At 27.6% G+C, this 72,089-nt stretch overlaps 3 protein-coding genes across 3 annotated transcripts; all 3 read right to left on the reverse strand.

The window, feature by feature from the left end:
• Window positions 1-4,082: 4,082 nt before the first annotated feature.
• Phum_PHUM360550 (Guanylate cyclase 32E precursor, putative) lies at window positions 4,083-28,259 on the reverse strand (the record flags this gene model as incomplete). The annotated part of the gene is made up of 14 exons (XM_002427988.1): window positions 4,083-4,123; window positions 4,227-4,385; window positions 4,464-4,626; window positions 5,487-5,663; window positions 5,745-5,822; window positions 8,681-8,752; window positions 8,829-8,958; window positions 12,463-12,544; window positions 14,917-15,049; window positions 15,754-16,032; window positions 19,382-19,526; window positions 22,071-22,185; window positions 27,176-27,571; window positions 28,235-28,259. 14 exons carry the CDS (start codon window positions 28,257-28,259, stop codon window positions 4,083-4,085), a joined length of 1,995 nt encoding a protein of 664 aa, XP_002428033.1.
• A 10,800-nt stretch (window positions 28,260-39,059) lies between these two features.
• On the reverse strand, window positions 39,060-39,687 carry Phum_PHUM360560 (uncharacterized protein; the record flags this gene model as incomplete). Its single annotated transcript, XM_002427989.1, has 2 exons — window positions 39,060-39,343; window positions 39,654-39,687. The coding sequence occupies 2 exons, from the start codon at window positions 39,685-39,687 to the stop codon at window positions 39,060-39,062; spliced, it is 318 nt and encodes a 105-aa protein (XP_002428034.1).
• A 25,480-nt stretch (window positions 39,688-65,167) lies between these two features.
• Phum_PHUM360570 (uncharacterized protein) lies at window positions 65,168-66,445 on the reverse strand (the record flags this gene model as incomplete). Its single annotated transcript, XM_002427990.1, has 3 exons — window positions 65,168-65,221; window positions 65,356-65,534; window positions 66,397-66,445. The coding sequence occupies 3 exons, from the start codon at window positions 66,443-66,445 to the stop codon at window positions 65,168-65,170; spliced, it is 282 nt and encodes a 93-aa protein (XP_002428035.1).
• Window positions 66,446-72,089: the final 5,644 nt, after the last annotated feature.

Here is a 72,089-nt window from a genome sequence, read left to right on the forward strand (position 1 = left end):
TATCGATAATAATGATAATAAGAAGTTTTGTTAATTGTAAAAACGGTTTCGTATTTTACTCATTTATTTAAAATCGACGGACGGAAAATCTTAAATAATAATAATGATAATGATAATAATAATGAAATGTTGTTTTTTTCAGTTTAAATAGAATATAACGAAGGCGTTCGAACGTTGCCCATCCTGAGGCGTTAAAATTTGTATATTTTGAATATAAATCCTTAATATTAATTTATTTGAAATATTCAAATTGTAAAATTGGAAATTTAACTCCTGGAAGAGAAGGTTCCAGAAAAAGTTTTCCAGTTTATTGAAATTCGAACGAGAAAATTTTTTTTTCCCGACAAAAAGTCGGCGATACCGACTAACTATTATTTTCGTTTAAAAAAAAAATTTTATATGAGATTCGAGAGATTTGAAACCACTAAAAAATCAATGTGTATGGTTAAAGTTGATAATAATAATAATAATAATAATAATAATAATAATAATAATGATAATGTTTATGAAAATCTAAGTAAGATGCTGCTTATTTTTATTATGAAAACAAAAAATTTTTTGTTTCGTTTCATTTTATTTTCCATTAAAGTTTTTCCTTTTTTTTTTTATCAAATCGAAAACAGAAATTTAAATTTACAAATATCAAATTTTCTAGAATATTCTCTAAAAACATTTCCGGTAAAACCTTTTTAAACCTTAAAACAATATTTAAAAAAATTTCCACTTTCCTCGAATATTTTTTTAAATCCTATAATTTTACTATCTTCTCCTCTTCTCCCTCCCCCTCGTTCACGCACACGCACACGCACACGCACGAAAATACAAAAGCCAACGGGAGTAAAAAAAAAAACGGGATGATGACGTCACACACCAATTTAAATTTTAATTAATTATTAAATTTCTAACCGACACAATAAGGACGATCGGTGTCATTTTTCTCAAAAAAAATAAAAATAAAAATACAAGTAATTCGAGATTCGAAATAAATTTATCGATACGAACGATATCTCGAACGTAAATCATTCAGGTACAAAAAAAATAAAACAACACGAAAAGTGTGACGTAATTAGAGTAAACAAAAAAAAAAAAAAAGAAATTACCCACACGATTAAATATCGGAAAAACAAACGCAACACAAGAAAAATCAATTTCTCGTATGTTTTAAACGTCACGAATTATTTTTCTTATAATTAAAATTATGTAAAAAAAAAAAATTTGTGTGTTTTAAAATTTAAAATTTAAACGTTACGTTAACTTTCGCGTACGGATTTTGAATTCCCTAAGGATAAATTTTACGTTCAAATTATTATTATCATTATTATTATTATCATTAATATTAAATTTTTTTTGTAAATGACTTTAACGTCGCGACCGCGATTCCAGACAAAAATGAGGGAATAAAGTTTTACCCGAGGAGCGTAACGAACGCGTGCGAACAATTACAATCACTCGTTTATGTAAAATAGAAAATTTACGCGGTGTAAAAACAATAAAATTTTTTTTTTTTCAAAAACATAAATAAATAAATACAAAAACAAAACAAAATCCCCCCCAAAAAAAAAAATATATGCGAGAGAAAAATTTAAAAAAAAAAAAAATGAAACGAAAAAATTTCTAAAATCAGGTTCGACCGGTTCCCGAACGAAAACTGGATGACTCTTCCCGGATTTGAACCCTTTCCCATTTTCCCTCTCACATCTTTCTATCTATCCATCTTTTTTTATTTTTATATTCTCATCTTTGTCTTTCTTAACTGGTCCCCGGCAATTTTTTCTATACATTCATCTTTCTCTCTCTTTTCTATTATGATTTTTCTCTCTTATTTTTTTCTTTTTTTCTTTTCACTGTCACCTGAATTTTCTTTTTTTTTTCCTTCTTTCTTTCTCTTTCTATGTTTTTTAATTTTTTTTTACTATTGCATTTTTTAAAAGGGAGAAAAAAAAGTAAAAAAAATCGAGTGTATGTACGCGTGAGCGCACGCGCGTGTGTGTGCGCGCGTGTGTGTGCGCGCGTACGCGTAACGAAAAAAAAAATTTTTCGTGAAAATTTTTTTTGTTTTTTTTATGATGTCACTCAAACAATGGCCGGCTACCCGTTTCATATTTTTAACATTTAATTAATTTTATTATGACGTCACATTGCATTAAAACTACATCGTGTGAATTATTATTATTATATTTCGTCGACAATTTATTATTTTCACATTAAAAAAATTTACCTCCTTCTCCCCACCCTCCCCCCCGAAAAAAAAAAATTTTTTTTCATTTATTTTTATTTTTATTTTTTTTTTTTACCGTGACGCGAAAACCTTTTTTTTTTGTTTTTTGTTTTTTTTATGTTATTGTTCCTTTGAAAATTTTCCAATCGTTCACAACAAATGAACTTTTTAAGTTAAAAAATTTTCCAGGAGGAGCATCAGCATCATCACTTTGACAACGAACGACATTAACAAGGAATCCGCGACAAAATTTTCTCTACGTTTTTTATCATCTCTTTCGATAACTTTTTTTAATTTAAACACCATCATCATCTATTTTGGTTTCATCCGCCATCTTTCTTTTTTTTTAATTCTTATCGATAACACTATCTTAACTTTTTCTTATCCTCGATTTATTCCGATAAATTATTCTATTATTATTTACACCCGGATAATTTTATTAAATTCTTATTACATAAATAAAACGTAATGTGAATAGTTGAACTGGGGAGAGGGGAGGGAGGGTGGTAGGGAAAAAATATTTTCCGCACGAAAAAACGGAATATATATATAAATTCGAATGCCAAATAAATCCATTTTTTTTATCGACTCCCTCCTTTTCCAAAAAAAAATAACCTCTCTTTTTTTTTCTCTCTCTCTCTTTCTCATCTCAGGTGTGTATATCAATGACGTATTTCCTCCCTTCCTTCCGTCCCTTAAACTTTTTATTTCACGTTCTAGAAAAAATTCCGGAGAGAATCATTAATATTAATATAATAATAACATAAATACTCTAGTATTAATTTTCATTTTCATTTTCATTATTATTATTATTACTTTAATTAAATTTCCGAGTATAAGAAAAACCTGTGACGTCATTTTAAAAATACCTAAGTCGGTCACGAATGAGTGAAATAATTAATATCCGTTTAATAAAAAATGATAATAATGAATTTTAAATTTTATCCGAAAAAAAATTTTTTTTGCCCTCTTTCCCCCCCCCCCCCCCACTCGCTCTCCAATCCGACGAGACTCTCAGAATAAATTGAATGTGAAATGTTTGAAAAAAATAATAATAAAAGACGACAGAATGAAAAGAAAAAAAAGATTTAAAAGATGGAAAATGTTGTTGTTGTTGTTGTTGTTGTTGTTGCTGTTGGTTGAAGAGACGAAGAATGAAAATGAAAAAAAAAAAAAAAAAAAAATGGATTTAAATGAAACGTTGTGAATACAAGAGATCCCCTCAAGACGAATATCGATCGATCATGGTATAACGAAATTAAAATCATGGAAAAGGTTTGTCCTCTAACAAGAACTTGTTGAATGGACCCCGGATTTTATTGGTTTTTTTTAAAAAAATTTTCGACTCGTACGAAAAAAAAATTTTTTTTTTTTGCATCGAACGTTCTCGAATTCATTATTATTATTATTTGTTTTCGTCGAGGAAAGAAATTTAAAAATAAAAATAAAATACAATAAAATCGATCGACACCCGCACGCACTCACTCACTCACTCACACGCGTGACGTTAACATATAAACAAAAAACAATATGGCGTTGTCAATTTTGAAGCGTACGTGGGTTTTTTTTAAAACTATTAAAATCAAACACGTGATAAATCTCGACACGTGCACGAAAATAAAAATAATAATAATGATAATAATAAAAATGAAATTATACGTAAATTTTTTTTTTTTAAAACTCACACACTTAAAAAACATTTTCCACTTTTTTAATAAATTATTTGTTTTGTTTTTTACGCGTAAACATTAACAAAACATTAATTTGTCGCGACATTACAAAAACAATAAAACTTTTTCTTTTTTTTAAATCGTTATAATTACGAAAGAAAGAAAGAAAAAAAAAGAAAACTTTTCCGAAATTTTCAACCGTCAATTTCACGTCCTCCATCTTTGTTTTGATCAACTACGATTAACCAATCAGAGCGCGAGTCGGATTTCGAAATGAAAATAGTACAAAAATTTAACGATAGAGGGCAGAGTATGTAATATAATTTATTTTTACTTACTTCTTGGCGACATGTTAACGTCATCTATGTAAAATGGCCCCTGTCTCGTTAACATTTCGTGTACGATTATTCCGAAAGAATAAACGTCTCCTTTTTGCGTACCTTCCGGCGGTGCATTTTCTTCCATTCTCAGAAGTTCAGGAGCCGTCCAAAGCAATCCTAAAACAAAAAAAAAATTCAAAAAACAACGATTACAAAAATTAAAACAAATCATACATACAAACAAAACAAACTCACTTTTCCAATAAGCGTGATCTCCGGGATCTAAATCTTTTGGTGCTCTTAACGAATGAAGTCCAAAATCTGAAATTTTCAATACGAATCGAGCATCGACTAAACAATTTGACGATTTTAAATTACCGTGAGATCTTATTTCTGAATTGTGTATGTACAGCATCCCCTAAAAAAAAAGGAAAAAGTTTGTCACGACAACAATAAAATCATATTGAAATTTTCTCCTTTTTAATGTATTTTTTTACGTTTTTTAATTTTTATAGCTTTTCCAACGTCTTTCCCTTTTGTACTTTCTCCCTAACCTACCTCCTCATACCTACCTTCGTTTTCTCACTGGATCCCCATCAATTTTTATTTATTATAAATTTTTATATATTTTAAACGATAATAAACTTTTATAAAAACGCATTAAAAAAAATTTTAACGTTTAATTATTACCCGAACGCTCAAATGATTTATTATTATTATTATTATTATTATTATTATTACATTAAAAATTTATTATTATTATTATTTAAAAAGCACAATTGCGTGAAACGACGAGTCAACCTTTACGAAAAACCTTTTTGTACCCCCCTCCTCCTAAACCTTTTCTCCTTCTCCCTATTTTATTATTATTATTATTATTATTATTATTATTATTATTATTATTATTATTATTATCAATATTTAACGAAAAAAAATTTTTTTTTTATCATTTTTCGATGAGAAACAAACGACGAAAAATTTTATTGAAATTTAAAAGCGTAAAAAAAAATAAAAAATTTTAAACGAATCGGAAAAAAAATGGCGCGAATCAAGTGGAAATGGTAATTTAAAAAACGAAAAAAAAATGACGTCACGTTCGTTACGTGTAAATAATAATAATAATAAAAATACGTCGTTCTTACGGATAATTAAACAACAAAAAAAAAAAAATTTTTTTTTCGTTTTAACGGTTTTTTGATTTTCCTTTGTTTCGAATCCTTTTAGTATTTCCGTTTTTGTTTTTGTCACTTGTTTTTTGTTGCACGATTTCATACTTACCCTAACGATATCTTGCATGAGACTAAATTTAAACATCCAATCGAGTTTAAATTGTTCGTTTTCCAATATGTCTTGTAAGCTACCCTTAGGACAATATTCGGTTATAAACATTATCATTGATGGAGTTATACAAGCTCCGTAAAATCTCACAAGATGATCGTGATGTATGTCTTTCATCTAAAAAACCAAAAAAAAAAAGTAAATAGAAAAAATTCAAAGGAAAATGGGTAAAAGAAAAAATTTGATTTTTCTCCTCACTCTTTTAAATTCGCAAAGAAGAGATCTGTTGAATTCGAATCTTGTTTTTTGTACATCTTTTACAGCCACTTGAATACCCTGTTAAAAAAAAATAATAATAATAATGATAAATTTAATTAAAACTCTCTCTCTTATTGTTAATAAATAAATTAACTTAGTATATATATATATTGTTATGATCCCGTACTCAATATTCACATTTTCAACTTTTTATAAACAAAAGACTGGCGACGAACTCAAATTGTTCTTCTTTAGAAGCGAAGCTTCTAAAGACTCCTTCTTTTATTTTATTTGCAAGTGTTTGCTCGAACATTCGAAACAGTTGACTGACGAAAGACCAAAGTAATATAGGCAAGCTACACAGCTTGGCGTTGGTTCATTTGATTTTTAGTCTAGCTGTAATAAGTTCTTGTTTATTAATATTAGTTTTGTGATAGTTTTAAGTGCTTGTTCATTACTTACAAAAATAAAGAACGAACCGAATATAACAATATATATATATATATATATATATATATATATATATATATATATATATATACATATATATTTTGTGTGTTAATTTACAAAAAGAAAATTGACAAAAGAAAAGTAAAAACTTTGCCACGAAAAATTTTCCCCTTTATGAAATAATTTCTATTGATTTAATCGTCGAGGATGATGATGATGATGATGATGATGATGTTCTATACACACACACGCACACGCAAAAATTAATGACTAATTGTGTACTTAATATTTTCTCTTCTTGAAAAAAAAAATTAAATGATGAAACAACTAACAAACGAAACAAACAAACAAGCGATTAAAAGTAACACTTGCTAAATTATTTTATTAACTTTTCCTTCCTTCCTTTCTTTTTCTTTATCACATTGTACCTGGGAATTTCCCTTTTTTGTTGTATGTTTTTTAGAAGTAGAAAACATGAGAAAAAATATGAAAAGAAACGAAATATTATTATTTAAAACCGCAAGAGTAAAAAAAAAAAAACAAAGTAAAACGTTACAAAATGAGCTTTGAATATATATATTTTTTCCCCTGTTTCCTCTTTTGCGGTTTTCTTTTTAACATCCGGTTTATAACATCAAAGAAATTTTTTTAATTTTTAAAAATTGTTTACATTTTTTACGTTTCTTTATTTTCTCTTCGTTTCAATTTTATAATCAAAAGAGAATCCATTTTGAAAAAAATTTTTTTTTTTTTTACTTCATGACGTCATCACACATCATCGTCGAGCGCGAGTGATGAAAAAATTTCACTCGGAGCCCGTTCGTGAAAAAATCGCTTTTTAAAATGAACTCTAAAAACGATAAAAATCCTAACCAACAACCCATCTTCTTATATTTCACAAATAATTTTTATTCTTATCTTTTTTCTCATTGGTCGAATATTAGCAAGAATTAAAATCCGAATAATTTTTAATTTCATCAGTTGATTTTAATTTGTAATTACAAATAAAAAAAAAAACCGTTAACAAAACTTTCGAATATTCTCGAACATTTAGAACATAATTCTTTATTCTTATGATAAAAAAAGCGAGGGAGGGGGTGAGGGGGTGTACGTATGAATAAAAAGTTATTATTAATAAGATATCGAAATACGAAATTTATTAATAAAAATGAATAGAGAAGAAGAAAAAGGAAATAATATTAAGGAACAATAAAATAAAATAAATTCAATAACGATAAAAGGAAAAAAAAGGAAAATTTATAAATTTATTTATTTATTATTATTATTATTATTATTATTATTATTATTATTATTATTATTATTATTATTATTATTATTATTATTATTATTATTATTATTATTATTATTATTATTATTATTATTATTATTATTATTATTATTATTATTATTATTATTATTATTATTATTATTATTATTATTATTATTATTATTATTATTATTATTATTATTATTATTATTATTATTATTATTATTATTATTATTATTATTATTATTATTATTATTATTATTATTATTATTATTATTATTATTATTATTATTATTATTATTATTATTATTATTATTATTATTATTATTATTATTATTATTATTATTATTATTATTATTATTATTATTATTATTATTATTATTATTATTATTATTATTATTATTATTATTATTATTATTATTATTATTATTATTATTATTATTATTATTATGAATATTTTCGGAGTTGAAAAAAAAAAGAAAAAAAAGATTTTTTTTTTTAAATGATCACATATTGAAAATATTTCACACACGAGACATTTCCAGGATTTTAACGTGATCATCATCATCCTCACCATCATCATTCTTATTATTATTATTATTATTATTTATTTTTTTCCAAGAAAATAAAATCGAATTATTACGTGATGGCCGCCAACAGCCGATATCAAATCAAAAAAAAAAAAAAATATATATATACATGCGTATCTTTTTTTCCCTCATATCTCCTCATATTTATTCCTTTTTAATTTAAATTATTTTTCAAAGGAAAAAAGGAAAAAAAAATAAGGGAAAAATAAAAGCATAAAATTACATTTTTTAATAATGGCGATCGTTCGTACGAAAAAAATAAAATAAAATGTGTGTTTAATGAAGTAGAACCTTTTTATTAAAAAAAAAAAAATTTATGTATATATTTATTTACTTTCTCTTTCTCTCTCTCCTCCCTCTCTTATTTATGTCCGTTCTTCCATAATAAAATTCTAGTAATTTTTTTTTCAAACCGTTTCCTTCCCCCCTCCCCAAATTCCCATTAACGTTATAGAAAAAAGAAAAAAACTTTTTTTTTTTCTTTCGATCCATTGATTGTAAATAAAAAAATTTAATTAATTTTTTTTATAAACCAAAAAAAATAAATAAACAAATAAACTCTCATTCGAATCGATCGATCGATCGATAAGTGTGTAGAATAAAAAAAGCGGGAAAAAATTTAAACTTACTTTGTATATGGCTCGACGTATAAAAATTTGTTTTCCTTCGTAATTGCTTATACCTCCATACGACACGACGGTCTGAAAAAAAAAAAAAAATTTTAATAATAATAATAATTAATAATTAATCGATCGATATATAGTTCGAATCACTCACCAATTGACTACCTCTTCTACCCATGTTGAGAATTATGCTTCCTTGTCCTCTTTTTTCATTTGGAAAAACCAATTCGTCGATCGATATTTTCCATGTCATGGACGCTATTTCCGCTTCCAATTTGTAATGTCTGAAATATAATAATAATAATAATAAAATGGATAATTATCAAAATTGTGTCAGTCTCGGATTTCTTTAAACCGTATCGGTTTCCGTTTAATTTTTTTCATTTAATTTTTTGAAAAATTTTCGAAACGAGCGGCCATTTTTATATAGTTTTTCTTTTTTTGTTGTCGATTGTTGTCAAAAATTTTTTTTTTTTTTTAGTGAAAATTTGAAAATTCAAAGGCCAAAGTTTATGTAAATATAATAATCATTTTAAATAAACGTTGAGTATTCATGCGCTTCAGAATTATTATTATTATTATTACATTCTCCGTAAACAAACAAAGAGACAAACAAACAAGGGAACGAACAAAATGTCGACAATTTTAAAAAAAAAAGGTGAGCGAATAAATAATTAATTAAATTAAAATCCTTTTTTCGAATTGCGAGAATTATTATTATTTATGAAAAAAAAAAAGAAAAAAAAAAACTCGCGTGGATAATAATAACAATAATAATAATGATGATGATAAAAAATGGGAAATGAGACGAAATTTTTTTTTTTTCTGGCGCCGGTTACGTTTTTGTAAAGTGTTTCGTAACAATCAATCATTAAAATGTTTCTCACGAACAATTTGAAATGAGATTCCGAAGCGGAAAAACACTTCTATAATAATAATAATAATAATAATAATAATAATAATAATAAAAATCGCAGTACGATTTGATTTTGATAAAATGACGTCACATCAATCATTTAAAAACAAATCAATCAATTAAACGTTAATATTTTAACCGCGATTCTTCTACGGCCACTTCTCTTCTTCTTTTTCTTCTTCCACGGTCACTTTTCTTCTTCTTCTTCTGCTTCCACTACTACTTTTTTCAATCAGTAGTGAATTCCAGTCTTTTTGAAGAAAAAAAAAACGAATCGTATTTTTATCGAGACCGTCTCCCCACTTAATAATTTCGTTAAAATTCCCAATTAAAATTTAAAAAATTGCGGAAGTTGGGTAGGTGGGATAGGGGGCGAGGAAGGGAGGGAGAAGATGAGAAAAAGGAAATTTTTTTTCTTAACGTCGCTCCCTTAATCGTTTTTCAAAACTTTTTTTTAATCCGCCGTAAAAAAAATTAAAAAAATAAATTTTTTTTTTTTTAAATTTAAAATGGCGGATATTAAAAATTTATCCGTAACGGATTTACATTTTTCCCCTTACCACGTTTTTTATTAAAAAAAAGGGAAGAGGGAGAGGGGAGGAAACGTCTTTCCAGGTATTAAAAAAAAATTGAAAAAAAAAATGAAAGAAAACTTTGATTTCTTTTCGTTTTTTTTTTTTATTCACGATGTTGGGTATTTTATTTTCGAAAAAAAAAAAAAAAACGATATGCGGCGCGACAGAATTCCTGCTGCTGAGGCGCCTACGATATATATCCCGTTAAATATATTTAAAAAAAAAAGAAAAGAAAAAGAAAAAGGAAAAACATTAGTGACAAATTGCTTTGACAATGTATGAGCCTAACAATAAATTATATCGTGTAACCGTTTCCGAGCTTTGATATAAAATTCAATAAATTACTATACCATAAGAAGAAAAAAAAAGAAATAATAATAATAATAATAATGATGATGTTCATAATAATCGTAAAAGGATTTTAAAAGGAAAGAAAGGAAAAAAAAATACATAAATACAGTCGCAGACGAATAAAAAAAAAAAAAAAAAACGACCACAAATAAAAAGTTCAAAAGAAAAAACAAAAACTCGACGACATTGAAAATTCACATAAAAACCCAAACATTTTCCATTTAATCGTATTCGTACGAAACGAAATAGAGAGAGAGAGAGAGAGAGAGAGAGAGAGAGAGAGAGAGAGAGAGAGAGAGAGAGAGAGAGAGAGAGAAACAACGTCGCAATTGAAAAACATAAAAAAATTGAAAACATTTTTAATATGGGAATTAAATAAAAAAAAGGTGAGAATAATTTTTTTTATGTTTTATGCTTTTGTTATCAGTGGGGAGAGGGGAAAAGGAGAAGGGGGGTAAAAGTATAAATCTAACGTTATGACATCATAAAAAAAATTAATTTAAATGATAATTACTTATGTTGGCAAAATAGAGCGAGAAAGATGAACGGGGAGAAAGAGAGAGAATGATTAATAAAAAAATGACGACGAATTTTATTCAAACAGACAAATTTAATCAAAAAAAAAAAAAAACAAAAAGGGGGTGAAGGGAGGGGAGGAGTGAGGGAGGAGGAGGAGGAAAGAAATTTTCTGGAAAAAAAATTTCAAAAAAAAAATGAAAAATTTAAAAGGATGAAATGTAAACGTGGTTAACTGATTCTAATAAATAAAATCAAAAGCTTTTCTCTCTCTCCCTCTCTCTCTTTCTCTCATGTCTAAACGCGTTATGGATCCTATTTATTTAAAAAAAAAATTCTCTTCATTCATTCATTTCCCTCCCCCGCCCCCTCTCTCTTTTTCTTTCTGTTGGAAATAAAAATGAAAATAAAAATAAAACGATAGAATTTTTTTCAGCATTTTTCCCAAAAGAAAATTTATTGGAACGAAACCACTCCCCCCTTCCCCGCCGTAAGATTTCCCACGATAAAAAAATCGATTAATAATGTAATAACAACAACAACAGCATAATAATAATAATAATAATAATAATAATAATAATAATAATAATAATAATAATAATTCGCCATTTAATTTTTATACTTTTTTTTTTTTTTTTAATGTCTCGACGAGACTAATGAAATTATTTTAAAAATTTTTATACAAAAGAACAAAAAAAATACATCCTGGATTATTCTAGAACAATCGTTTGGATTTAATAAACACGTCGTGTCACTAGTACAATAAAATTTTAAACGAAACATTTAGTGAAAAAAATTAAATTATGTATTACAATAGAGAGAGAGAGAGAGAGACAGAATCATTTCAACAATTTTTTTTTGTTTGAAAAAACAATTGTTTGATAACCTTATCATCCTGTAAATTTTTGTTAAAAAGCTTAACCTTTAACCCATAATAAAATTTAAATGAAAGGTCAAAGTTACTCATCATACAACCTTAAATAACTTTTTAAAAAAAAAAATGGCGTCGTTTGTTTTATTATACAACCGTATAAATCGATAGAAAAATATTTTTTTTTCTCTCCTCATCTCATTTTCCACGAAAATCTCATCATCATCATCATCATCATGTCTCTCCCTCTCCCTCTCTCTCTCTCTTATTTATTTCTATAAAGCACGTTCGTACTTCAACATTTTCCCGGATAAAAAAAAAAATTACATACGTATGTATGTATTCTAATGATTACGCCATTTTTTTTTCTCTTTTTTTCGCATTAAACACGTTCGTGTGAGAACGTGCGGAAGTGCGTGCGTGTTTACGAGTAAAACGTATTACATTTTATCGATATATATATACATATATATATATATATTTATTTATTCTTTTCAAAACTCGTAATCGAAATAAATAAAATTTACAAAAAGAAAAAAAAAAGAAAATATACACTCACCTGAACAAAATTACGGAAACGATGATAACGATGACAACTAAAGTGCTTAATATAATGCTTAGAATTGCGTATTCGGGCATCGCTGTAAAAAAAAAAAAATCATTAGTTATATCCTCTTCCTCTTCCCCTCCCCCTCCCCTCCCATCCAATCGAAAAGTGGAAAAAAAATTATTATTATTATTATTATTATTATAAAATAAATTATTGGTAAGTACGTTAAGTATAAAAAAACCCGGAAACGTTAAACGAAAACAAAACGAAGGAACAAACAAACAATTTTTATTATTATTATTATTGTTTACTTTTTAAATAACGCTGTAAAATGCCTTTGGGAAATTAATTTAATAAAAAAAAATATAATAATAATAATGATAATTTTTTTCCGGTACGATTTAAAAAGATTTTTTTTTTTATTAGGGGGAGCGAGGGGGGAGAGGGGAAAGGAAGGAAAAAAGGGGAGGGTAAAAATATTGAAAATATATAAAAAAAACCCACATTAAAATCGAAAATTAACCGACACAACACAACAATAACAAACAAACAAAGAAAGAAATATTAAATAATCCATTAATAATTTTTATTACCTAAATAATACTTATTAATTATTATTATTATTAGTATTAGTATTATTAGTATTATTATTAATTTCAATTGAAATGGAAACAAAATAATAAAATTTTTTACTATTAGTTATATGGATTTATTGATTTTATATATCAAAATCATTTTTCACTTAAAATTTTTTTTTTTTTTTCCAATAAAAATAATTTTTCCATTTTCAACTTTCTCCCCCCCTCTCTTTCACTCCCCCCTCTCTCTCACTCCCTTCTCACTCTTTCTTTTTTTACTTTCTCGTAAAATTTTTTTTATTATTCTTATAAAGATTTTAAAAATAAAAACAAGTAGTTGTCGTCATCATCATCATCATCATCATCATCATCATTATCATCATCGTCGTCGTCGTCAGTGATTCGATCGTAATTTTTACGATTTTTCGCAATAAAAAAAAAAAAAAAAAAAAAAACAAAATTCAATTTATTTATTAATTTTTTTTCTATAATTTAAATTAGTTACTAATACGTAAATCAATAATAATAATAATAATAATAATAATAATAATAATAATATTAATAATAACAATAAAACCTATTCATAAACAATAATTATCGTAATAAAAAATTAAATTTAAAATATTATTATAGGTAAAGATACGAAAGAATTCGACCAATCAGAAAATTACAATTTTTCTTTACGTTGAGAAGAATAAATTCGGATCGTAAGAAAGTCAGTTTCTTTCACGTTTAACATATAGAAAAATATTCGCATTTAAAATTTATACTTTAACTTCATTCTTTTAATTAATTTAACTCATTGGTATCTTTTTCCTTTTAAACTTTTCTCTCTTTTTCCTTTTAACGCATTTTCTCTTTCTCTCTCTTTATTTCTTTCATTTCCTTCCTATTTCGTATGATTTTACAGTTTTTCTTTAAAAAAGTTTTAAAAAAACGATTTTAAATTTTGGGCAAAACTCAAGAGGAAGATACTAATAATATTTATAATAAAAACAAATTTGAATGAGAAAATTAAAAAACCGCCAAAGGGATTTTTATTTTATTTTGTATACGGTACTAATAATAATAATAATAAAACCTCTAAAATATAAAATCCGGATATAGAAAAAAAAATGCACAAAAATGAAAAAATAATTTAATTAAGTACGGGCAAAAAAGGTTTCAGATAAAAATTTTCAAGGAGAAAAAAAAAAAAATTTTGGAAATTAAATTTTATCCGTCAATTGCAAATTTCTAAATAAAAGAAAATTATCCTTACGTAAAGTAATTTAATAATAATAATAATTTTCTTTAAAGGAAAATAAAAAGTTCGTAACAATCCAATTAAAATGAACAAAATGATTATAAAGGAGATGCGACGTCATTAAAAAACTCATACGATTCGATGACATAACAAAAAAAATTAATATAAATTATTAATTGAATCCCCATCCCTCCTCCACCCTCTCCCCCTTCCCCTCTTTTTCTCATTATTTGTGTCATTAATTAATATGTCATCAATTTATTTATCAGTTCGTCTCGTCAACTTTTTTTTTTTTTAAAATTTTTTTCCCTAACTTTTTACATAATAAAAGTTTTTTCAATTGAAAACGTAAAAAATATTAGATGACGATAATAATAATAATAATAATAATAATAATAATAATAATAATAATAATAATAATAATAATAATAATAATAATAATAATAATAATAATTGTAAAATATGACAAAAAAGTTTTTAACGAAGAAGAGGTGTGTAAAATGGGATCAAAGGGTAATGTCCGAAGAGAGAAACGAGGTAGATAGAGAAATAAAGAGAGAGAAATAGAAAGAGGAAAACAGAAAGAGAAAGAAAGAGAGAAAGAGGATAAAAGAGAGAGAGAGAGAGAGAGATACTTACTCTGACACAGAGATCCATCGAATCCACATTTGGGTGTATCGGGGGGTGGATGCTCTCTATCCGCAGCCCAATGAATTTTTTTTCCTTTGACCGTTTGTAACGTTCTCGTTGCTCCTATATAATTGGCGACAATCTAAAAAACAATAATAATAATAATATTACATATGTGTATGGTTTTGTGGGGCGACCCCCGGAAAATTTTAAAGATAGCACCAACGAAATTCGTGCAATTATCCCTAAGGAATCGGGCAGAAACCTGGAATGAATGTTTAAAAACACCGACAAGTATTTAGAACCTAATCGTGTTCAAAATTGATAATAATAATAATAATAATAATAATAAAACGGTTTAGCACGTACGCAATAAAGAGGATTGTTCTTGTTTTTTAATGAATTTAATTATACGTAAGTGCAAAGCTGCCAAGGTTGGAAAAAAAAATTATTTTCTTTTTTTTTTTAATTGTTACATTTGTTAAAAATTCGCGGATCACTTCTGGAATCGATCGAGACGATTTTACAGTCGAATTGATCATTTATCAAATGTAAAATGATAAAAAAAAATCTTGAATTTTTAATTGGAAAAAAAGGGAGAAGGGGGCAGGGGGTAGGAAAAAATCTTTGAAAAAAAAAAGAAAATCAAATATCAAAAACGGAAGTTATCTATTTTTTTTTTTAATTTTTTTCTTTTAAATTTAAAACGTTTTAAGGTTATTAAAAGGTCAAAGTTCATTTTTTTACTGAGTCGTTCTTGGTTTTTTATTATCGTAATGGAGGATCTCTCACGTCCCGCGAGATAAGAAGGAAAAAAAACTGTTAAGACAGGAAATTGAAACGTACCTCAAATCTATTAGTTTCCGGATTCATGTCTAAAAGTGAATAATCGGCAAATCTATCACCGTTTCCATCTATGTGAACATCGCCGGTGATTCCTTTGAACGTTCTATTCCACATACGTCTCGTTATATCGTTTCCATTGACCTCTGACCCACCTTCTCTTATTGATTCGTTAAGTGCAAGTGAATAAAGTATGACGGCATCGTAAAAAGCCGTTATAAAAGTCGATACGGAATCATCACCAAAACTATAATTGTAATTTTTTTCTGCTAATTCTTTCACCTGAAAACAATTTTTTTTTTACGTCAAAAAAAAACATTTTTTTTCCGTACGACGACGTGTCAATAATCGATATTTATCATGGCATCAACAGAGTAATTATTATTTAAAAAAATTATAAAACGTTTATCCGATTTTCGATGAACGTGGAAGTAAAACCGCAAAAAAAAACATTTTTTTAAAAAAAATTTTCATCCGACGCAAATTAAAAAATTTTAAATGGGGGCGGGGGCGAAAAAAAGAAGAGGAAAAAACAATTAGCAACCCATAAAATTACGAGGGAGTTATGACGTGGTTTTTAAATTATTTAAAACCACGACATAACGACGCGAAAAATTATCGCAAACCATTTTAATATAAAATTTTAATATAAAAAAAAAATTATAAACGTGGCAGAAACTGTTGTAAAAAATTATTATTACTATTATTTTAATTAATTAATTCCACTTTTTTTTTCCTTTGTTCCTTTTTTAAAAAAAATAATAAATAATAATAATAAAATTTTCTTTTTATTTATTTATTTTTTTCATACGTCATTAAGTTTAAACTAAAAAAAACTTTCCGCATTTATTTTATTATTATTTTTTTTTTTGATGCATTTTTATTACTTTTCTTTTCAACTCTCTCTTTTACTTTCATTTTCTTTCTTTTTCATTTTTTTCTTTGTTTAAATTTTATTATCCAGAATAAGACAAAAAAAAAAAAAAACAAGATGCATTTTATACGGTTAATATTTCTAAAAGAAAACAATACAATTATATGTATAAATTTTTTACAAACAAAAAATAATCGAATGTGATTGGTCAAATTAAAAATTGATCCTCTCTTCTCATTGGTCGAATTGTTTTCCTCCTCCTTCCCTCTTTTGGTTTTTCCCCCATTCCACTTGTCATTTAAAAAAATTTTTTTCCGCCATATTTAATTATGTTTAATTAAATGTTTAAATACGTAAAACTTATAAAATTTTTAAATCATTTAAAATCGATTTGAAATTTCTTTTTTTTTTTTTTTACTAACGACGACGACATTTTTTTTTTTTTTAATGACAAAAAATTCACATGAAATTAAAAACGTCATTTATTTAATTGTAGCAATTTAATCGTTTTTCAATTAAATCTTTAATAAAAAATCCTTTTTTTTTATTTTTATCAGTTTTCCTTTTTTCCTTTTATTCAAGCTTTCCTTTGAAAAATTAATTTTAATAAAAAAAAAACTTTTTTTTTTTTTTTTTGTTTTAAACGAAATCCTATAAGTAAATAAATTAAATAATTTTTTTTTTTTTCATTTTTAAGTTGGCGAACCTGAAATACTTGACAATTTTTTTATGAAAAAGGGTTTTCATTTTTTTGGAAAGAAAATTTTTTTATTTTTCTCAGATAGCAAAATTTTTTTATTTTTTTAATCGAAAATTTTCTCGCTTCGAATGATTAAAAACGGGAAAGGGGAGGGGGTCGAAATTACGTAATACGAGGTGAAAGAAGGGAGGGGAAAAATATTATTATTATGATTTTATTACAACCGATATAATTTTTTACTCGAGAGTTTGAAATATTTGAAAAAAATTTGAAAACTTTTTGACCTACTCATCTTTGTTTTTAAATTTTCCAATTTTTTTTTTTTCGAAATAACCTCAGAATAATAATAATAATAATGAAAAGCACGCATAATTGGTTATGACGTGGAAAATTGAAGTTTGAAACAGAAGCGTTTATAACAGCTGAACAAGACCAGGCATTATGAGAAGGTATTCCTCAAAGTCCATTAAGATGATATGTGCCAAACTTGCCAATCGCAGTCAGAAACAATCGATCATTTAATTTCCGGTTGTTCGATATTGGCAAAAGATGAATACTTAGAAAGGCACAATAAAATCTGTAAACATCTCTATTAGAATATCTGCCGTTGAATAAGGAATGGATCGATTACCCAAGGAGTGGTACAACCACATTCCAAGCCCGGTTACGACAGTAGGCCCATGCACAGTTCTGTACGACCAACGAATTTACACTGACAGAACTGTGCCAGCTAACAAACCGGATATCATACTCAGGCATAATGCGGAAAAATGGTTTAAATTAATTTAAGAATCCGTACCGATAGAAAAAAAAACACCAGACAGTCAACAGAAGCGGTAAAAAGGCTGAAAAATACAAGGATGTGGGGATTGAAGACAGAAACTATTCATCGTGGAAGCAGCACTGGGAGCTATACGACATTCAATGAAAGGAAATAAAAGAAGAAACCGTACAGGAAGTAGAACAGCCGGCATTTTCCGACAGCACCACCGATATTCGAGCAATTATTCCAAAGGGATCAATAACCTGGAATCCTACAAGTGTAATGTCGTGTTCGAAAGCGATAATAATAATAATAATAATAATAATAATAAATTAAAACCTCGTTAAATAATTGTTGAAAACGACGACTCATTTTCTTTTTTTCAATTTGATTATTATTATTCAGATTTGGTAAATTGTAAAAAGAACCGCAAAAACAAATTTAAATTATTGTTTCGATAATAACTTTTATAACGATAATCGAATAAAATCGATACGGCGGAAACGAGAATATAACCATTCCGTTAAAAAAAAAAAAATTCATTATTACATTTATTAGGAAAATTTAAATGAAGTTTTTAAAAAAAAAAGAAAATAATAATAATAATAATAATAATAATAATAATAATAATAATTCGATTACTGATGAAAATCTCGAGTAAAAAACTTTTTTTTTTTATTAATACGAAAAAAACGTATTTAACTTTTTTATAAAAAAAAAACTTCTAGAAATTTCCGTAAATCATTCGTTTTTCTCTCGTTCTCCCTCTCTCTTTCTCTCTTTCTCTCTCTTCTCCTTTTTTAAAATTTTATTAATTTAAAACGGATAAATTTTACGTCATTAAAATAAAAAAAAAACGTTAAATTTTTTTTTTTTTATGAATGCGAATGCGTACGTTTCACTTCCGGTTTTCTTTTCCGTCGTTACTCATTACGTGACGAATTTTTACAAAGTACGATAATTAATAAAATATTTACTTAATTTTCTCGACTGTCGTTTCGACTTTTTTTTTTTTTCAAAGAGAAAATGGATTTATTTTTAACTTACGCACGAAAACGCACGAAAACGCACGCACGAACGCGTTCGTACACATCACGCATTTTTTTTATTAAAATTATTTTTAAAAAAAAGGAAATTTAAGTCGAAAATTATTATTATTTATATATTTCCTGTCGATATTTAAAAAAAAAATTAAATTAGTCATCAGCCTTCTGCCACTTTTTTTTTCTTTTAAAAGCTGTATAAATAATAATAATAATAATGATATTAAAGTATTTAAAAAATGTTTTTTTACCTCTTTTGAAAATTGTTCGTATTCCGTGTTTTCCGGTGTCATGGCCGTAACCGTAAGCAGTGCCGTATACGCTTTTTTAGCTCTTTCATTTCTTTCGTGCGTATCGTTTTTATTAAACCACGGTGTGTAACTGTCGTTGTTCATGCTGTAAATAACAAACAAACAAACAAAAAAACGACTAATAATAATAGTAATAATAATATTAATGCGACGTCGTGCGTGTTGCTTTCAGGAAAAGGAGAGGAAAACCTAAAACATTGATGAAAGATTCGAATGTGATGTGGTAAAGCGTTATGGATGAGAAAGTGTATACGGAAATGAAAAGAGAGAAACGGGAATAAGAGGGATAAGGGGAGGAGGAGGGGAGGAAGGGGGTAGGAAGGAAACGAAAATTTTACTTGGAATAATAATATAAAAAAAGTATAAAAGTCAATATTTTTTTATAAGATTAAACTTATAACTCAAAAAAAAAAATAAATAAATTTCACTTTTCGAAATGTAGTTAGGATTTTTTCTTCTTCTGCCACGATGAAAAATACGAATAATTTTTTTCTTAATATGGTATGGGTAAATGAAAAAAAAAATTTTTTTTTTTTTTTGTACGAATTCAAAATAAATTCTTTTTTTAAAATCCGAGTAATAAAACCATATGAGAAAAAATTTATTTATTTTAACGTGTAAGTAGAATATTCCGACTTTTTTTTTCGAGAGTGGGGGGAACGAAAAGAAAAAAAAAATCTTCTAATCGATAGATTCGAACACGTGTCGTTAATTCGTCGATTCATGCCTTAAACCACTGCGCTACTGGAAAAAGGATTTAATTATATACAAAATTAATTATCGCTAATTGTAAATTGATGTAATAATAAAGTCGTGGAATTAGACGTAAAAATAAATTGATAATTTTCACCGGTGAACCTTTTTTTTTTGTTTTATGCTTCTGACACGATTTTTCTTTAAACACGTCAAATAAAATTTAAAAAAAAAAATTTTTTTTTATTGAAATTTTTTTTTCAAGATGTGAGAAAACGTTTTAAGAGACAGTTACGAGAAAAAATTTTTTAATTTATTTTATTTAAAAAAGAAAAAAAAGAAATTAATTAAATTGAAAAAAAATGTTGAGAAAAACGTTTAATAATAAAATTTAAAGTTAAAGTTACATTTTTTTTTTTTTCTATTCACGCCACGCCTCTTTGACTCTTAAAATTAAAAAAAAAAAATTTATATATTACGTGGAAGGAAATGAGTGGTTAAAGAATCAAATGATTTAAAAAACACGTTTCCATTTTGGGAATGATTTGATTTTTTTTTTCACATTTATTTCCGGTTTTAATATTTATTTGATGATGGTGATGATGAATATGAAGAATTTATATCGAATAAATAAACAAAGGAATGACGTGGCACAAGAATAACAAAAATTATTTTAATAAACGCTAAATTAATGAATTCATACTCTAATGTGGTATTTTAAAAAAATTTTTTTAAAAGTAATAAATATGAAGAGGTAGAAAGAAAGAGAGATGCTAAAGGAAGATAGAGAAAAGGGAGAGAGAGAGAGACAGAGACATGGAATAAAAGGTAAAAAGAGAGAGACAGAGACACAGAAAAGACAGTTAGAGAAAGAGAGAGAGTCTGAGACGTGGAAAAAAAAGGTAGAGGCAGAGAGAAAGAGACAGAGAGTTGGAAAGGAAGGTATAGGGAGAAGAGAAGAGAGACAGAGAGAGATAATAAGAAAAGAAAAAGTGAAAAGAGAGAGAGATGGGGGCAAAGGGGAGGGGCAAAAGTCAAAGAAAAAAAAAATTGAAAATAAATTTTGAATAATTTTAATTTATAAGAAAAGCATAAAATCATCCAATTTTTTAAAAAGTCGTAAGTATTTGATTTTTCCACCATTTTTTTTGTTTTTTTAACGTGGAAGAAGAAATGTTGTTTTTACAAGAAAACTTTTTGAAAACTTTTCCCCGAATTATGTTTTTTTTTCATGCTCAGATGTTTGATTCGATGTAAATAAAAAAAAAAAAATTTTAACAAAGTTTAAAAAAATATTTAAAATGGAAGAGATGAAAAGGGGGGCTTCGTGGAGGAGCGTTCGAGATTGAGCCTTAAGCAGATTTAAAAGAATTTTAAACGCGTTCTACGACTACGTTTTTTTTCCATGCCAGAAAAATTCCAAAAAAAAAAAAAAACAATTGGGAAGCCATTTTATTTTAACAAAGGTTTGTTTAGAAAAAAAAAAAAAAAAAAAAAAAAAAAAAAGGAAAAAGGAAATAATGGAAACAGGAAAAAGGAGTGTTAAGGCGATTCATTAATCAAATGTAAAACAAAAAAAAAAATTTTTTTAAATAAAAACAATCGATTGTCCACTAATGAGACCATTTCAAAATGTCTACCTTTCCCTGTGTAAATATGCGTGTGCGTGTGCGTGAGAGAGAAAGAAATAAAGAGAAAAAAATAAAAAATAAAAGAAAATTATAATTATTTTGAAAACAGAGGCATCTTTTGACTATTTATAAAACTAAAATTAATCAAACTAATTTTTTCCTAATCATTTTTCTCTCGTGGATTACGTTCGTTATTTTTTTCAGATGTGAATAAAAAAAAAATTTATTAAATTTAAATAAAATCCGTGAATGAAAAATACGAGGTCAAAAGGTCAAATAAATAAATAAAAAAAATGTCGTTTTACCTGTTGAGAAGTTCGATGTTAAAAAAAACATATTCTCCGCTGTCGACCATGAGCAATTCTTCTGCGGCCAGTAAAATTTCTCTCACCGTATGAGGATTTGCACAAACGACAACAACTGCAAATAAATAAATAATAATAATAATAATTATTTAATCGATAACATTATCGGTGATTTTCCAGAGAGAGAGAAAAAATATCGATTGATTTTTTAAATATTAACAAAAAATGGGAAACACGATAAGGAGGAAAATCATCAAACGATAATTATAAATTAAATTAAATTGATACCGTTTAAATAATTTTGTAATTTATATTACAAAAAAGAAAAAGGTTTTTAAACTCAATAAGGAAAATTCGAAAGAGAGAGAGGGAGAATCAACTCTTGACAGAAGAACCCAATTGAAAACAAATATTATATTAGGTATTCAATTTATTAAATTTCATCAACGTTAATTATAATTATAATTATTATTATTATTATTACTTAAATTAAATTATTTTATACTATATCTTTATAAAACCATAATTCATTTGCAAATGAATAAAACGGAAACCATATTTTCTAATCATTAAAACAACACCAAAATTATCATCGTCACCATCATCACCGTCGTCGCCATTTTCCCTTTAAATGAATTGCAAGTTGCATAAACAACATTATCAAGGCGTATTAAGTGAATTTTTAGTTGAAAAAAAATTCCACCCCCCCACTACTCCTCCACAACTTCTCAACCCCTTTTTCCTTTTTCTTTAAATTTTATTATTTGCAAAAAACAAAAACCGGGAAAAGCAGAAAATAATAATAATAATAAAACGACGTTTATATCGTTGCGAAAAAATACAAGGAAAAAAAAAAAACAAAATTTTCAAAATTTCTTCTTACGCTTTAAAATTCAAAATTTTTCCTTTTAATAATTTTACCACCCCCCGCCACCACCACCATCATCATCATCATCATTCGTACAAGATTTTGAATCGTGCTGAAAAATTATATATTTTTAATGGGAATACAAAAAAAAAAAAAATTTATTTCTTTTTATTAATAAAAAACAATGAAAAAATAAACAAACGTAAGAAAATACAATGGAAAATTTTGTTTTTTCGGGAAGAGGGGGGGGAAGAAAAGAAAAGAAAAACGGGAAAGAGTAGAAAGAAAAAAATGAAAATTTTTTAAAACAAACGAATAATAATAATATTAAAAATTGAAAATAAATAAAAACTTTTTTTTCATTAGAATTCGAATCCGTTCCCGGATTTTTTTTATACGTTTGTGAATATTTTCCAGGAATAAATCCGAAGCATCCTTTTATTTGATAATGCTTTGTTTGTTGGGAGGATCCTGAAGGAAAACGACGACTGACATACAACAGGAAAATCATTTAAAAATTTAATAAATAGAAAAACAAAGAAAAGAATTATACTTATGTATAACGAATAAAAAATAAAAAAAATAATTTTATTTATTTTTTCATTCGTTTTTCCTTTTTTTTCCATTTTTTCCTTTTTCCGTATCGACTCGACGAGTTTTTTTTTTTCAAAGGATTCCTCATAAACCTTCTTTCGCGTTTTTTTTTTTTTTTTCATTTCTTCGAACTCTTTCAAACAAAATTTTTATTATTAAAAACTACAAATAATTATTACAATTTCATAAGATCGATATATAATTATTATTATTATTACATCGAATCCCTATTTATACATTCGATTAAATCGCATCGTTTTATCACATTCGATAATAATAATAATAAATCAAATGTAAAAATTAAAAACCAAATTAAAATAAAATAACAAAATGTCGTCGCAGAAGAGAAAAAAAAATCAAAAAAAATTTTACCGCATTTAACGTCGACACATTTTCTCGTAATGTTAAAAAATAATTATTATTATTTATTTGAATGTAGTAATAGTAGTGGTAGTTGTACGACATGCAAAACAAACAATCATACCAAACAACAAACTCACCATTTCGATTTCCGAAAACTTTTTGTTAAAGAGACCATCAATCAGGAAGGCACCAGCAGCAGCAACAGTAAAAAAAAAAAAAAAAAAAAAAAAAAAAAGAGGAAAATAAACAATGAATCGAATAATAATAAGAAAATTAACTAAGGTAAGAAAACAACAATACAATAACGAATAACAAAAACAAACGAACGAACAAACAAACAAACGAACGAACAAACAAACGAACGAACAAACGAAGAATTAAACGAAAAATTGTAAACAATGCGAAATCGTTGTTACAAACAGTCAAATCAACGAAAATTTTTTTCTTTTCTTTTTTGTAAACCTTTCTTATTTGGTTAAAAAAAAAAAAAAATAAATAATAATAATAATAATAAACACACGAATAAGCGGGTAAAATTGGAAAGAGAAAAAAAAGTTTTCCAGAAAGTTCCATACCCGCATTTTTATTCGTTTTACTCGTAGTCGAATCGAAAAACCGACAAAAAATCATCATTATCATTATTATTATTATTATTTAATCATTTATAACCGATTAAAAAAAAAAACAATTTTAGAAAATGTTCTTATCAACGTTATCACGATCGACAAAAACTTTTATCAGGGAGAAAAAAAAAAAAACGGAAATGACGTTAAAAATATTTGTTTATAAAAGGTTTAATAGAAATTCGTGTCGGAACGACGCCATTTTGAATTTTCCGACAAATACAAATTTAAATAGAAAAGGGTAGGTAGATAGGTAGGGGTAAAGAAAGAAAGAAAAAAAATATTAACTGCGTAAAAAAAAAAAAAACGTGTAATTTATTTCAAAAAACTGGGTTGTATCGCGACGTGTCATCAACCTTCGGGAAAAAATAATAATAATAATAATAATAACAAACGAGTACCGACAACTCATGTGTCTGTTTGCGTGTTGTACTACACACGTATCGTACACGTAATATAGATCATGTTCTGAAAAAAACATGTCAAGGTTTTTTTTTTTTTATAACGCGACGATCGACACAACAACAACAACAACAACCGACAAACGGACAACAACCGAGCCATGCGAATATCATTCATGCTGGTTAGGTAACCTTGAAAATTTTTTCTTTTCACCGAAAAAAATTAATTGACTTAAATAACCGATAAAAAAAACTCTAATTAAATTTATTTTTATTTATTCTTCTTCCACTTTTTTTTTTAAAGTACTATACCACGTGATTATTATTTAAAAACTAATTATCATCATTATTATTCAAATAATTTTTTTAATCGTCTCGTTTTGCTCTTCTTTTGTTACATGTTATTACATCGATCGACCGCCGCCATTTTTTTGCAAAATCATCCACGAAACTCCGCATTAAGATATTTAATTAGAAATCCCAAAAACGGAAATTGACGAATCGCATGGGCGGAAAAAGTTGAGGAAAAACCACAACAATTAAATTATCATTTAATTATATACTTTTTTTTTTTTTTAAAACGATTTGAAATTCGTTACATGATAATTATTATTATTATTCACAATATGAATAAATTACAAAAAGAACGATTTTATTTAAAGACTATTATTTATTTATTTATTTATTTATTTAATTTGTTTAAAAAAAAACATTCAAATAAAATTTAAACAAAAAAGAATCCATTGAATAGAAATTGTTTAAAAAAAAAAAAAAAAACGAATCCACGTTTAAAAAGCGCAAAACGAGGAAAATGTAAGAAAAAAGAAAATGAAAACCTTTTCTTTTTTTTGAAAACGAAAAAAATATGTAATAATAATAATAATAATAATATTTATGAAAAGAAAAGAATAAATAAAGGAATCAAAATAAACGATATTAAAATTCAAAGGAAACAAGGAGGAAGGAGGGAGGGGAGGGAAGGAAAGGAAAGGGAAGGGGGAAGTTTTTTTTTATATATATTTTTAAGTGAAATTAAAATTCGAATAATTGTTTTCTTTTTTAATAAAAATTTTTTTTTTTCAACTCTTTTCTTTTCTCATCGGAAGTAAGAAGAAAAAAAAAAAAGAGTGAAAGACGTGAAGGTGAATAAACGAAAGGAGGGGAAAACGAATAGAAGGGGAAAAATAAAAGGAGGGAAAGAAAAAATGAAAGTAAAAAAAAAGAAAGAAAAAAGAAGATAAGGTAAGTCGAACGTAAGAAAAAGAGAATAAAAAAGGGGAAGCGAAAGAAAAAAAAGTGGCGGAGCGAAAAATTAGAATATGTAAAGGTGATGGGTTAAAAAAATAGGGGAAAAAAAGGGAGGGGGAAATAAAACGTTACTCGTACTCGAAAGGAGGGGGAAGAAGAAGAGAGAGAGGGAAGGGGAAAACTCACCAATTTTTTTTTTTTTTTTCTAAAAGAAAATTTTACATTAATTTTACGAGAAAAAAAAATCCCGCGTTCTGATTGGTTGATCGTTCGGACGATCGTTTAAAAATAAAAATCAGAAAAGGATTCGAAAAATCGCGTCATGTTGAAAACAAAAAAAAATAAAATTTAATAAAAAAAACGATTTAAAAATTTATTCCTTAGGGAACGTGTAAAATCCTGGAAGGGATATTAAATAAACTCGTCGTCGTCGTGCGTGTTAGTGATAATAATAATAATAGTACAACGACAACGTGTCGTGTTCCCATCTTATTCTGGCCACTCGTTAAGGGCTTAAGTGCAGAAATTCATTTATTTATTTATGATTTATCTAATGTCACGATCTCTTCATTGATTTGGGAAAAAGGGTTACAAATACCTGATTCATCCCTTAGCCAATAAACACTTGCACAAGTGTTGACAGATGATTAGTCAATGGATCGATTGTGTGGATGTAAATGTAAATTAGTTGCTCTCAAAACTATAGACTCAATCTAGTCAGTTGATTCGTCAGTCAGGGTCTAGTGAGTTGGTCCGTCTGATTGGGTCTAGTTGGTTGGTCCGTCAGGGTCAGTTATAGTCTGGAGTCACTCGTTCAGTCCGTCAGAGACATCAGCAAGTACATCCGTAGGTGGATCTAATAGCATTGATTTCTACTTTCACTTGAATCATACATGACGCTCTACTATCTAAACAATTACAACCGGAAATGGTACATCTGGGACAGAAGAAGCGATTTTCCCATTGACATAAAAAAATCATAATAAAACAAACAAATGTTTTACTTACTTCTTGAATTTTTAGCAACGGTTTGTAAAAGTTCTTTTATTTGATTGTAGGTAAATGTATTTTGATTAAAACTTCTATGAACGGGAGTCTCGTTGAGTGCGGAATAAACGGCGGCCATTGTAAAATGACATATTGAATTTCCAAGGGGTCCTTCTTTTCCATGATTGTGATATAACAATCCGGCAACTTTCCAACCGTAATTTTCTAATATGTGTCTCAACGCTTCACCGACGAGGGTATACGATCCCATCATGCGTGTAAGAGTGTGAAAATTAAACGTTTTATGTCGAAACGGATTCGCTTGTGCGCCAGCCGTTAATACGGGGATTCCCCATGTTGCCGAATATCTGGCAACTGGAGCTATGACGTAATCGCATACTGGACCTAAGAAAGCATCTGGAAAAATTTTTTCGTTTTTTTTTTTCGTTTCTTTTTTAATTTTTTTTTTTTTAACTTGTCTCGAACTCCGGAACGAATGATTGATTGATTGATTGAAACTCGTTTTAATATCGAAATGTAATAATTTTTTCCAGTTTATACAAATTCCTTCGAGCGTAATAAAATATTGGGAGATAATGATAAAAACAAACAAAACAAGATTTTATCAAATTCAAAACAAACAAATAAACAAACAAAACGTTTTTTTTTCTTTTGAATGTCGGATTTGACGTCGTCTGGAAAAAGCAAAATTAAAATTTTTCATTTTATCTTTTATCTTTTAACGCATGATAAGACAACTGGAGAAGAAGAAAAAAAAAAAATTTAAAATGCGAACGTCAAAAAAATTGGAAAATACGATGAAAAACGATTTAAAGAAAAAATAATTTTTTTTTTTGTTTGTTTGTTTGTTTGTACGGCAAAAACAAAACAGAAAATCAAAATCACCAGTTTTTTTTTCCAGCGGCAAATAATCCTATTAAACCTTGAATTCCAGAAAATAAAAAAGGAAAAATGTTTGTAAACTGTAAAAATTTTTTAAAAATTTCCAGAAATCCAGAAAATCAAAGGAAAAAAAAACGACTTGTTAATAATTAAAAATCCTTTTTTTTGTTTGTTAACCTGTTGCCATTATTTCCTTTGTCATTTTTATTCTTTTTCCTTGTAATAATAATAATAATAATAATAATAATAATAATAATAATAATAATAATAATAATAATAAAAAGCCAACGGCCATAGCGTGCTGGTCACACCGGTTCCCGTACGATCACCGAAGTTAAGCAGCATCGGGCGTGGTGCAAACTTGGATGGGTGACCGTCTGAGAACGCCACGTGCTGTTGGCTTAAAAGAGCAAAAAAAAAATGAGAACAAGACAAAGTAAAAACCAAAAAACAAATCTTGTTCTACTGTCGACCTGAGGCAGCTCGACGAGAACGTGAATTTCACTGCTTCTGACCCTGGCCACTCCAAAGATGTTAGTCACCGGAGCCCAGTTCAGGAGACAAATCGTTCCCATCGAAAAAGACGGACTCAGGAAGACCTTCAAGAATTGATGTGGTGCTATCTTATAATAAGTGGCACCACCGAAATTCGAGTATTTGTCCCTAAGGAATCGGGTAGAAACCTCGGATAAATACTTAAAAACTCCGACAAGCAGCCTTGTCGTGTTTAATGGTGGATAATAATAATAATAATAATAATAATAATAATAATAATAAGAAAAATAACTTTGATTTGAAAATAAATTTTGCTTTTTTCTTTTTTTTTGGAATTTTCTTGATACATTTTCCATTCGTGTTCCTACATTACCTTGCTTTATTTCTACAGCCACGTTTTTTTTTTTTTATGACGAATCATATTTTGTTTTTCCTTTATTATTATTATTATCATTATTTTTTAAATTAATTTTTGACAATGTTTTTTTCCGTGATAAAAAAATATTTTGTAAATGTCATTCATCATTCCTGGAAAATTTATATTCAGTCCGAATTTTGTCCAGAATATTTTTACAATGGCTACGTCGACATCGTGACAGAAAAACACAACAAACAAAAACAAAACCGGATGTTTGTCATCAGCGAAAGGAGAAACGAATTCGGAAAAAAAAGGAAAATTCCAAAATATTCTTTCCGGTCGAAATCGTGAAAAAATCACGACCACGGAAAAAATTTAAAAAATTTTCGTTAGAACGATCACGTGATTCTTTCAATCATTAGAAAAAAATTTTTCGGAAATTCCAGAAAAAAAAAAATCTAACCGGAAATCACCGGGAAAAATTATTTATTAATATTACACCGTCTCGATAATTCCTGGACATATTTCTCTCTTAAAAAAATTCCTGGATAAAATTTCAATATAATTGTTTCCAAATGCGGAAAATTTTATTGTTATCACGAAAAATAATAATAATAATAATAATACTCAAGTACGTTCGATTAATTGTCTTTCTTTTTTTTTCCCCTTCTTATCCAGAATCCGATTATTTATCCACAAATATAAATAATTTCCTTTTTTAAAAAAAAATCGAAACTTATAAAATTTTGCAAATAAATTTTTTTGTTGTTTATCGTCCCGCAAACGAATGAATGAATGAATGAATGAATGAATGAGGAAATGAATGAAAGAGAATTGATATCCGAACGTTTCATTATTTCATTTATTATTCTATGGAAAATAAAATTTTAAATGAAAACCGTGTCATTTTCAGTTGTTTTTTTTTTCAATTAAAAAAAAGGCTTTTGGGGGTCGGAAGTGAGAAGAGGGGTGATAAAAAGGTTCGGAAAAAACCTTTCGGAAGAGATTTAAATAAAAAACGGAAGTGATTTAAATAAGAATTTTTTTTAACGAGATTGATAATCCAAAAGGAAATGAAAATTATTGATAATAATCGAAAGGAAAATAAAAAAATTATTTATTTTAACTATTGACACGATAATCAATTTCTAATGACACGAAAAATTTATTTATTTATTTTTTTTCTATGTCGCTTTGTTACGTAAAACAAAAATTGTGACGAAAAAATTAATTTAAAAAATTTTTTTACAAATTAATTATTTTTTAATTAATTTATAAGCTAAAGTTTTAATACGTTCTAAATCGCACTTCCGTTTCCGGTTATTATAATTATCATTTATTACCTTTAATAGAACAAAAGAGAATTAAATAAAATTAATTTTTAATTAAATTTAAACAAAAAAAAGTTTTTAATTAATAATAAATTTCCGATTAATGTTTTACAAAACAAAAAAAAATTTTGTCGTGTCAGTAGATAAATTCAACAACAAAAAAAAAAAATTATTTATTTGTATAATACAAGGTCAATCAATAAGAAAACAAAAAATCCGTTACATCCGCAAGGAAAATAAAATAAAAAAAAAAAAAGAAACCGAACGGATGCAACAGGTTTTATCGCGTTCGATGACTTTTATTTAATCTCACTCGACGCCTCCTCAAATTTTTTACCCCTCCCTTCTTCTCCTCCTTCCCCCCGAGACGAGAGATCCCCATTTTTATCATTTTAACAATATTTTCATTTGTTTAAACATTTAAAATTCCAGCGTTTAATATTTTCAAAATATTTTTCGTGACAAAAACCTCACATTCGAACGCCTCCTTTTTCTCACGGTCGAGTTAAAATTTAAGATTTTTTTTAAAAATTTCCAAAAAAAAAATTTCATCGAGGCTCCACGCACGCACGCAAATAATAATGATAATAATAGGTGGGGAACCAAAAAAAAAAAAAAATTCGGTCATGGCGATTGCCCTAAAAAAATATTTTTTTTTTTAAATAAAAAAAAAACGTAACGTGTTATTATTATTATTAACATTAACTTGAACGTATCAAATTTTATCCAGATCTTAACAATCTCTGTCTCTCTCTCTCTCTCTCAGTCTTTAGATTTTTCAAAATGGCGTCAAATTATGAATAAAACAAAAAATTCATGAAAAACGTCAAAAAACGTTCGACGAACGGATCACAAAATCGAAACCGTATAAAAAACAACAAAACCCAAAATTTTTTTTCTCTTTTTCTTGTCCAGAGCAACAAACAACAAACAACAACAACAACAACAACAACTGATAAATTTCTTTAGGAATACGAAAAAGGAAAATTCCTGAAATTTTAGTTCAAAAAAAAACTCTCGTTTAACATTATAAAAAATTTTTCTTCATAAAAATTTTCTATCGAAAGTTCTCGAAAAGAAAAATTGACAAAAAAAAAAAAATTCACAATTATTATTATTATTGTTTCGCGTTGCCAACTTTGACCCGGAAAAAAAAATAAAAAAAAATAAAATAAATAAATAACGGACGATCGAATATATTAAAATTTATTAAAATTTTTATTTTTATAACTGAAAAAAAAAAGTTATCTTTTCTCTTTTATTCATTATTATTATTATTATTATTATTATTATTATTATTATTATTATTATTATCATTATTATTATTATTATCACGACTTCTTTCTTTTTCTTTTGTTTTCCAAAAAGTTTTTCCCGTTAGCTTGGAAAATTTAATAAAATCAAAAAACAATTTTTTGTTTGTTGTTGTTGTGCGAACGTAAAAATTTTTTTCCAGAACGAAAAATTTTTCAAAATTTAAATTTCAAATTCAAAAAAACGAACGACGTAAACGATAATGAATAATAATAATAATAATAATAATAATAATAATAATAATAATAATAATAATAATAATAAGTTAACGTTTAAGTGACGTTTAAACGTTTTAAAAAAAAAAAAACAAAATGGATGACTGCGAACTGGAATCATTTAAATTTTGAAATCGTACTTTGACGTGAGTTATTTTTCGGAGAAACGTTAATGGGAAAATGTTTTTTTTTTAAATGTTGAAAGAAATGAAAAACCGGTGATGCTGGAAAAAATCCTGGAAAAACATAACATTAATTAATTAATAATCGTCTGCGAATTTTTAATTTTTTCCGTCGAAAATTTTTTTTGAAAAGGATTTTAAACGAAAAAAAATTAAATTTTTTGAAATTTTATCAATTCTCCAGGGTTGTCCAGGGTTCTCCAGGTTTCTCTAGGTAATTGGAAAAATATTTTTATAAAAAATTTATATAGAAATAATTTTTTTAGCGAAGTTGTTAAAATAAAACAACTTGTTCGTGTGCCATTCGAAAGTAATAAAAAACTTCATTACGGTATTTTTATTTTTATTTTTACTCTCTCTCTCTCTCTATTTAGATCTTAACAATCTCTCTCTCTCTCTCCCCCTTCCTCTCTTTCTCTTTATACCTTAACATTTTTTCTTTCTATCCTTCCCTTTCGACCTTAACAAACTCTACCTTTTTTTGAATTTACACTTTAACAATCCCTCTCTCTCTCTAGACCTTAACAATTTTTTTCTCTCTCTGTTTCTCTCTCTCTCTAAACCTAAACAATTTTTCTCTCTCTCGCTCTCTCTGTAGACCTTAACAATTTTCCTCGCTCTCTCTCTTTTTAGACTTTACAATCTTTCCTTCTCTTTATCACCTTCACAATTATATCTCTCTGCCTCCCTCTATTTAAACCTTAACAATTTTTCTCTCCCTACCTCTCTCTTCAGACCTTTACAATCTCTCTCTTTCTTTCTCTTTATACTTTAACATTCTCTCTCTCTTCCCTTCCCTTTATAGCTTAACATTATTTCTCTCTCTATTTAGACCTTAACATTCTTTTCCTCTTTTTCTTTAGACCTTAACAATCTCTCCCTTTTTTTCTATTTACACCTAAACAATCTCTCTCTCTCTCTCTCTTTCCTTCTCTTCTTCTTTCTTTTTATACCTTAACAATATTTTTGTCTTTCTCTCTCTCTCTTTACACTTTAACAATATTTTTTTTATCTTTATCACTCTCTAGACCTTAACTATCTCTCTCTGCCTCTCCCTATTTAAACCTTAACAATCATTTTTTTTTCTTTCTCTCTCTCTCTCTCTCTCTCTCTCTCTCTCTCTTCCTCTTTAAACTTCAACAGTATTTTTTTTGTTTCTCTCGCTTTCTCTCTCCCTCTTTCTCTTTAAACCTTAACAGTCTTTTTTTCTTTCTGTCTGTCTCCCTCAATTTGCAAATTCTTTTTTTTATTATTTTTATAACGTTCATTTTTATTATTATCATTAAACATTTAACAAAAAGGGGGAAAAAAATTTCCCCCCCGTTTCACTTTTTTAATTTATTTCAATTCTTTTTTATTTTTTCTTCTGCCACTTTTTTTTTTATCTACTCCGCATAATTTTTCACAGTCCAAAATCTCACGTTTCGAGTAAAAAAAGTTTTTTTTTTTTGAATTAAAAAAAAAAAACTTTCCTTTAGAATATTTTTTCCCTCCCTCCTCTTTTTCTCCCTGCGTATCAAAAAAAAATTTTTTTTACCGCGCGACGCCAAAGCGAGGGAAAAAAAATCCTGGAATTCTCTGGAATTTTTCCTTTTATAAATAAACAAAAAAAAAAAAAAAAACGTTCGACGAAGTCTTTTTTTCTATGAAATAAATTAAGCGAGGAAGTCGATAAATAAATCCGCCATATTTGTTTTTTTTTTAAATTTAGTTTATTTACTCTATGAAATTTTTTTTTTAATTATTGAATCTTTGTAATTAAACGTGACTGACGAATTCGGTAAAAATTTTTCGATTCAAATCATTCCGACATTTTTTTTTAAAGAAAAAAAATAAATAATGTGATGCCGAGAAACAAACAAACAAACAACCGTATTTTAAAAAAAAAAGAATTTTTATTTCTTTACACAAGAAGTCTCTCTCTCTCTCTCTCTCGTACCTGAATCTCTCATTTTGTTTTTATTATCCAGAATATGATGGAGAAATCGCATTTTTAATGTTTGCTATAAATATATATGTATATAAAAATCAAGGTCGCGCTATAAAAAAAAAAACCTCGTCGAACGGCGGTTAAATATTATTATTATTTAAAAAAAAAAATGTCGACACTTAATTTTACTACTACGTAGAAATTAATAATAATAATAATAATAATAATTTATAGACGAATTATAGACGTTCTTGAAAAAGTGAAATTTTTCAACTTTGACATTATAGTTCTATTTAATGTAAATCGTCACTAATGAATACATGTTTCTATCTCTCTCTCTTTTTGTCTTTGCATCTCTCTCTCTCTTGCTCTCTAAATTTGTCTGATTTTGTTTCTATTTTTGTTTGTTACTGACTGTGTTTCTCTTCCACTGTCTCTGTCTTGCCTCTTTTCTTTACTCTCCCAATCTGTCTCTCTTTTTCTACCCTTTTCTTTTTGTTTCTCTTCTTCGTTTTCTCTCTTTCCCTCCCCCCCTGTCTCTTTTTATTCGTCTTTTTTGTCTCTTTGTCTGTTTGTTATCGACTGCCTTTCTCTTCTCTGTCTCTTGTATCTCTTTCTCTCGTCTTGAGTTACCTTCTTGTCTCTGTCGTCTCTTGTCTCTATTACTGACTGTCCCTCTCTTCTTTACTTTTTTTCTTTTCTGTCTCTCTTTTTCGTTCTGTTCTCTATTTTTTTTTTAAAATTCTTATTTTACATCCAAACAAAAAAAAAATAATAATAATAATATTTTTACAATTTGATTTAATGCATCTGCATCCGCCGTTTGTTTCCGACTGTTTCCGCTCGTAGGAATGTGAGCACGCTTACAGGTGCGTCACATTAACGACTTGAACGATTACATTTAATTTATTACAAAACGTAATTATACGGTTTAAAATGATATTTAAAAAAAAAAAAATCAAGGTGATAAGAGACGACGAACAATATTTTATTCATGGACAAAAAAAACTGGAAAAACACAATCGTCAACCTATACCAACAACGACAACAACAAACAACTTCCACGACCTAGGAAAATTTAATTTTTTTTTATTTATTTTTTGTGTTTTTCAATTTTTTTCCTAAAAAAAAAAAAAAAAATTTCGCTGGAATTTTAACCGGAACGAAATTTTTAAATTATTATTATTCGTTTTGTTTAAGAAAATAGAAAGAGAGTTTTTCAAAGGAAAAAAAACTTTTTTCCTTTGCCGAGGGGCAAAACAAAAAAGAAACGCATAAAAAAGGACGCCGACTAGACTAGAATATTTTCCGCAACTTTTCTCCTTCTTCTTTTTCTTCTTCTTCCATTTTTTCCGATTCGCTACATCTTCGGAATAAAATCAAAGGAAAATTAACAATAAAAAAAAAGCGAGGAGGAGAGGAGGTGAAGAGGGGGCGGGGGCAAAAAGATTGTTGGAAACTATTAACGTCATCCGCCATAAATCGATCGATATTAAAATTTCCTTGTCGAATTTTCAAAACAAAAATTATTAAGAGAAAAAATGCATTGTAATAAGAAAATGAGAGAGAGAAAGAGATAAATTTATATACTGTCGGGAGGGAAAAAAAAAACGTGGAAGTAGAAAAAAAGAAAAAAAAACGGGAAGGAAACGAATAAAACTCGGTTCGAACGTTAATTTTTTCTCTCTCTTTCATATTTTTTTCTTTTAAGTGTCAATCTCATTTCCGTTTCCGATTTCCTCTTCTTTTTTTTCTCCTCCACTTCCGCTAACGTTTATCAAAATCATTAAATAATAAAAATTTTACAAAAAGTTTTTATCTGCAGTTATTAAAAAAAAAAAAAACGATTTCGTGCGAAATTTTTTCAAAAAAAAAAAATTTTTTAATCCATTTCCCGTTTCCCCGTCGGGTAAATTCGACGATGATAATAATAATAAATGACACATTCGTATAATTTAAAATCGAATCAATTCAAATATCGTATGTACGATCCAAAATTTTAAAAAGCTTTTCATACGATAAAATTCATTATTTTCATTCGAACCGTGAAATTAAACTTTGTTAAACTTTTGAATCAGCAGACGACGATGACAAACAAAAACCAAGCAGAAGACAATTTTCTCTTAGAGAAAATTCATTTCTGAAAAATATTTACACGATTCAAAAAGGGTCAAACTTAGTCAATTAACTCTGTTAATCTCAAGTTGTTGTTAAAACACGATAATTAAATCTTTTCAACAAACTCCTGCTGCCACGTCGCGACGACTTTTCTTTCGTTTGTTCGTTTTTTTTTTCATTTACGATTTACTCGTAGAAAATAATGACGTCATTAATTTTAAATAATTATCGAAAAAAACCAACTGGAATCCGGAAATAGAACAAAAGTCAAAAGTTTTGGTGAGAATAAGAATAAGAAAAAAATTGGTAAAGGTTAAAAACAAACAGATTTTTTCAAAAATTTTTATCACGGTTGTTAGTCACGTTGGGTCGTGTCAAAGAAACGTGTAATTAGAATTAATTAGTTGTTACAGCCTCCGATTTTTATTTATTTATTTATTTTAAATCTTTCACGGAATAAACAAAACAATCGTTTTTTTACTTTAAAAAAACAAACGGACACCTATTTGTAAAAATCTATTTGATCAATTCCGTTTAAATAATCATCATTATTATTATTACAAATAATTACGTTTGTCGCTGTTAAAAAAAAAAAAATTCAAAACAAACAAATATTTCGTTCGTTAACGATTTTCAACAATAACAAAAAACAAATTAATCGCCTATTTTTTTTTTTAATTTGTTGTCGGATACTTACAACAAACAAACAAACGAACGGTAGGACTCTCACTTTGTTTTTAATAATACCCGAAACGAAAATACCTTCGATTCATCATCATCATCGTCGTCGTGGCATCAAATGAATAAATTTAATAATTCGAATTAATTTCTCGTACCTAATCCTACTCGTTTTGGTTTTATATGATTTAAATCCCCTGCAGAGATAGAGAGAAAGACAGAGACGATGAATGAGAGAGAGAGAAAGAGAGAGATGCTGAAAAAAATGATGACAGATAAAGAGAGGTAATGTGAAAGATGATGAAAGAAAGAGAGAGAGAGAAATTATTTGCGTTAGTATTTATCTTATGAAAAAAATCTATCATAAACATATTCAATCAAAATCAATTTGTCATTTTCTTATACCTAACAAATTTTTACCATCATCATTATTATTAATATTATCATTCAGGTACCGATGGCAGGAACAAATCAAAACAAAATTTTTTTTTTTTTTTTTGATTGTTTATTGATTGGCGCGTACGAAAATCAAAAAAAAAAAAAAAAAAAAAAAAAAAAAGAAATTTTCGACAAGTCATCATCGCCCCAATAGAATCATCGAGTCCATTTATAACCGCGGGTGTATTTACAGTTATCAGTCAAACTGATAACAGATGATATTTGACACAATTTCCACGTCAGTCAATCTTTTGACTTTTTTTTTTTTTCAATGTTTCCGTGCACGACCTCAATTTTTATAATTCAATTTTTTAATGGAATTTTAAATGGAAAATTTAAAAAGGGGGAGGATTTTATTTAAAAAAAAAATGGCGGATTTAAAGAATCGTTAAAAATGTCATAAAAATTTTTTTTTTATTGTTAATTAAATTGTTTAAATAAAAATAAATAAATAAATAATTTTATTTAAACAAGAAAGACAGTTAAGGATTTTATTTTAAATGACAGTTTGGAAACCCCCCCTAAAAAAAAAAGTTTAAACTTGGAATTTATTATTCAGACAAATCAAATAATATAATAAAAAAAAAAACTTTGAAAAGTGTCACTAGCACGAAAAACTACTTGTTAAAGCGATAATTCCACGACTAAGAATAAAAAATTATAATTGAAAATCGAAAGTCGATTTCCTCTTTTTGGGATTTTTTTTTTACGATGAAAATTTTTATTTTGATGAAAAAATCTCTCTCTCTCTCTCTTTCTCTTTTCTTTTCCCTCTCTTTCTCTCTTTTTCTTAATTTCTCTCTCTTTCTCTTTTCTTTTCCCTCTCTTTCTCTCTTTTTCTTAATTTCTCTCTCTTTCCTTTTTCTTTTTTTTCTTTTTTTTTCTGTGTTTCTGTTTCTCTCTGTGTCACTTTGCCTCTTTCTCTCTCTCTCTTTATCTATCTATCTGTCGACTTCATTCTCTCTCTCTCTCTCTCTCTCTCTTTATCCATCTCATTCTCATAAGCACTCAGTTGTGTCACGCTCGTTAAATCTTTCGCGTTTTTTCATTCACCGATTTCCGCCGTCCAAATTTTCATTTCCTCTTTAAAATTTTTTCTAAACCTCCCGATTATATATATATTTATTTATTTTCTCTCTCTCTCTCTTTTAAAACACTTCTTATCAAATTCAAACACATTTTCATGATTTATCAAGGTCAACGAACTATAAAAATCAAAATACGTTTTTACACATAAGCTGAACATTATTGATTCTCTGTTATTACGAGCCCCTTATCATAAAAACCAGATTACCTGGAGAAAATCCTTACAAAACTCTAGAAAACAAAATCTTTCCAACGACGTTTATCCATAAAATAATAATGATAATAATTTAATTACGATTCGAAGTAATAAAAAAAAAGTGGCTTGACGTCATTTAAAAACCGATTTAAAAATAATTACGATGACGATGAGAAAAAAAAAAAAAGAAAACAATCGAACAAACGCTGGAGAAAAAAAAATAAATAAATAAAAACTAAAAAAGGTAACAAAATGATAATCAATTAATTTTATACAACAAACGCGAATCGATAATAATAATAATAATGATAAAATTAATATAAGAATCGTAAAGTAAGAAGAAAATTTCGGTCACGTCACGCACGTTATGCAGGTCAGTAGGATGACGTAAGAATTTAAAAATTGTTTATTTAAATAAATGTCTTCTGCTGGACGACGGTTGAAAACAACAACAAACGCCAGATGTAATCGATCAATCAATCAATCATCAACTCGAGTTATTTTTTTTTTATTTCGTTACATTTATGACGTCGTTTATTTTATTTTGATAATAATAATTCGTTTCGTGAAACGATGACGTCATTTTTTTTTGGGGGGGGGAGTTCGAGACATTTGGTATTGTACTAAATAAAAAAAAATTTTTTGAAAAATGATTGAGTTATCATTCACCTACGGATTTGTTGATGTAGAATTCAACGGCTGCCAAAGGTCCCAAAGTCGAAGAACAATTTGAATCCCTGTAATCGACACGTATATCCCAACCCGGAAGTATACCATTTTCCGGATGTGACACGGATCTCACTGCTAAATATATCGAGGGTAAAATTTTCGATAATGCTTGTTCGTGATTAGGATCGGATGGAGCGATGACGGCCAATTGTACGATACCAGGTATGATTGATGGACTACTTCCGCTGAGTAAATTCCTGCACGTCGTTTTCTCTTCTTTTCCATCATTTCCGGTTGTTTTTATATAATTTTTAACACCGTTTAAACGCTTAGAAAACACCGACGGCGATAATGACGACGACGACGACGCGTTCACGTGATAAAAATGCGATCTTAAATGATCGTTATTTGACAGTCCCGAAATGTATGACGTCAGATATAATAATATTATGACGAAACAGGTCAGCATTTGACCGAATCTTCTTCACGAATCTTTCAACGGTTCTATCACGCACATGCGACGAAAAAAAACAAAAATTTTAACATTCGATTTATATCGATCGATATATTATTATTATTATCATACTTTCTTTATTTATTTTATCACTTTTATATTTCATTTCTTTTTCTTCTGACACGACGACGAAATTTTTTTTTTTTTTACAACCCCCCCTTTAACGATCATCACAATTCACGATTCTTGTCCGGATGATATTTATTTTTTTATTAAACATGGCCGACACGCACGCGACGACTGTGACGTTTTATTGTTTTATTATTATTATTATTATTGTTATTTATTATTATTATTATCACTTAATAAATTTTTATAGTTTCTCCTTTTTAAATCTGTTCATAAGAAGAAAAAAAAATATTTAAAAACGTCGAAATGGGAAAAATTTTGGGATCCCGGCAAACACGATCACGACCCTCCCCCCTCCCCGACCGAATGCAAAAAAAACAAACAATTATTATTATTATCACTATTATTATTAATATTATTATTATTATTATAACGAATTTTCTCGTAAAATTATTTTTTTCCGGCGGTTGTTATTATTAGTATTATTATTATTCATTCAATCATTCGTTCGTTCATTCAATCATTCATTCAGTCATTCGTTCGTTCATTCAATCATTCATTCAGTTATTCATTCAATCATTTGTTCCTTCAATCATTAACGAATGACGAAAAACAAAAGGCACGTGGTCAAAGTTTTGAAATTTCAAAAAAAAAACAATTTAAACTTTATTTCATTAGTTTCTCTCTCTCTCTCTCTTTCTCTCTCTTCATTCTTTCTACCCTCCATTCAATTTCATTTACTTTCTCTCTTTCTCTCATTCCTTCGCACCCTCTCCCTCTCTCTTTCTCTCTCTTCATTCTTTCTACCCTCCATTCAATTTCATTTACTTTCTCTCTTTCTCTCATTCCTTCGCACCCTCTCCCTCTCTCTTTCTTACTCAGTGTCAATTCAGTCAACTCAGTTTTCCAAATTTGGTTTTTAAATTAATTAATAACTCCTGAATTAAAAAGTTTGAGCGAATGAAACAATGACGTCACACAATTTTTATTTTTTATTTTATTGGGGGACTCAATTAAACAAACGAACAAATCCACCACCGATGACAAACGATGATGATAATAATGATTATTTCGTAAACAAATTTTAAAAAAGTTGAAATTTCGGATTTGCTGGAACGTTCTGGAATTTTTTATTTTTTTTTTTACAGGCAAACATGAACTGACGACGTGGTTGGTATTTGGAGAAAATCAACCAAATCGTGGCACGAAACGTGAAACGTTCGTCGTGTACGTAACGCTTACGCTTAAATTTCAAGGTTTTTTAAACTCATCTTAAAAAAATTTGCATTTTTTTTTTTACGCGGCGTAAAATAACGCAAATTTTGAAATTTATGTGAATTTTAAATCGCGCGCACGTGGTGTGCCATGACGTCATTAACATAATTTATGTTTTTAAAAAAATTTTTTTTTTTTTTTTGCGTTTTTATTTTTAGCATAATGACGAACGAATACAATTTTCTATTTTGTCGTGTAACTAATAAAACTTTCTTTAGAAAAAAAAAAAATTTAAAAACCGGAAACGGAAATTAAATAATAATATTTAATTCGTTAACTTCATTAAGAAAAACTAAAAAAAAAAAAAAAAACAAAAAAAAAATTTCTCTACATCCACTACAATATTTTAACATCACAATAATAATAATAATGATAATAATGATAATAATAATAATAGTAATAATAATAATAATTTTTTCCAGAACAACGAACCGAGTTTTATGAAGAAGAAGAAAAAAAAATATAAAAGTTTTATTTAACAGAAAAGAAATTTTCCATCGGAAAACTTTTGAAATTTTTATCTGTTTCTGTCGTGTTCTCACCACTCTCTCTCTCTCTCTCTCTCTCTCCCTCTCTCTCAAAAAAAAACGAACAAACATAACAAACACAGGAAAACAAACGAAATTCCGTTTACTGTTGATTCGACGCTCGTTTCTTTCGTCTTTCTTTACCGCACACCACTCAAATATATTACTTATAAAAAATGTATTTAAAATCCGTCTGTTGTCTACTGACACGTCGTTCCCAATTTATTTTTTTAACTTTTTTTTTTTTTACTCTCTTTGCTTAACGTTCGGTTGTTGATGTTGTTGTTACTGCGTTGTAGCCATTTTGTTTATATGTAATAAAAAAATCCGAGGGCGGATCGAGGAGGCTTAGAACCCATTTAAACCTTTTTCCGGATGCTTTAAAGATTTTGAAAAATATTTTTTCAAGGGAAAATGGTCGACGCAAAACGACAGGAACAGAGAAGAAAATAAAAAATAAGCCACGAGGGAAATTTTTTTTTTCTTTCTTGAATCATGTGATTTGGTAAAAACTTTAGAAAAAAAAATTGCATCGTTTAGTAAAAAAAAAAAAAAAAAAAAAAGGATCGGAAGATTTTTTTGTAAACCCTTATCCCGAAGGATTCCGTGGGAAATTCCAGACAAAAAAAAAAATTATGAATCACCGTTATATTAATAATAATAATAATACGTAAAAAAAAAAAGGAACAAGTAAAATACTCTTAAGAATTTTGTTTTCGTGAAACAAACGTTACCGGAATTAATTTTAATTTTAAAAACCGGAAACGGAACCGAAAAATTTTTTTTTTTTTTTTTAACTTTATTGCCATTTTTTTTTATTACAAACGTTTCAGTCACGCATTTGTTTATTTTGTCGTAAAAATTGAATGACATGATTTTCTTAAGTCACGACGACTACGACGTACGACTTTTCATATTGTTTGTTTGTTTGTTTGTTGCTCGTTCGGAAACGTGTCAAACAAACGCGAGAATTTTTTTTTATTTTTACTTTATATAAAAACGTTTTGTCGTCGTCGTGTCACTAAACCTTTATTTTGTTAGTCATTACTATAAAAATTTTTTCTTTTCTTCTTCCGACTACTTCCTGTTTCTTCGATTGTTTCGAACGACTACGTTAACAAACAAAAATTTAATAATAATAATAATAATAATAATAATAATAATAATAATAATAATAATAATAATGAATTTAATATTAAAATTAAAAACTTTTTTTTTCATTTTTTATTTCCTTTTCCCTTTTGCTCGTTTCAGCCTACTCCCACTCGTCCCGCTCCCCCGCCCCCATTTTTTTCCTTTCTTTTTAGAATTTTAAAATCTTTTGACTTCATCAACTTTTGCTTGTATGTTAGCTATAACGAACGTAAAATATGAAAAAGTTTTTAACAACCGCAAATTTTACTTATTTAACAAGTCGTTCAATTATTAAACCGAAAAATTCGTTTAAAAAGTTTTTTTTTTTAAATTAAAAAATTTCAAAATTCTTAAATCCGTTTCCGTTTTTTTAAAAAATATTTTTCTTATACGGAAAACGTACTGGAATCGCTCGATACCTTCTGGAATTATCCAGCACACGATTAAAAGACAACAACAAATAATAATAACTGTAATTCTAATAACTTAAGTTCGGTTTAAATTAAATTTTAAATTTGTATTTTTTGGCGGGAAAAAAATGAAATTTCCAATCGTAATTATCCGAAATTGTTTAATTTTTATGGAGAACGACTGGAGAACAACATACGGAGAGTTTATTAAAAAAAAATCGATTTGGAGGCCATTTTTTTTTTATTCTCGAAACGAAATAATAACAGAACCTAATTTTATTATTATTATTAAAGAACAATTTAAATTACGTATTATTAAAAAACAAACAAACAAACGAACAAACGGTTTTCCATAATTGGAACAAAATAATTAAGAGGTTTTAATATGGAAAGAGAAAAAAAAATAATGATAATAATGAGGGCCGTTACGAAAAAGAAAAAAAAAGTAAAAGTGGGTGGGAGAAAAAGGAAATAACGAGAGAGAGAGAGAAAGTGTTAAATGAGAGGGGGAAAAAAAGGGGGCGGAAGGGGGCGGGAGGGGGAGTGTGAAGATTGATTAATGATGATGAAAAATTACCTTTTGCCCGTGACAAACACAAACGACCAAAAAAAAAAAAAATTTCTAGAAACGGTTTCAATTTTATTATGAAAATTCCACCAGAATATTCGATTATTATTCGGTCACAGAGTATTTGAATAAATTTTTTTTTGTATCATTTTCTCTCTCTCTTTTTATCTCTCTTACTCTACCTTATTTTCTCTCTCTTTTTATCTCCCTTTTTGTCTACCTTTTTCTCTCTCTATTTTTTTATCTTTTTATTTTTTTTTCTCTCATTTTCTCACAAATTCTGTCTTTTCTTTCTTCCTTTCTGTCTGTCTTCTCTTTCTCTCTCTGTCTCTCTCCTTCCCTCTTTTTTATTTCCCTTTTTTTCTGTATTTTTTCTTACATTCGGTATTCTTTTCTCTCTTTTCTTTTTGCTTTCTTCTCTATCTTTTTGTTTTTCTTTCTCTCATTTTCTCATCACTAATTTTGTCTTTTCTTTCTTACTTTTTGTCTGTCTTCTCTTTTCCTTTGCTTTATTTCTTCTCTTCCTCTCTTTTTTTCTACCATTTGGTATTATTTTCCCTCTCTCTTTTAATCTTTAACACCCTCCCTCTGCCTTATTTTCTTTCTTTCTGTGTCTTTTTCTGTCTTTCTATTTCTCTCTATCTCTCTCTCTCTTTCTCTTTCTCTGCCACATTTCCTAATTGCAACAACCTAAAAATTTTCTTTTCTCCCTTAAACGTTCTTTCTTCGATTTTTTCGTCCGTTCGTTTAAATTCTTTTAAACCCCGTTCGAAACCCGATAAAAAAACGATTTACCCGTTTGTCATAATAATAACAAACAAAACAAACGAATGCGTTTGTTTAAAAAAAAAAAAATTCATTAAGTTTGTCAATCACGTAAATTACTTTTATCATTCTATGAATAAATAAATTTTTTTTTTTTTACTTATCACATATAATTAACATAAATTAAATAAAAAAAACTCCCGATTTCATCTAAAACTTAATTAAAAAAAAAAAATGGCGGGAAATTTCGAATTCGAATGAACAAACGAAAAATTTTTTCTCTTTTTTTTTTTTTAAGGGTCACTGTCCGATATATTAAATAAATAAATAAATTTCAAAATGTAAATTTTTATGACGTATTTCATATAAAAAAAAAAAAAAATATGTTTTCATTCCCCATGATCTCGTTATTCTTTTTCTTCTGACACGAAAAAAAAAATTTTTCTCAATTACGAAATCAAAACGTTTTGATACAAACAAACAGAAAACAAAATAATTATTTATTTAACCTTTTTTCATTCATTTATTGTTCTGGAAATTTTTTTTTTTTAACGTTCAATTTTAAAAAATAAATTAATGACACGTCACGATTTAAAAAAAAAGGGGGGTGGAAAATCTTTGTGAGAATGGAATAAAATTATTTAATTCCACGATTATGCTCGCGTAAAACTTTTTAAAAAAGATTCTAAAAGGGTTCAAAACAACAAACAAACAAACAAACAAACACGATCGTTGTTTTAAAAAAAAAAAAAAATTAAGGAGTGACGTAAATATTCTCCGGTTTTCCAAACATTCGATTAACGGTTTGATCACTTCCGTTGTTAGAGTCAATTCGTTAAAACGAGAGAAATTTGTCGAAATTTAAAAAAAAATGAATAAAAAGGAAAATTTAGATAAAACGAAACCGATCACGTTTTAAAAAGAAAAAGTCGTGACTTCAAATATTTCGAAACAATTCCAGCACAAATTTTATTGATGAAGAGATCAAACCCCAAAAAAAAAAAAAAAATGTCAGGCAATCGTCCAGATTTTGTGTAACAAAGTAATAAAATGGCGACTAAATTTTATTATGTATTTGTAAAAAATTCATTTTTGGCACGTGGGGGAAGAAAAAAAAAATTCGAAAGTCGGTTAAAATGGATTAAAATATTCTGGAAGGTGTTCTTTCATACGAATACAAAAAAAAAAATTTTATTAACGAATTGACGTGGCATTAGATTTTTCACATCATACGAAAAAATTTGATTAAAATTTTTTTTTTTATGAAAATGACGCGAACGTGAATTAATTTCAATATGTCATCACCGTAACGAAAAAATGAATGAATTCATGGAAAAAAGTCTGGAGCTGGAATGGAATGGAAAAAAAAATATACATAAATATAAACTAATAAGAAATTTCCTCCCCACCCTTTCCCTACCCTATCTTTCGTTTCCAGTAAAAAAAATGAGATGATGACGTCATTAAAAAAAAAAAAAAATTTCACTTTCATTTATTATCATTAAAAATAATAAAATATTATTATGAGAGTTGCGTAAAATAAAAACTTTGAGTATTTAATTACATAAAACTGATTTATTTTATTTTTTTTTTACCCCTCCCCCTCCTTTCGTCACACCTCTTTCCTCCCATCCGCCCACCCTCTTTTCATCTCTCTTTCTCTTTCATCAACCTCATACCTATCACGCCTCCATCACTTCGTACCACTTCCTCCTCCTCGCACTCTCCCTTTATACCCGATCTATTCGACTTTGTTTTAGTAATTGTCTTACGTAAAGAGATAAAGAAAAAAATTTTTTTACGGGATTTATAATAATAATAATAATAATAATAATAATAATAATAATAATGACGATACTAATTTCGCTTATAAACAATTTTTTTTTTCATTTCGAACGTTTGAATCTAAAATCGCCATTTTTGTTTTTAAGAACCCGTAAAAACACGTTCGCCTTGGTGATGATGAAGACGATGATGATGATGATGGTGTAGGAGGTGGTGCTGGTTATGATAATAATGACGATGATAATGATGTTGATGATGATGATTACGATTATGATGACAGTTAATTAAAAAATTCAATGATGGTGGTGGTGAGGATGGCGATGATTATGTTGATAATGGTGTAACAGGTAATTGTGATGATAATGGAGATGTTGACGGTAATTGTGATGTTGACGATGATGATGATGATGACGATGATGATGATGATGACAATGATGATGATGATGATTACTATTATTATGACAGTTAATTAAAAAATTCAAAACAAAATTTTAAGGGCAAAGTATGACGTATATAAATTTGAAATTCGTTCGTTGCCAACTTAAAATCATTAATAAAAAAAAAGCGAAGAATTTTTTTTATTAAACCGCGAAATCCGCGTTTAATTTAAATATCAAATAGAAAAAAAAACCGTTAAATTATAAATTTAAATTAAATTATTGTTATTTTTGTCTTCTTCGCGACCTTCCACCATTTTATTCTCTCGTCGCGAAAAATAAATAAATAATTTTTTTTTTTTTTATTTAACGAGCATTCAATCATCGTCAGTCTCCCCTTGGATTCTCCTCGCGACTCCCTACAGATATTTGACCAAATTTTTTTTTTTTCGGTTTTGTCATTCGTAATTATTCACCGTCACTCATTTCGCGAACGAAATAATCTCATCATTTTTTTTTTTTTTTTTAAATCAACCAATCAAATTTCTTTCACGCTCGACTATTTCCGGTTTTGTACGGAAAAATCCGAAATTTTAAACAATGTTTTCGAAACCCCTTTTTTCAAGGTCAAATTCTTTCGACCTTGTCCTATCCGACACATATATATAAAAATAAAAATTAGTGTTAACCGTTCAAAAGGTCGTCGTCGTCGTCAACGTGGCGGCAGACAATCGATTTATTAAAACTTTTTAAAAAATGACTCAACAATATTTTTTTTTTAAATAAAATAAAAATTCATTAATTACTTAAATTAATAAAAAAAAAAAAATTTAACGTTTTTATTTTTTAAATAATAAATTATCTATCTAGTGCCACGTAATTGTTTACTCGACGACGATAATTTTTAAGTATAAATAATACTTAATAAGAAAAAAATCATTAATACTATAAACAAATTAACTATTTTTTTTTTCCATTTAAGCCACACCTTTGACTCTTTATATTCATTATTTAACATAATACGAGGAGTGTTCAGCAGGCAGGCATACCAACGTTCATTAAACAAAAAAAAAAAAAAAACAAAGAGAAAATTGTTTCTTCTGCTTTTAAAGGGTAAATGTAAGTACATAAATGATTTCTATTGTATGTTATATTTTAATTTTTTGGAAAATAGGGTTCTCCAGAGAATAAGTGGGATGATGCAACAAGGGGGGGAAAAGTTCCTTCAGGCACAACAATTCATTTAAACCGGGAAAAATTTTCAGGTGTTCAGACTCTTATTGTTATTTTATTCCTAAAGTCCCACACGAAATCCATTTATGTTATTCAATCATTCATTCATTCAATTGTTTACGTACTTATTCGTTACCTGAGATTTTTCTTTTAATGAGTTTGATTACGTCATTTCTGTCTGTCGTTTGTTTTCGATTAATTAATTTGTCGCCTATTTAAAAACGATGACGACAACACGTGTTTTGATTTGAACACGTGCGAGTTGTTAAAAAAAAAAACTTTGCGGGTGTTTTTTTTTTCGGTTGTCGTTGTGCTCGTGAGAAAAATTTTCATTTTCGTAACGACAGGAAAACGTAAAAAAAATTCCACTCCCGAAAAAAATATTGCACAAAAAAAAGCCCCCCCCCACTTAAAAAAAAATTTTCTTTTTTTCGGTTGCCGTATAACAAAAAAATTTAAAAAACAGATGGTTAGAACAAACAACAGCAAAACTATTTGTAGTTATTTAAAAAAAACCGAAATGAAGAAATCATTGATGACGACAGAAATTTGCAAATTACGAGTCACGATAAAAATAACAACAACAACAACAACGGCAGTAATAATAATAATAATAATAATAATAATAATAATAATAATAATAATAATAATATTAATAATAATAATAACACGACACGCTGCAGTTTTTTTTATTTTTATTTTTACCGCTACAACACGACAGCAAAAAAAAATTAAATTTTTTAAAAAATTAAAAAAACTTTTGTTTTTTTTTTTTTAAAGAACAACCGGTTGATCCTTAATGACGTCATTAATCCGTGAAATTTCTTAATCCGTTTATTAATACGATTCTCTTTAATCCAATCCGGGGGGAAAAAAAAAAAATTTTCGAATCGTCTTTTTTTTTTTACGAATTTTAATTTAATTCATGTTATACGTGATTGATCGATCGATAGGTTGATTGATTGATTGACTGACTGATTGAAAAGAAAATAATTTTTCCGATTATAATAATCCTTACATTCGACTTATTTAAATAATCGTTTGGATTTCGATAAAAGTACAATTTTGCGTTTGATTGATGAGAGTGAGGGTGAGGTTGGGAGGGGGGGTAAAATCTTTTCCAAATTTTTCCAGTGTGTAAAAAATTAATTTAAAGTGGTAATAGAAAAATGAAAAAATTCTCTTTAATCGTTTTTTTAAAAAAAATTTAAAGTTTTTTATTTTTTTTTCGAAAATGAATTTAATTCGAAATTTAAACACGAATTTTAAACTCAGGTTAAATAGAGAGAGAGAGAGAGAGAGTGAAAGATTTTCATTACGAAAATTTAAAATGATGATGTTGTTAAAACCATTAAAAAAAAAAAAAAATTAAATTGCATTCGGGAGACGTTGCAGACGACGAATGAATATAAAAAGTTTTTTAACCGTTGAAAAGTTTTCCTATAACCAATTTATCGCGTTTCGAATATTTATTATATACATACTTTTTGTATATTTTATTTTATTTATTAGCGCGAAAAAAGGGAACGTTTTGTTATAACGCCTTACCCTAAATTAAAATAAATTATGCAAATAAGAGAAAGAGAGAGAGCTTGAGAGAAAATTGGAGAAAAAAGGAAGAGATGAAAAGATACAAAGAGATACAAATTGGGGAGGAGAAAGAAAGAAAGGAAAAAAAAGGAGACAAAGACAGAGTGAGAGATTAGGAGAGAGGCAGAGAGAAAAAAAGATAAAGAAGAAAAAGAAAAAAAGAAAGAGTTGAAATGATAGAGAGGGAAAGCGAGAGAAAAAGGCAAAAAGAAATAGTGAAAGAGAGAAAAAGAAATAAAGAAAAAAAACAGTTAGAGAGAGGGGGGGGTGAAAGGGTGAAAAACAAAGAGAAAGAAAGAAAATGGACGGGAGAATAATAGAAAAAGAGAAAGAGAGATACAGAGGCAGAGAGAGAGAGAGAGAAATTGATAGAGAAAGATAAAGAGAGAAAGGAAGAGAAGGTAGAGAGAAAAAGAAAGAAAAAATGGGAGAGAGAAAGAGAGAGAGAGAAAGAAAGAAAAAGAATAGAAAAAGAGGGGAAAAAAAGAAAAAAAAAAGAAAAATAGAAAAAAAGAGAGAGAAAGAAAGAGATTCGAAAGGAAGAAAAAGAAAGAAAGAGAGAGAAAGAGAGAAATAAAAATAATAACAGTGTCTATAGTTTTCGTCTAAATAAAATCATTAAAAAATTTTCATTTAGACTTTTTAAAACTAAATTGACAAAGGAAAATGAGTCATGTAATTTTCACACACGACGTAAACGTGTAGCTTTTTTTTATCCCATTCCCCTCCCCCTCCCTTTCTTTCTTTTTCTCTCTCTCTCTCTCTCCCTTCCTCTCTTTCAGAAAAAATTTTATCGTTTTCTTTTTTTTTTTTTTTTTTTTTGTTAAAAAAAAAAATTCAGTCGTAAAATTATTCGCGTGTTCCATTGTGTGCGATATACATAAAGAAGATGTTACTCAAGAAAGTAAAAAGAAAATGAAAAAAAAAAACGAGATCAACGTCTTGGACAATACAACAAACCCTTCCCCCTTCCCCTCCCCATCCTTCCTTTGATCCTCCTTCATATGCTCCCCTTAAAAAAAAAGGAACAAAAGAAAAAAAAATTGCGTTGATATAAAAAAAAAAATTTTTTTTCTTAAAGTCAAAAAGCGTAAATTCACCATTAAAAACTGAATAAGTTTAAAAAAAAAAGGAAAAAAGGAAAGAAAAAAAATCATAAAGTGTTGTTTCGTATAAAAATCACAGAAAAAAAAGAAAAGCTAAAAAGAAAGAGGAAAAATTGCTCCAGGAAAAATTTAAAAAAAAATATTTTTAATTAATTTTCAATAAAACCGGAAACAAAGGAAAAACAAAACAACAACAACAGCAACAACAGCAGCAGGAAGAGAAGAGAATGAAAAACATGTAATGTTTTTTTTTGATTTAATAAATTTTCAAAACTTTTGTTGTTTTCATTTTACTTTTTTTTTCCAGAACAAAAAAATAATAAAGCAATTTCTTACACGATTTTCATAAATTACCGTCTTATAAAGAAAGAAAGATAGAGAGAGAGAGAGAGAGAGAGAGAGAGAGAGAGAGAGATTAAGAAACAAAAATAGAAAAAGAAAGAAAAATCAAAAAATTATACGACGATAACGCAAATGTTCTTTTTTTTTCTAATCCAAATTTATTATTATAGCGCTATAAAGAAAAATTTTCCTCCCCCCCTCTTCTCATTTCAGTTCAATTCGAGCTTTCGTTTCCCGCCAAAACAAAAAAAATAATACGATGACCTCAGTTTTGACCTTTATAGTAAAAAAAAAAAAAAAAAAAAATTAAAGTCTATTGAAAAGAAGAAAAAAAGAAAATTTGATAACACTTATCACGTAATTTTTAAGTCGAGAAAATAAATATAGAAAAAAAAAAGAAAAGAAAATTTTTCAAAACCGGAAACGCCCACAAAATTTAATTTTTCCTTTTTTTTCCCGAACGCACGAAATTCGAAACATTTTTTTCCCCCTTTTTTTCCTTTTGTTTACTTTTTTTTTGTTATTGTTTTTAGTTTGGGGTCATTGGGTTATCCATTACCTGACAATCATTATTATCATCATCATCATTATCATCATCCTGAAACAATATAAACTCTAACAAAAAACTCGAAAACATTTTTCCGACATTTTGAAATTTTAAAAAAAAGTAAATAAATTTTTTTTTTTTACGAAATTGATAATAAATAATTATCAGGATTTGACGTGAAAAAACAAACAAACGGAAAAGAAACAAACAAACAAACAAACGCGTTAAAAACAAATTTTTTTTTTTGAAATCGCTAAAAATTTTTGCGACAAAGTTTTGACGAAAATTTCGTAGCGACAAATTTTACTTCTTACACGTTTAAAAAAAAACAATTATTTTATTTTCCGTTTTCTTTTTTCTTCTTACACGTTCGAAATTTATATGATTTTATTACGATGGTAATGAACGCTTTCATTTATTAAATCCCTTTTGTGATTCTTTTTTTTTCTCGGGGAGAGGGCGGGGAGGGGAAGGGGGAGAAAAGTAAGTAAAAATTTACGATTTCGAAGCTTTTAAGAAACGACGACGACGACGAGTAAATCGAAAAATCTAGAAACAAAAAAAATTTTTTTTTTTCTCTCTCTCTCTTTAATTTATTAAAGTAATAAAATTTAAATAAAAAAATAAATGGTACCAACTTAAATCGTTTTTAGAAAAAAAAAAATCTTTTAAAATGACGCAAATGACTTTCTCTCTCTCTCTCTCTATGTACGTGTTCGCCTCTTTCTCCCTTTCCCTCTCCATGTGTATATGAATTTTTCTCTCTCTCTCTCTCTCTCTCTCTCTATGTGTGTACAAATTTATTTCTCTCTCTCTCTGTTTGTGTTTCTTTCCTCTCTCTCTCTGTGTATGAGTGTATAAATTTTTCTGCCTCCCTCTCGCTCTCTGTGTGCATGTATAAGTGAATCTCCGTCTCTCTATCTCGCTCTCTCTCTCTCTATATATGTGTGTATAAATATCTTTCCCTCTCTCTCTCTCTGCGTATAAATCTTTTTCTTTCTCTCTTCATTTGACCCTTCATCTCTTTCTAATCTCACATCATCAATTGACCGTCGGTGTAAATCTTTTTAATTTTATCTAAACAAATAAAAACAAACCCAACAACAACAAACAACACATTCCGTTATATTTATAAATAATAAATGACACAAACAATTGACGTCATCTTTTTTATGTCCTGCCGTCGTAAGGGTCAGAAAAAAAAAGAAGAAAAATTTATCTTATCATTCAATTACATAAAATTCAAATAAAATTTTCCAGGTTTTTTTTTTTTTTTTAAAAATAAATTTTAGGATTAACTAAGATGTTCTTAAACCACGATGGATTAAATTTTACATTAATGAAAAAGATTTGACAGATTAAGCACGCGTACGATCATTATTATTATTATTATTATTATTATAATTGCAACGACGATAATCCATAATAAATTATTTTATAAATCACATCTGACGTCACAGTAGAATAAAAAAAATAAAAAAACGTGGAATCAGATTGCATCATTATTATTAACCTTTAACCTCGTATTTCCGGTGTTCTTACTCAAATAATGAAATTTTTTTTTTTTGAATTTATAACGAATTTTCTAGAAATTCAAATAGAAAAAAAAAAAATAAAAAAATAAAAAATAAATAAAAAAGCAGAAGACAAAATAAAAAAAAAAATAATAAATTTTTTTTGCCTTAAACTATCCAAGAGGTTAAAACGCGTTTGTTTTTACGTTTTTAATAATAATAATAATAATACGAAAGTGAAAACAAACAAACAACAAAAACAACAACAAAACCATTGATGACGTCATAAATAATAATAATAACCCGTGATAAATTTAAAAAATTTTTTATTAAAAAAAAAGCGCGCGATGACTCAATTTTTTTTTTTTAGTTAATCCGTCTGATTAAACTAATCCGGAGTTAATCCGGATTAATCTTTGTTATTTTTAATAAATTCTATTAAAAGACTCCGCCATCTATGTAGTAATATTAGATTTTGAACGTTTCCATCGATTTTACGTTAATGTAAATAATTATTAAAAAAAAAATTAACCTTTTCCAGGTGTGCCAACTTGAGAATAAAAAATTCGTTTCTTACATGCACACACACTCACACACCCCTTCAATCGCTCGAATTTATTTGGTTTTTTTTTTCTCTTTCCTTCCACAAAAAGTTATTTACACGTTAAACGTTTGTTATGTTAAATTTACGCGGCGTACACGCAAATTTTACACGCGTTTTACGTTTGCGTGACCTTTTTTTTATTTTTTTTCCAAAAGCAAAATAATCCGTCGTGATTAAATATTTCGAAATAGCCAAATTATTATTTAAAAATTTTTTTTTTTTTTTTTTTGATAATTATTTTGTTCGCGTGCGTAAAAAAAGAAAAACGCGCGTTCGAAGGTAAAATAAAATAAAATGAGAACGATGGGAGGGGAGTAGTAGTAGTACAAAACCGTAAAATTTAATTCGTCCAATGACTTCAAAAAAAAACTTTCAATGACTTTTTAACTTGATTATTAATTTTCTAATGTCAGACAGTGAGACGCGCGTTTCTCTCTCTCTCTCCCTCTAATTTTCTTCCTATCTCTCTTTCTCTCTCACACACATAGCTTTCAACTTTCAATCGAGTAAATACATTTAAAAAAAAGATAAAAACGAAAGGCAGAAATTAAAAAATTAATAACTAATCGGCAATTATTATGATTTCGGGCATGTAATTTAAGGTCAATAGTTCATTTTAATAATAATAATAATGATCGGCGCGTTGAGCTGCGTTGTTGCGTTCGCGTTAAAAAAAATTATCGATAACGCGATGATGATAATTTTCTTTTTCCCCGTCCTTGTAATAATATTACGCTATATATCGTTTAAATATTATCAATATTTTTTCGTTTTCTTTATCAAATGACACGTTTTTCCGTTCGACAAACAAACAAACGAACGAACGAACAGGTGACGACAAACGACGTCACAAACGTTTAAATAATATCACATGGTCACTTTTTAAACACTCGATATATTTTATATATAAAATGTGTGTGTCACTTTTTATTGTTTTTTTTTTTTTTTTTAAGATCTAAAAATCCTTTTTTATTTTTTATATTTTTTTTCGTTTTTCGTTTTTCGTTTACGGTATTGCCAACTTAATTTTTGAAAAAATAAAAAATAAAAAGAAAGTAAATAATAGAAAAAAAACATCGAGTGATTCGATTTTAAAAAATCGCAACCTTGTTTAATTTTTTTTTTTCTCCATTCGTCAATTTTTTTTTCATTTTTCTCGGGGGGCTTTAGAAAACGAAATTACCAGAAATCTGGAAACAACCTCTAATTTACTCTTTAAATGTTTAAAAAAAAAAAAAAAATTTTTTTTTTTTAGACATTTTGTTGTTCCCCCTCGTTTACCTTGACACTGTCTCAATTCAATTAAATTTTCATCGTAAACCGTAAATTTTTATTTAAAAAAAATAAGGAAAATTTGATTTTTGGTTTCTTAAGCTCTCTTTTGGTTTCTCTCTCTCTCTTTCTGTTTTTCTCGCTGTGTCAATCATTCTCTCTCATTCTCTCTCTTTCTCTCTCTGTCTTTCTGTCAGTGTCACTCTTTCTCTGTTTCTCTTTGTGTGTGTGTATCTCTCTCTGAGTGTATGAATCTGTCTCTGTGTGTATGTATGAGTAAATCTTTCTCTCTCTTTCTCAATCATTGCCTTCCCCTCTGTGTCAATCATTCTCTCTCTCTGTCTTACTTCCTGTCTCACTGCCTCTTTCTGTTTTTTCTTTGTGCTACTCTTTCTCTCTCTTTCTCTTTATGTGTATGCCCGTTTCTCTGTGTGTGTGTATAAATCTTTCTCTGTCTCCCTCTGTGTATGTATAAGTGAATCTCTCCCTCTCTCTCTCTTTGACATCAATTCAAGTATAGGATTAGTAATTTTTTTTTAATTATCTTGTCTCTTTTATTTTGTCAACAACCACGGAAGCACTCGAAACACGTTAAATTTAAATAATCAGGTTTTCACAACAAAACCTCCGCGACGACAAATTGTGATGGCATTAAATTTAATTAAATCGAAAATGCGTCGACGTCGATGAGGAAAATTTTCTAGAAAATTTACGTTTCCGCACACTTTTTAAATAACAAAACACAAATAATTATTTCCTCAATTCATTACTTAAATACGATTTTCTTACAATTATAAGAAAACGTTTTTTTTTGTTGTATTATTAAATTTTCGTAAAAACCTTTTTTTGAATTAGTGAAACGCTTTTGAACAAACTAACTAGTTCCACGTTAAAATTAAACAAAAAAAAAAGAAAGAAAAACTTTTCTCATTTTATTCTTTTTACACGTTTCAAAAAATTTTTCTTTTTTTTTTTTGATTATACTGTTATATTTGTTATTTTACCGACTTGTTCTTATCGAACTTCTATAACTATTGCCACGTTTTTTTTTTTTTTTCTAAATATTTGATTTATTATTTGATTGTGTTATTTTTATTCTTTTAAGATCGTGTAATTAATTATTATTTGTAAAACGTCTATCTCTGTCTTTCTTTTTTCTCCTTCCACTTCATTTCCCCTCAAAAATAAAATCCGTCTAGAAAAATGTTTGTCAGATTTGTTTAAATTATAAAAAAAAAATCGTACCTTTAGAATTTTAAAACTACTCGATTCGGTAAAACTCGCAACCGTAATAAATTTAATAAAAAAAACAACTTGTGCTACCCACGTTGTTCTTGTTGTTGTTGTTATGTTGCCACTAGCGAATATGTTTCAGTTCGGTTTTTATTTATGTTAAGTTGTTTGTTTGTTTGTAGTGACCAATTCTTTTTAGTTTTAATTAATAAAATAAATTTTTTTTTTGATTTAAATCGATGAAGAATGTATAGAATATTTTTTTTTTCAATCGATCGAGAAATGTGGCTTGAGAAAGATTTTCATTCATTCTCTCTGTCTCTCTCTCTCTTTCTCTCTCATCGAACCCTTTTGGCAATAAAAAAAATATTAAATGTGAATTAATACGACAAAAAAAAATATTTAAATACAACAAACAGTTTTTTTTTTCTTTTTAAATTTAATGGTCGTCGCGAATAAAACAAATTCAACGCTATCAAGTTTTTCCGGTTTTTCTTTTTTTTCATTAAATATTGTGTCATAATTTTAACACTCATCGGTTTCTTGTTTGAAAAATGAATTTGGCATTTTTTTGCTACTCGCGTTTCTTTATTTCAAAAATTTTCGTGTAAGCAGAAAAAAATAAAAAAATACGAAGAAGAATAAAAACATGATCGTTTGTCGCCTTTTGCCGTTTCTTTTACTTCATCGCGTTTGTTTCATTTTTTAAAAATTATTTTCAAAAATAAATAAATAAAAATTTTGTCGATAAGAGTATCGGTACTGATAACAGAATTTTATTATTATTATTATTATTATTATTATTATGCGGGGGGAAAAAATTTCGTTTCGGATTTACAAAAAAAAAAAAAAAATTGAAAAATTAATTTTTTTTTTAGTCTTGTTTTTTTCAGAGGAAGAATAAGGAAGGAAGGAAGGAGGGGGAGAGGGAGTGATAAGGTAGGAAAGAAAAGAAAAAAGCTTTGAACTATTATTATTATTATTATCCGGTTGATTAAATTTTACTTGTCCTTTTTCCGTTACCGGAAAGAGTAAAAAAAAAAAATTTAGTCGTAATAAAATTTAATAAAATTTCTAACACAAAGGATTGATGGAATCGAATAGAATGAATAAAAAAAAAGGCAGAAAATGAGAGAGAAAAAATGGAAGAAAAATAGAATGAGAGATATCAGAGGAAGACAGAGAGAATGAAAGAGAGAGAGGGGAAAAAAAGAGCCAGGGAAAGAAAAAGAATATGGGATAAAAGCAGAGAGATGAAAATAAAAAAGACTGAGAAAAAAGAGACGAAACAGAAAGAGAGAGAAAAAATAGGAGTGAAAATTAGAGAGAAAAACAGGTAGAAAAATGAAAAAAGAAATAGAAAAAAAGAGAAAGAGTGAGAGAGAAAAGTGAAAATTACAAAACAATCACACAAACAAACAAACAAATAATTATTTTTCCCACCGAGGTCACGTTCGGTCAAATCCTTTTGAGGTAATAATCACATCAAACCATTTAAAAAAAAGGAAAAAATAATCTTGAACGCATAGAACAAATAAACCATTCAAAACCGTTCGAGTTTTAATTAATACCAGTCATAACATAAATAAACACATACTCGTATTATACAACCACGACAACAACAACGACAACGACGACCTTTATTTTCTTATCAAAATGTGTTTAAACACTCTATGACCTTAAATAATAATATATAAGGAAAATAAAATTCGTATTTACCGAAGCGTAAACAAATTTTTTTTTCTTTTTTTAAAAAATGCATTTCTCACCTGGATACTTATATTTATTATCATTATCATTATTATTATCATTATTATTATTATTAATATTTATTACCTTTTCATTTAATTTTTCAATATAATGCCGATGGCTCGATTTTTTTTTTTTTTTAACAAGAGTAATAATTTTTATAGACCGGTATTCTAGTACTTGGGCAAAAATACCCAGAAACCTACTTTTTCGACGAATGTAAATTCTTCATTACCGGGTATTAACAAAAAAAAAAGATAGAGAGAGATAGAGTAAGATAGAAAGAGAGAGAGAGAGAGAGAGAGAGAGAGAGAGAAAATCATTGACAATAAAACAATTAACCGCGTGGGAAGAACAAGAAGACAAGACAAAAACGTTTCAAATACTTCCGGCATTAATTTAACTCTCGCGTTTAAATTTTTTTTTTTTAAATGCAAAATAATAATAATAGTAATAATGATAATAATAATAATTTGTAATTAACGAATAAGAAGACGAAGAAGAAGAAGAAGCCTTCAAATATTTAATTATGGTTTTTAAATACAAAAAAAATTGTCATTGAAACGTACACACACGCACGCACGCCTCATTACCTTTCCCGCACGCGCACGCACTCATGCACACGTTTAAATAAATTTTGAAAAAAAAAAGAAAAAATGGTTTAATTAAATAACAAAAAGAGAGAGAAAGAGAGAGAGAGAGAGAGATAAAAAATTTTACAAACGAATGTTTGTCCGAAAGAAATCCCTTTAACCCAATTTATCCAAAACTCTAACAAAGACTCTCCAGTGACCTCATTAAAAAAAAAATTTTTGGTTTCGCATTATTATTATTATCATCATTATTATTATTATTATTAAATGAAAACATAAGCGTAACTAATTATCAAACGTCCTTACAGAAAAAAAAGCCCTGATGGTAAACAAAAAAAAAAAAAAAGAAGGTAAAAATTTATTAAAATTTGTGATGACGTCATTAACGTAAAATTTCGCATAACTTTTTTTTTTCGTTCACCATCTCACGTTGTGGTTTTGTTTGTTGTTGTTGTTGTTGTTGTTACGAAAAAGTATTAAAAAAATTTTTTTTATTTAAAATGAAATTTCAAAACGATTGGCACACCTGATTCTTCTTTTAACGTTTTTTTTTTCTTTAAATACCTTAAATTCGTTTCGATTCAAACGAAAACAATAACGTATTATTATTATTAATTGACATTATTTATTATTATTATTATTAGTATTCTGCTCCCACGCTTCCACCTTTTCTTAAACGTGATTAATTGTATACAGTCAAGTCGTGGGTTTTTTTTTTACTCTATGAAAGAACGAAAAAAAAAAAAAAAAAAAAAACGAACGTCGCGTCGAGTATTCTTTATAAAAATTATTATTATTATTTATAGATTTAAAATTATGAGAAACGTGGCGTTTGAAATAAAAAAAAATTTCGTTGTTGACCTTTTAACCTTTCGTAATCGTAATTAATCGATCATATCGAAAATTATTATTATGTCGCGGTTTTTTTTCTAACAAAAAACACCCACAAAATAAAATATATTCTCAAAGTTAAAAAAAAATTTTTCTTCTTTTATTTTCATTGCAATGGTTAAAAATTCTACTCCCACGACGTTGGAACGTACGTACGTACGCATAATATGTATGCCGCGCGATGTGTATATAAATAATTTTTTTTTTATTAAAATACTTTGCCATACGTTTTTTTTTTTTCATAATTAAATATTCATCATTGTAATATTTATCGTGCAATTATTTATTTCGTAATCCTTTTGTCTCTCTCTCTCTCTCTTTCTCTTTCTCTCTCTGTGTGTGTGTGTGCGCGCGTTTGAAACCCTATTGTTTCTCGTATAAGTTCAATACGCGCACGAACGCACGTTTTTTTGTAATAATAAAATCTTTAACGTAATAATCGTCGTTCGAGCGGCATTTATAATATAATTAACGTAGAGTCGTGGCAGGAGAATAATTAAAAAAAAACAACAAAAAACTTCACATTTTTTTTTTAAATTTTTACGTCTTTGTTATTTATAAAGCTTACATACGCTTTTAACAAACGTTTTCGACTTTTCATTTTAGAAAAAAACAAAATAGGGGTTAAAAGGTCAAACGACAAAGTAACCCGTATGTCAGCATCAGTGGTAGCAGTGTTAATAATAATAATAATAATAATAATAATAATAATAATAATTAATTTTAAATAATTTATAAGATTTTATTCGTAGTGTTATTATCATTCGAATTTTTACCATAATTATTATTTTACGTTTTAATAGTTTTTAAAAACGTGACGATGACGTCATTCGAGAAAACGCGCGAAATTTAAAAACCCTAAAAGTGCGTGCGTATGTGTGTATTAAATATTTAATAAAGATTACGAACGTTAAACGACACAAAACGAATTGTTAATTAAAAAATTTATTTATTTTAATAAAATAATGTTATTAACTCATAAATCATTTTTATTTATTTTTAATAACCGAGAGAAAGATAGATAGAGAAAAAGAGAGAGAGAGAGAAATTTAAATTCTACAAACGATTAATTACTCGCGCGCACATGCACACAATTGAAAAGCACTTTCACGTTCGACATTTTCACTGATAAAAAAAAAATCATCATCATCATTATTATCATTTTTTTGTTCAGCATGAATCGTACGGTAAATAAAAACAAAAAAAAATTCGTAGTGGAATTAGACAAATTACATTTTAATTGACGTAAAACAAAGTTTTCGACCATTTCTTACTGACGTACATACAAACACACAACAAACAGTAAAACAAACGAAATAATAAAAAAAAAAGAAAATATTAATTGCGTCTATCTCTTTCTCACTCTCTCTCTCACTCAACGGAATATTATTATTATTAATATTATTATTGTCGTCGTTGTTTTATTTAACGCAAATTACTGACACAGATATTCAATTACAAAACTCATCGGCATTATTTTACTCAGAAAATATAATCATTTCCCTTCTCTTCTCTTCTTCCCTCTACCCCTTAACCCCTCGAAATCATTTTTCTAGGTTGACATTTGTTTTTTAGCTAACAAACGCAAACGATATTTGTTAATAATAATAATAATAATAAAATTTTATGCAAAATTAAAACAAATTTAAAATCGCAAAAAAAAAAAAAACAAAAAATTTTTTGGCATTATTTTATTTTTTTTTTTGGGTAACGTGTCTTCAGAATGTTTCGTTTTGTAAAGTCTTAGTACGTGACGTGAACCGAAAATTTCTTTTCCTTTACTTTAACTACAAACGACAAACAACAAACACACGCGACCGATTTTTTTCTGTTTAAAAAAAAAAATAAAAAAAATTTTTTTTTTTTAAGGTTGAGGTCGGGTTTGTGTCGGGTAACGCATTCTTCCAAAATATTATTACTACTGACACGTGGTCTCATACGTTTAAAACAAAAACCCCGATTTATTTTTTCTATTATCGATACGATTAATTAATTAATAATCGAATGTCGTAACATTCGATTAATCTAAATTTAAAAAAAAACGAAATTGATTTATGCGTGCGTGTTACAAAAAAAAAAAAACCCGCACGTGTGCGTGCATGTGTGTGTGTCGAACTACAGCAAAAACAATTTTTTTTTTTAATGACACGACAAAAAAATTTCTTCTTTTTTTAAACAATCTAAATACCCGCATTTTTCCGAAACGGGTCATTTTTAAAAAAAATTTTTTCCCATTTCGACGTGTAAAATAAAATTAAAATAAATTTTCTTGTCACACGTTTTTTTTCCGTACCTTTTGATTAATTAACAAAAAAAAATTATTTTTCTACTGCCACACTCGCGTAAAAAATTTATTTATTTATTTAAATAAATAAACACGTTAATATCCGTGAATTTAATAATGGCGAACAAACGGGAAAAACTTTCGCGCAACAACCGTTTGGCAACTAAATCCGTGGACCATAACAACACATGAAAGACGGTCCCCCGACTCGCTTGGTTTTTTTTTGCGCATGCGCAATTTATTCAATAACCCAGCATACGTTTCTCATACCATCGGACAGACTCTATCATTCTCTTCTTATCATTTCTCCTAACAACATCTCCCCTACCCCCCAAAATAATTTTTTTCCATACCCTCCCTCACTCTCTTATAACTCATCTCGTTTTGTTTTCCCTTTCTTTCGTTTGCACGCACCCACGCACTCACGCACTTACGCACTTTCCGAATGCAAAAATGATAATAAAACAAAATAAGTTTTTTTTTGTAAAAAAAGAATTTCTTTCATCGAGGCGTAAACGCAATAAAATTATTAAACGATTACGTAATCGTACAAACGTCACAATCTATCTCTCTCTCTCTCTCTCTAACGTACAAACAACAACAACAACAACAATAAAAATATTATGGATGCATGCATGCATGCATTTCTATTTTTATTATATTTATATTTATATATACAAACTGTTTACGATTGTTTCGCGTCATTTTTTTTTTTTACGAACGCAACAAACACAAACGCGCCATTTTTTTTGCAACGTTTTTTATTTTTTTTTGCGATTGGATCGGAAAAAATACAAAACGTTGCGTAAAAAAGTTTCAAAATGGCGGCAATTCGGTGCGACCGAAAAATAATAAGTAATCAAATTCGTTATTATTATTATTTTTTTTTCGATAAATCGAATAAATAGATAAATCGATAATCGATTCGATGATAAAGACGTGCAGTCAGTGACTTATTGAAAAACCGGAAATGGGGTGAGGGGCGGGGGGAAAAGTAAATTTTATTACGATTTTTTTTGAAATTTTATAAATTATCGAAATATATAAAAATTTAAATCGTATGCATTGTTGCCAACGTTTACGGGGTTGAAAAAAAAAAAAAAATTACCTCTCGTTTGCGTAACGAAGGATTTACGCCATTAAAAATCAAAAAGTTTTTTGCTACGGTTTATTGCGACATTTTTCATTCTTTCTTTTCGTTATTTTGTCGTTGTTGTTGTGTTAAAAAGTTCAAAATAATTTAAAAATGTTAAATCATTTGAGAATTTTATTATTATCTAATAATTCGAAATCGTTGTTTTGCGCGCGCGCGAAATCAAATTTTTGTAACGGACAAAAAAAAAACGTTCGAATGATTTAACGAATTTTTTTTTTTTAAATTCTCTTATCTATTTATTTTTTAAAAAAGAATTTTTAACATTTTCGTATTAAAATCCTTGAATATTATTATTATTATTATTTCACCATTATCAAAAAAAAAAAAGTGATAACGAAATTTTACGTTCAAAACGTGTTATAAAGATTTCAAAAAAAAAAAAAAACCGTTACGAACTCGATTTGTATATTTTTTGAACTCACGATTGCGACGTCTAACGTAAAATAAATAAACTAAATTTGTTAGTACTTACCGCATGTAGATGTCGTCGTTGTTGAAAACAGTTTTAACGTTTTTCATAGAGTAGTTAAACGGAAACGATAGGGAGAAAACGAATAACAAACGAATGAATGAATAAATGATTGAATTGACTTACCGCTGTAATCGCTTAGAAATTCTCTCGATTCTAAATTTTTTTTAATTTCATCTTCTTCCGCCATTCTCAAATCTATCGGATTGTACGAAATGTTTTCTTTTTTTAACGAATTCACTAATGTTTCCATCATTAATTTACACGAATGCAGCCCCGATATTTTCGCGTAACCGTTTCTCACGTACATGAGCGAAACTTTTTTCCAATCGTATCTGAAAATAATAAATTAAAAAATAGAAAATTAATAATAATAATAATAATATAGAAGTTTTTCTCATCTCTTCCCCCCTCCCACTTAAAAAAACTCGTTAATTTATAAACACGTGAAATAGTTTTGGGATTTTGACGACAACATACGACTTTAATAATCTTTCCTCTGGAAAGAGAGAGAGAGAGAGAGTGAATTGACTTTCGTATTTAAACGAAATTTGTTTAAAGCCATTCAATAATAAATGACACTCCGGGCAACGTTTAAAAAATAAACAAAATCTCCATTTCGATACGTCGTCTGCTTTAATAATAATAATAATTTTTCTTTTATCAAATTTTTTTTTTTTTTTGGAGAAAACCACGACGTCGACAAATTCGTTATTTATTTATTTAAGTATTTTTATTTTTTTAATAGTGTGGAGAAAGAGAGAGTGAGAGAGAAAAAGAGAGGAAAACTTATCACGTGATCAAAGGAGTACAAAATTTTCAAAAAAATATTTTCTCGTTTTTTTTCCTTTTAAAAATCGTAAGTAGATTACAGTCTCAGTATCGTTTCCTCTTTTTGTTTTCTCTCTCTCTCTCTCTCTCTTGGGTCCTTTCCAGCCTTTCTCTCTCTCTCTTTCTCTTTCTCTTCGGTCTTTTCCAGTCTTTTTCTCTTTCTCTCTTCGGTCTGTCTGAATTTCCTTTCACTTAAGTCTATCAATCACATTTTCTCTTTCTTTTTCTTTTCTCTTTCCTCCTACTTTTCTCTCTCTCTCTCTCCCTCTTTTTCCTCCCACGTTTCTTCATCATTTACTTCATTTCAATCGCTTAATAATTTTTTTTCTTTTCTTTTTCCCTCCCCCTCCCTTCTCCCGCAACTTTATCGTTTCTCAATCAAATCACCGCAAAATTTTTTTTTTTTATTTATTTACTTTTTTTCTTTTTCTTTTTTTTTTGTTTTTCCTGTTTTTTGTTTCGATCGGATCGCAATGCAGGTGAGCCAACATTTAATTTAATAATTTTAAAATTGGCAACAATGTTTTATAATTAATTATAAACAAAATTAAATTCAGATCAAATGAATATCGACTAATAAAAATTATTTTTAAATTAATAAAACGATTATAAACGATTCTCTTCTCTTTCTCTCCCTCCCCCCTCCTTCCCCATCCAGTCTATCCAATTTTCTCATTTTTTCCCGCCTCTACCACCACCACCACCTCCTCCTCCTCCTTTTTCCGTATATTAATTAATTAACGTAGTTTTTTAAACTTTTTTTTCATTATTTTTATTTTTATTCGAAGCAGAATAAAAATTAAAAATAAAAAAAAATTAATTAAAAAATAAATTAAATTTCAATTTTTTTTTGTATAACGGTCGCAAACCTTATTAACAGCAAAAAACGATGATGACAATAATATTTTTTTCGGAGTTTAAACGTTTGAAAGTTTTTTTTTTAAACAAAATTAAAATTCGAGTTTGGATTAAAATGAAAAAAATTTTTTTTTTTTTTTTGGAAAAAAGGATTTCCGGTTTTTTTTTTATTATACTGCCTCTGGAATAATTTTTTTTTTTTGAATAAACAACCCTCCCACCCCCTCGGGAAAAATATTTCATTAACAAAAATTTATAATTATTGACGTCATCAATTTTAATTTTTTTTAATGGGCAGATAAAATTATTAAAAAAAAAAAAAAAAAAAAAACGAATTGATTTTGTTTGAAATTTTTTAAAATTTTATTTTAATAAAAAAATCTCAAATGTTGGCAACACTTTTTCTATTCTTTTGGTGGCAAAAAGACAACCGGAAGTGAATGGAAACAAACTGAAACCTTCAAATTAAGAGTTTTACCAAAGTCTCGAAGTCTCTATCTCGATTCTCTTACCGTTCCCATCCACCCTTCCCCTCTCCACCTTCTTCCTTCCTTTCCCTCCCAATCCCCTCCCGTTTCCGGATAAAAATTACGTACCTGTGTAATATTTTAAGTATGAAATTAGAGATTTCTTGAAAATCAACGACTCCCGTTCTGACGAGTAAATGAAAATCATTTTTACAGGATGTTTTATTTTGTGCAAAATCAAACGTTAATGCACCCGTCGTGAGTAATGGAATGTTCCAGAATCGAACCATACGAGCAACGGCAGCTGGAAAAAACAAAAACAAAAAAACACAATTACAATTTTTTTTTTTTTTAAATTCTTTGAAGGACGTTACAAACAAAAAAAAAATCTTTTTCGAAAAAAAGATGAAGAAAGATGAAGAAGAAAAAAAAAGATGGCGAAGGATTTAAAATTAAACGACTGGAAAAAAAATAATAAAAAAAGAAAGAAAAAAGATAATTTATATCTTTATTAATAAAAAAAAAAAGAGGAAGAAGGAGAAGGAAAAGATAAAACTGTCGAGAAAATAAAAAAACAAAAGGAAAAAAAATAAAGTAGAGGGATGATTAAAGAAGGGAGGGAGGGGGATGCGGAAAGTGTTAAAAATTTGATTTATTGCATCCCTTAAAAAACAAACAAACAAACCGCGTTTGGGTTACAAACAAAAAATAAAAAATAAATCAATTAATTTATTAATTAAAATTTTTATTCGAAAACAAACAACAAACAAAAAAATTATACAAAAATTTTGTAAGAAAAAATGCTGGAAAAATGAAATCCCTGGAAAAAAAATCTTTAAAATGTTTTAATTGATAGAGAAAACAATTCACAACAAAAACAACAATTTCGTCATCGTAATCATCGACAACAACAACAACAATAACCGAAATTTTTTTTTTTGTTTCAGTTTTTTCCAGTACGCAAAGAATTTTAAAAATAAATAAAAAACAGAAGGGAATAAAAAAAACGTTGTCAATGTATATACAAATGAAAAGAAAAGATAAGAAAAAAAAACCGGAAAAAATAATGAAACAAACGAAACAAACAAACGGGGGGGGGGTGGAGGGAAACATCAAATTTCAAAAGTTTCTATCGATGTCTGTCGTCGGTTTAAAAAAAATCCTACGGAGAAAATTTTTCTGATTTTTTTTTCTCTCCAAAATACTCCTTCCCATTCTTCCCGTGAATTTTTCCTGAAAAAAGGTTTCGAAAAAGGTTTTGTCCAAAACATAACTGGAGAAAAATTTATATGTAAACTAACGTAACCGTTTTTTTAATTCGATTTGTAAACATTGAAAATTTATTCGAATGGATAAACTTCCATACGTAATCAAAAAAAAAAAAATTTTTGTTTGTTATTCCCGAATTTAAATATGACGTCATTTTCAGTTAGACTCTTTATTAATACGAGTGTTACGTCATCATCATCCGTTACAAATTTTTACACGCAATCGACGTAATTGTTTCTTCTTTTTCTGATGATGACGACGACGGTTTTGTTTTTGAACAATCCGCGTGCGAGATGAACAACTGGAAAAAAAATCACCATGGTTGATTTCCGGTTTCCGGTTTCATAGAATTATTTTCTTTTTTTTTTTGATTGCTTATATCCGGTCACGTGTTTGTGTCCTTTACCGTCTCATTCCTTTTCCGATTGTTTGTTCGATGCTCAAACAGTGAAAAACGTCACTGTTCGAGTTCCAGATGAGTTTTCATTGTTATGTTTTTGTTTTGCCGTTTCCGTTTTCCTCCTTCCATCTTTTCTCCAGACGCACACACACACGCACATACACACACTCTTTCACATCAGATTTATTTCCTTATTATTAATTTCTATTCTTTGTCGTCCAGTCGGTGGAATGAAAAATTATTTTCTCATTACAATAACTGTTTACTCTTCCTAATAATTCATTCATTCATTCATTCATTCCTAATTCTGTTTCGTATTTCCGAATTTGTAAATTTCTAAAAAAATTTTTCCAAGATATTTGTTTAAATTTCCACGAACAAGTTTCTTAATTAATTTTCCTTCTGGCATGATAACATACTTTTTTTTCTCTCTCTCTCTCTCTCTCTCTCATTGATTATTCTATGAATGATTTCGGAATATTTTTCAATTTTCCAATGACGTCAGCTTAAAACTTATCTGCGGTTGTTAACATTTTCTTCGACTTTCTCCATTTCCCATCCCCCCCCCACTTTGAGTTCTTGTGGAAAACTTTTAACTTTGCAACCTGATTTCCTTATTTCTTTTTCATATTTATTATCTCTTTAACTACTCTAAGGGGGGAGGGGAGGTAGGGATTAAAGAAAAAATAAAATAAATCCCCCCCCCCGAAATATTCTATATTTTATTATTATTATTATTTTTTTTTTTGGAACATTCTTTAAAAGTTAAATAATTTTATAAATCCGCAGTGCGGTTACAAATAAAATTTACTCGTGGGCACCCGTTTCACCCAGCATCATGAAAATTTTTCCTTTTTTCATTTCCTTTGTCCAGTCAGACTTTAGTTATCGATAAAAAAAAATTAAAAAATTTTTTTCCTTTGAATACTTCCTTTTTGAAAAATTATTTTATTTTTTCTAAATCGTTTGTGTTCGCTTTTTTTTTTTATGGTCAATCGGAAGACATTTTCCGTACCTTTTCCAGATTTTCCAATATTACGAATTCCTTTTCTTCCCTTTCCTTCTCTTCCCGTTTCGGGAGTTTCCTTTTTCTTACTTTATTATACTTTAAACGACTTGAAATTATTTAATCTCGTTTACGTCATCACTTTTTTTTTTAAAATCATTTTCTCGTCTGCTCGGAAAATTATTACAAATGTCCGACATGATTTTCAATTCCTTTAAATTTTTTTTCCTTTTCAACGCCGATTAAATTTTAACGGAAATTGTAACGGAAATTGTTTTTTTCCCTTTTTAATATTTTTATCCTTTGGGAAAAAAGAAAATTTTTCCTTTTATATATGTATTCGAAATTAATCTTATATAATTTTTGGATTATTTCATCCTATCTTCCTTCCTTCCTTTCTTTTTTCCATTGATTTCGTTTAAATGTTTTCATTTACAAGTTTTAAAATGAATGACACGTGTTCGTGTGCGTGTACGTGCGCGTGTTTTCTCCTTTTTATTATTAATCCTTAGCTTATGATATGTTTTTTTCTTCCATTCTATCCCTATTTCCGTTCTTGTGTTTATGTTTAGTATTCGTTTTATGCTTTTCCAATCAGTATAAAAACTTTCATTGCTTTCTCTCTCTCTCTCTCTCATTTTTGTTTGTTTGTTTGTTAATCCCTCTTTTGAGTTTTTTTTTTTTTAAATCTAGAATGTTCCGTTTTTTTTTTTTTTTTTTAAGTATCGAAACTTTTCAAAAATTATAATTTTCCCCCGTAAAATGATATTTTATCGAAAGTACGTTTGTTTAAACAATTTTCTCCCTTTTTCGTAACAACCGCGTTTGTCGAGTCAGTTTTCTTTTCCCTCGGCTTGATTTTTTATTAACAACCTTTTATCATAAATTATCATTAATAACAATTTTGTATAAAGAATGAAAAACATACAAACTAATTTCGAACGTTAAAATGTGCAAAAAAACATGGCGTGCACGCAACAAACAACAACAACAAACAAATTTCATTTAATAATAATAACAATAATCATTTTGAATCTTTTTTTTTTTTTCGTAAAATTTAAACAAAGTCAAGTAGGTAAAATGAAAATGTTTGTTGTTTTTTGTTTGTTTGTTTTGTTCAATTTCACTCGAATAATAATAATAATAATAATAATAATAATAATAATAATAATGATAATAATATTTAATGTTAAAACCCATTCAAAAATTAATAACAATAATAATAATACTAAAATTTTATCATCAACCCCAAAATATATATTTTAAATAGTTCTTTATTATTTTTTATTATAGTAATAATAATAATAATAATAATAATAATAATAATAATAATAATAATAATAATAATAATAATAAAACTCTTGAATTGATTAAAACCCTTAAAAAGAAAAAAAACCAGGAGCGGATTAAAAGTAAAACAACAAACCCGATAATAGTCGATCATTTTTTTCTTTCTTTTTTTCTACCCACGCGTTCATCATTTTTTCAATACAACAACAACAATAATTATTATTATTATTATTATTACACGTGGCAATTGTATCCATGAAATATGTGACGTAATCATTCACAAAAAAAATTTTTTTTTTAAAGATTTCATTTTTATATTGGAAAATAAAATAAAAAAATAATTTATTGATGAATTTGTTGAAAAATTGCTGTTGTTGTTGTTGTTGCAAAAACTAACAAACGAAAAATTTAAAATGACAAACGCATTTCCTCCTTTTCTTCTTCTTCTACTCCCTCTTTCCCCGCCCCCTCTTCCTCCTCCTCCTTCGAAAAAAAAAGTTTCCTGTGAAAGTTTTCCATATTGAACCTTTTCAAATTATTCCAAAAACTATTAAAAAAGGAAACAAGTTTTTGAACGGATAAACAAATAATTTGTTTGTTTGTGTTTGTTTTCTTTTGAAATTTCATTTATTATTTTAATGGGTTCAACAACAACAACAAAAATTTGTTAAAAAATGTCCTAAATAATTGTAATCAAATAAAAGATGGCGACGATGATGACGTCGATGACACATGATGAAGACGAGAGGGTGTGAAAACAAACAAGAAAAGGTCATACATACTTATATTATCATTATTATTATTATTCTTTTAAACGGATGAATGATTTTTTTTACTGCCACGTTTTTTTTTTTTTCGTCTTCTTACACTTCACTCCTCACACGCACACGCACGCACGCACGGAGATTTTTTTTTCCCCTTTCGAATGTTATTTCTCGAAAATAAAATATTTCAATTTTATGTTATAATTCAATTAGGTTTTATTTTAATTCCGATTCGAATAATAATGATGATGATAAATACAATCATCATTATTATTCGAACCGGAAATGAGCAAAAAAAAATTCGTTAAAGGAATCCGGAAATTGTGAAAACCGACGCGATGATTATTTTCGAATCCCTTAAGCCTATCATTTATTGAATAAAGTTATTTAAACGATAATAATAATAATTTTTTGATTCTCAACTAAAACTTAACAGACAGTTTTCCTGTTTCCGGTTTTTCGGCTTTACGAAATCGAACATAAGGGAAAAGTTAAATTTTGTTGTTGTTTTTTTTTTTTTGTTATCGAATGTGAATACGTTTATTATTTAATTAACATCCAGACGGTAGATATATGTATTTGTTCCTGGATAAAAGTGGAAAACTTTTAATGCCCATTATCATCATTATTATTCGTTTTAGTAAAGGAACCAATCAGAAATTAAAAGAAAGATTTTTAAAAATGACGTCACCGAATTTCCTTCGGGTTTTTTTTTTTTTCAATGTAAATTTTCATTCGTTTTTCTTTTTAACTTCGTCGGGGACACCGATTTGGAATTTTGTAGTTGATTCATCGTTGAATCCGCAATGGCTTCAGTTTTTTGGTGGTGGTGGTGGCGGTAGCGGAGGTGGTGGTGATGGCGGTGGTGGTAGCGGAGGTGGTGGTGATGGCGGTGGCGGTATATTAAAAATCCGTGTGAAAAAAATTGGTCCTTAATTTACACACGAAACAATTTCCTCCAGTTTTTTTTTTTTTTTTTATTAAACTCCAGGATTTATTTATTTATTGAAATAACCGGAAATGACCTAAACTTTTCAATAATAACATAATAATAATACTAATAAAATTTTTTTCTTTTTTTTTCAAACCAATTTTCAACTGAAGAAATTTAATATTCATAATAATAATAATAATTAAAAGTTTTATGAAAATTCTTAATACTTTTCATAATTGTTTGTTGTAATACTGTTTGTTTGTTTTGAAAACAAACATTTTTAACAAACAAAATTGTTTTTATTTTAAAAACGAAATGGCGCGAGAAAATTAATAAATTTTTTTTTTTTTAAACCTTTTGTTTACCTTTTTTTTTTTTTCATTTAAAATCTTTTAATGTCCGTCATCGTTTTAAATTTTGTGTGTTTTTCCATTTTTAATTTTCCATTTAAAAATATCATTTTAATCATTTTAATCATTTAATATCATTTTCCTTTTATTTTTTTTCCTTTGAGCTTGTGTGTGACGTAAAAACGGTAAATTTTTTTTTTTAATTCTTTTTTAACGGTTTTTATCACGTTTTTCGTTTCCTTTTTTTTTTTAATTTCTTTTTTTTGTTGTTTTAACTTCCGCTTTTTCTTTTTTATATATTTCCACTTCCGCTTCGTAGAGTAACAAAATTTAAATAAATCTTTTTTTTTATGTTTTTTCCTTAAACAAAAAAAGGTTTCGAAAAGGTTTAAGTTATTAAAAACCGAAAAAAAAAAAAATTTTTTTTTTTGTTTTTTTGCGGTTATTTCCATCATCATCATCATTATTATTATTTTTGTATAAAAAAAATTAATTTATTTACATTTTTATACTTAATAAATTTCAACGATTTTCTTACGTGAATAAATAAACCGGAAATGAAAGTTAAAATAAAAGTCGGGGAAAAAAAAAATTTTGATAGAAATTTGACCGGTGAAAATTCGATGATAATTAAATTAAATTAAATGTTAATTAAATTAAATTTTTTTAATTAAAAATATTGCCGGCACCGCCACCACCACCACCGCCTCCGCCACAACCGCTTCCGCCACCACCATTATCATCCTATCATCGTTTTTTTTTTTCTTTTTAATTTCGTAATTTGAGATTGCCTTGGAAAAAAAAAGGGAAAAAATCGTTCAAATTATAATTTTTTTTTTCTCATGT

This window comes from Pediculus humanus, genomic scaffold (genome assembly GCF_000006295.1).
Source record: "Pediculus humanus corporis 1103172107775 genomic scaffold, whole genome shotgun sequence".
Lineage (NCBI taxonomy): Eukaryota > Metazoa > Arthropoda > Insecta > Psocodea > Pediculidae > Pediculus > Pediculus humanus.